Source organism: Cavia porcellus, unplaced genomic scaffold (assembly GCF_034190915.1).
Source record: "Cavia porcellus strain 051 isolate PalLab524CR breed Dunkin Hartley unplaced genomic scaffold, mCavPor4.1 scaffold_2, whole genome shotgun sequence".
In the NCBI taxonomy this organism is placed as follows: Eukaryota; Metazoa; Chordata; class Mammalia; order Rodentia; family Caviidae; genus Cavia; species Cavia porcellus.
Window position 1 is genome coordinate 63,510,479 of NW_026947485.1, and position 72,089 is coordinate 63,582,567.

Genomic DNA, 72,089 nt, shown 5'->3' on the forward strand with positions numbered 1-72,089 from the left:
CTGCTGTTTCCTACCCCCACGCAGTATATTACAATGTACACAATTTAAAAATGGATATAAAACTTGAGCATGCATTTTATAAATGAGGATAATCAAATGATCCATAGACACAAAAAATGTGCTCAACCATATTAGTAATTGAATGAATATAAAATAACAATATGCCATTATTTATTCATTTCAAAAATAATGACATTATTTTATAAATTTAAGATACAGATACACCAATGTTCCAAGTATAGGATGTTCTAAATAGATTCTTTGTAATAATTCCAAACTGGAAACAAGTTAGATGCTCAACAACTGCAAAATATGTCAATGGCTAGAACAACATTAAAAATGGAGAAATGAAATATGGCCATATATCAGTGTAGCTGAATTTTAAGAACATACTATTAAGCAAAAAGAAAAAAAAGTTGGTCATGAAATATAAACAAAACTATCATATTTAATATGAAAATTTCATCATAAAAGACCATTAAAAGGACAAGTAAAAACTGTAATATAGAAGCATTTGTAAGACATTGATAATATTATGCATTTTGATTATCCAGCAGTTTCTTATACAATAATTTATTATTCTGTATCATATACACTTTCTCTTTGTGTGAGATAGTTCACAATAACAAAGATCTACACAGATTTCTCCTCACCTGGCAAGAGAATTCCTTTGTCCAGTAATTCCCTATAACATTTTGATTTTGATTTTGATTTCAAGTTATTATTTTGTTTATCTATGTTGTTTCCTAAAATAAAAGATTGGTCTATTGACAGTTGTTTCTTTAGAGAACACTTGGGTAATAATGATATTAATTTTTTCTTAATGAAAGCTTATATCGTTTAGTGTTTGCTGTATAGCAGCTTTTCCCAGAATTTAGTGGCTCACTAAATAACTGTCCTGATTCTGCTGTTAGGCATTTAATAGCCTGTGAGCAGGTGAGTGTTACAGAGCTCGTGAGTGGGACACCTACCTGGCTCTGTGGCGGGCTGGCGGTTACTCAGGTGGCTCTCCCCCAGGACTTGGATGACACTACTGGGCTTGTTCTCTGGTGAAAGGAAACAGTTCTAATGAGTATCACAAAGTCCTTTAAAGAAGGAACACTCTCAAAACTCACACAGTATGATTTTCATCTAGTTTTACAGTTCAACACACGTCACCAGGCCAGCTCAGATTCACGGGATAGCAGGAGCTGGAAGGCTCCCTTTCCTGGCAACATGCGTGCGAAGAGAAGAAGCTAAGCAGCAGTTGGCAAATTGCAAATTTCAGCAAATAGCGGAAAACTTTTTTCTTTTTATTTGTTTCCTTTACCATTTCTCTTAGGTCCTCTCTACCCTTCTGCTCCTTAGGCAAAGCTCAATGTCTATTGTGTATGCTTCCATGAATTTCTGTAAACTCATTATAGCATGAGAAAGAACACATTATTTTACAAGCTATGATAATACTGAAAAGCTAACTTTAATTTTTAGCTTATCATTCTAATATAAAATTATCCATGGTTATCTAACATATTATACTATATATTATAATTATGTATAATTTATATAATACATATATATTATAATACATTATAAAATCATCCATGACATGCTTGTCCTAGTCACATTCCTGCCCCTGGGACAAAATATCTGATACTCACAATTTAAAAAAGAGGTTGGTCTGTGCTCAAGGATTTTGAAGTTTTTCAGTTTGTAGTGAACTGGCTCCAAAACAGGTATGAATGGTCTAAGGCTCTGGGCAAAAGAGGGCTCTTTGGCAATCAGGAAGCAGAGGAGGAAGGTAGGAGTGGGGGAGGGTGATACACTTTCCTGGTGATGCCCTGATGTCTGGCTTCTAATGAGGCCCCATCCCGTAACAGGAGGTGAGATGCAGTACCCTCGCAGTCCAGTCACCTTCCATATCTCTGATCATGTGAGGGATGTGAGGATCACTTTTTATTTTAAATTACAAACATGGTCACGATTATCCGTGAGCTACACAAAAATTAATTTTCATCAACAATCAGGGAATTACTTGCACTTACATTAGATATATTCTGAAAAGATAAGACTTCTAGAAAAAGTTCCTCCACCTAATTTAGTATTCTTTTTGGTTTTAAATGTTGAAAATATAATTTAATCCATTTGAAACAGAAACAACCCTCTAGGTCTTTATTTCCATATATCAACTCTTGTGGTCAGCATGGTTAGATTTTGAGTCCAAACAGTTTTTTCATACTGCTCCATCTCATTTCTCTATTTCCCACCTTATCTCCATCTGGTTTCTATGACAGGAAATGAAACACTCTGGTCTATTTCATCACTCCAGTATCAATAAACATTTACTTATTCTGCACTTCCTTTTTTTTGTAAACCTTCAGTATCCCTGATGTACCTCTTTATATTTCTTTTACTCTTGTTCATTTTCTTCTTTAAAAATATCACTCTACTAACTCCTTTTGTATCGCATGGTCCTTTTGCCTTTTACAAGTCTAATCAGAGAAAATACAGGATCAAGCCACAGGGAAATTAAATGTAACTCTTAACCCTTTCGCCCAACAGGCTATGAAGAATTAACCAAGTGCCTGTTAAACCTGATGGGACAAGATTAGAGTTCAGGAAATTTTAATTTGGTGTATTGGGATGGTAGGATTGAAAAGAAGACAATTATAAAACCCAAACAATATTTGAAGTGTTGGATACCTGTGTAAATATTTTTAGCTTGAAAATGTAAAGAAAGAGGCAAATTAAAAAGAAATTTCAAATTGAGTCTCAGTAGGGTACGCAGGTGGGTTGGTGTAGTAGGAAAAAATAAAAGTCAGAATAATCTGGAGATTAGGGCCTTAAAGACATAATTAAGAAGGATTTAAAAATGTAATGAAGGCAAGGTGATTTTAGGGAGAATAATACTAAGTTTGAGATGGTTGTGACATTTAAGCAGAAATGTTCATAGCAATGGTAGAAATGTTTGGAAGTAAAGAAAAGGGCCAAAGCTAGAGGCTCAACAGGATGTCAGTATTGTCGATGGATAAAGGACACTTGGCCATTCACTGCCTGTCCCAGTTCTCTCACATCTATTCTCGCCCTACAGTTTTGTGTCATTTGCACAAACAGGTCACCAGGCTGGTTTTGGAATGGAGAAAAGACCAGTGTGAATATTAGAAGATCTCAAAAACTGCTGAATGCTTCCTGTGAGTAACTCTTAGTCACACAGAATAATGAGCAAAGTTGGGTAATTTTATTTTAAGGCTTCTGGATAAACAGATGTTTCAACACAGTCTGGTCAACTATGCCATCATTTCATTAGCATAGGGTTCATGGGGCACCTTCACTCATCAGTGAAATCAACCCTCAGCCAGGAGAGTATCAGTGGCCTCTGATGACATGACACTCTTGAGCACCAAACGCCTTACTTCCTCCACTGAGAGGAAAGACACCTCTCATTTGACGTGGAGGAAAATCTTCAGTTTCTGTCTTCTGGGCCTTTCCACCGCAGGAATAGAGTTCTAGATAAATATTCATAATCATTTGCAATGGATGTTATTGTTATTGGCCACCATCTCCTGCTAACAGAGAATACCTGGAAGAAAAATAAGTTATTCCTTAACAAATAAATCTGTAAATGACCCAGACTTCAGAGGAATGTATAAACATGAATATTCATGTCACACATTATCATTCGAAAATAGTTTTTCTCTCCCAAGTTTTCTAATGGAGCTATAAAAATTTATGCTAGCCTAGCATTGGATACTCATACTAAGTGTCCATAAGTGTGGCAGCTAATACTTTAATGAAGTTCAAGGACTGGAATAATGGTGCCAAATCACCTGTGTCCTGTGTCTATGAAATCAAATTTCTAATTCTCTAACAAAACTCCTTGCTGATCCTTAAAATGAGACTACCTTTTGACCTGGAGGCCCTAAAAGCACTTTTAAGGGAACAAAGAGTCAGAAGTAAACAGCTTGTATAGGGGAGTAAATTATGAAATAAAGGTATGTGTTTTATGACTGCAAAGGTCATGTACTGACCTTCTAATCTCCATAAAGAAAATACAATAAAAAAATTATCAGCAGTGAACATATATGGTCAAATTCCCCTGGGTTAAGAACTCAAAAAATTGCCTTTACTAACAAACCATAAATTAAATGGCCAGTTTTTGATAGCAAAAGCCTCAGGGAGTACATAGCTTTTACTTTTCTAGACCACTTAATAAAATCTGTTTATTGATCATAACAATGACCAGCATTCTTTATGCAAATGATACAACCCTCAGATTTGCTTAGTATCCTAGTGAATAATGATGTTCTTTCCATCAGATCTACTTCTTAGAGAATATGTTCTGCCCCAAATTCCAGAAACCTTACTCAATTACCACTAGTATCTGTCAAGTGAACCGATCCTGGGTGGACACTTTTTCTTTGTTTGATCAATCATCTTTCCAGGGGGTCTGCAAGAGATTACTGTAGAAATTAAATTGGTTGATCAAAGACATATGGATTTGAGACTTTTATTTTGTGGTAACTGTGGCAATCTAGTCTTCAGAGAGAATAAAGTAGATGAGAGGTGCAGGAATGACACACAACATAGCTCCAGAAGCACGGTGAAATTGGGAGACTCCCCTGCATCAGCGCTTCTGCAAAGCCTGAATCTGTCATGTGCAATCAAGTTCCAACATGAGTGTTCATCTTGAAGTTAATTCTCCCTCTTTGTATTCTCTCTCTGTATCTCTGTCTCTGTTTCTCTGTCTTTCTCCCAATTTTTCTGTTGATGCATCTATGTATTTTTATGTCTGTTCCAAAATCCCAAAGTTGAATAAAAAGAAAATATAACATTGTTCCACTTTTATTCATTGTTGACCTTATTGTTCATTTTGAAATAAATATGTGCGTTAGATCATAGTTAATATATTGGTCAGCTTTCCTATTGTTGGAATAAAATATTTGACACCCATATCTTGAAGGAGGAGAGATTTAATTTGACTCATGTTTCAGTGCTGGTTTCAAGGGAGGCACATTATGGCAGAAGGGTATGGGAAGTAGAGCCGCTAGGTCTCCTGGGAAGCCAGCACTGAGAGGAAGGCAGCAGGCAGGAAGCTCACTGGATAGATAGCTCAGAATCACTGCTGGTGGACAGGGTGGAAGATGACCCAGCAAAGGGAATTTGACTATTAGACAGTTACCTTCATAACAGAGTCAGCTCTGAAACTCAGGCGGCCCTTTAAAATTGTCCCAGAATGCTTTAAATTGGGGCTACTTTCTATCTCTCACTGATCGGTAGTCCGGCTACCTTGCTAAGCTGGAGTGATCTTCCAGTAGAGGACTCTGGTACAGATAGTAATTCTCTGGGACATCTGACAGCAAAAGGCTGCACATAGGACGTGTTTCCAGCAGCTGACGCAGCAAGTCCTATAGTACTGGCATCCTGTGTGATCAGTTTTCTGTCTGGTGGTTAAAATAGCCCCCTAAGTCAAAGCCTCTGAGTCAGTTCCCACACATGCTTTCTGAACTTCATTCTGCTTGAAGGAACATCTGAGAACATCATCCCCGAAAAACTAAGAAGAAAATTAATTAAATGAAAGGGTTTGTCCTCAACCTTGTTGCAAAGAAATTATTGGTCATAATGAAGAATGAAGACTGAGGATCCCACAAGTGAAGTGCATTTGAAGGTCAGTGATAGCTCCTCCTGTGGATATAAGAATAATGTCAGAAGGGGCTGGGGATTTAGCTCAGCGGCATAAGCGCCTGCCTTGCAAGCAGGCAGTCGTGAGTTCAATCCCTGGTACTGATAAAAAATGAAAAAGACAAAAAAAAAAAGAATAATGTTAGAAGAGGGGATTTCATGTATAAGATACAATTTATGGGCATGATTATATATGTACAATTTTGTGAATTCAGCATCTCTGTAAACTGACAGAAGAAAGTTGGTGTAAAAGTAGATTTTTTTTTGTGTTTGCTCATTTATTTTTAAAAGTAAGATGAAGTATTTATTCACATCTATGAATGCTCATATTGTGAGGTCTGTTTCTATCAGTGAAGGCTTACAACTTAAGTGTTGTCCATAAATCAGGCATTTTCTGTATCTTTCTTCAAAGGGTTTGTTTTCTCTTTAGGTTATAATCTGTCTCATATTAATTTATTTGAGGAAGACATAAAGGTAATTAATAGTGTTACATTTTTATATCAATGGACAATTGAAAGAATGACATTTAAGATTCACCTTGTCTTCATGGTACTACAGTGGCATTATTACATATATAATGTGGAAAATAGTGCAATGCATATCTGCTAATATGGATGTACTATAAAGGAAATAAAGAAGTCAGTACAAATCAGTTACAAAACAAAAACGTGAATAAGTTTTAAAGGAATATCAAACTTATCGGTTGGATTGTGGGTACCAAATAATCACTGTTAGTACAGTGATTAAATCATTTTAACACTCTCTTAATGTTCAGAAATAGGTAAATTCAGCCAATAATAACAAAAAACTAAATACTAAATATATAAAAACTTGACATATCATTGGACTGTGTGAATATGGCTCATAACAGACAAAGTAACAAAATTAGCTCTTTGGGGCACTGACTATATAATACTTCCGTGCCAGTAAACTAAGGCAAAAAGATGAGTTTACTTGGGTACGTCTGTGACATAGCCTTGATCCAGTTCTGGAAATCAAGAATTATAAGATCATTGCATTTTGGAAAACAGAAATTTAGGTGAATATCTGTTACATAAACACTGATAGCATTTTCAGTGTCAGAAAAACTGATTGAAAAGTTGGTCTTTCATACATATAAAACTAATCTGCACCATTGGGGAAGAAAGAAATAATACAATACCATGTCTGTCAAAGTGTCTAGAAATGCAACCAAATTGCATATTTGTTTCCTTTTTTGCTTTGAATGTATCAATATGATAATTCAATATACTTCTTGAATGATAAATGTTATTAAGATATCATAAGTTTTAACTTGACTAAATTGATGTTGAATGATAGGTAATGCAGAGCCTTCCAAAGCATACAACACAAATATTTTTAAGCAACACAAATTAATACCTATCTCCTTTAATCTAAAATGATGTTTTAGAAATGTTCGAACATCAGTGAAACTGGAATTCTGTTGCTGTTCTTGTTAAGGAGGCAGCTTATTACACTGGTGGGCTCCTGATTAGGATCTCTCCTAAAGAGCCCTGGAATATTAAAAGGCCAGCCAGTGCAACATGCCCATTTTGAACCTTAGCTTTACAATATTGCTCTACTGTGGGATAAATATTTTGAAAAAAGCAACAGCTGATTAACTGATGTTGAGAAAGCAATCATTTTGCAGAATGAGGACTTATTAAAAGATTTTTTAAACAACTTATACAAGTAAAGTTACAAGACTTTGACTTGTCTAAAGCTCATTAAGTATACAAACCTTTTACTCTACACAAAAACCAGCCCAGGAGGTGGTTTGGGAGGACTTGGCAACTGCAGCTCTTGCGGTGCTTTTTCTTTCCTTTTCCCCTAGGGCATCACATATATACAATGCTTTATTTTTCCTTCCTGTGTGTCACAGGTCACTACTGTGCCATGGTGATGCAAAGGATGGAAAGATTACTCAAGTCCAACTCAAATTCCATGAAGGCCTAAAGGGACTGCCTTTAACTGAAACCCTTCAGTGTGAGAGAATATCATAAAGGCAGCCTAAATGTGAAACTTTGTAGCTTTTTATTGCTAGAACCAGGAAGAACAGGGGAAGGGCAAGGTGATCCATTACATGATCAAACTTGGGACCAATGTAAGTAATAAATTGGAGTGTGGGGAGGATGAAGGCCCTGAGCATTCATTCGTTATGTGTTTTAGTCCTACTTGAATCTGTGGTCCCATAGGCCATCTTTTCATCTCTAATCGTGTGTCTTAGTTACTTTATGATCGTCACTGAGACAAAATACCTGGAGCCCAAAGTTGAGAAAGGAAAGGTTTATTTCTTACAGTTTTTGGAGGTTTCAGTCCACACTCAGTTGGCTCCAAGGCAGGCAGGCATGGCTGGGCTGCAGTTCATGGCAGACCGGACAGCAAGCTCGAACCAGCAAAGAGAAAGACACACCTTCTTCCTGACATTACATCACATCTTGGCTCCACCCCTTTGTGGGTGGAGCACTGACACCATTAATCCAAGCTCTAAACAATGAACCATCACATATGAACAACACAAACTCATGAGGCCTGGGGGACACAAACATAAACCATGACATCGTGCATTCCAGGAGTTTCTGGGGCCTTCGGCTCTAAAAGTTCCTTATCTTTGCATATTCATCTAGCACATATTTCTAGCCAATACTCCCACATTGTGGTTCCACACTGGTGGCTCTCTGAAATATCCCTGAAGTTTTTCTACGCATTTTTCTAGAACTTTTAAGTTAAACACATTCTTTATCAAACAAGAATAGCCACTACAAAATCATGTACATTTTCTAATATACGTACATTAAATATATACTTTAAAATCTGCTTATTTAATGGTATTGCTTTGTTTATCAGAAGGGCTACATTTTTTTTTACTGGTCTTTTCTGAAAACACGCTATGCTTCGACTGTTCTATAATTTACATAGATTTTGACTGACCAATAGAAAAACCATGACAGTCATGTGCTTTCTGGGATGGATTAGGAAACTGATCATTTCAGTAATTGATAAATATGTTGTCAGTGCCCATCAACTAACTTGAAATCTATTTCTTGCTCCTGTTTGTGGCCGGTTGTACATAAAGAGCTGTTTGATTTTAGCTTATATTTTCTTACAGTTTCAACCATGCTTTTCTTACAGTGTCAACTCTGGTGCTCGGCTTCATAATGGAAAATTTGTTAGCACGTATTTAGTCGGTTTTGAGAGTTCAGCAGGTAGTTACTCTTTTCTTGGCCCTAAAATTTAGTCATAAAGAGATAATACAAATGCAAAGGCAGCAACAAGGAAATAAAGGGTTCTAATTTTGTACAAAAATTCATTTCTACTCATGTTCTTGTTCCAATAATTACTGTAAAACATGCTTAATATTATTTTGTTATTTTCAGTCAACCATGTTCTCTAGAACCCCAAAGATTAGGGTTTTCTTATAAGATTACCCTATGAATAAGATAAAAAGGTATACTCATCTCCAATAAATTTATTTGCCTTCAGTCAGTAAAAACTTTTAATTTAAAAATGAAATAATATATAAAAATGTAAAAGAATTCTCTATAATCTCTATAATAAGTGCAGTCATTTGTAATAATTATCCCTCCGTGTATTAAATACATTTTCCAGCATTTGAATGTAAAGTACAACTGGTGATGTAGCAATAGAAAATTACTCAGTTTTTAGGTCACAAATTCAATATGAACAGACTTTGCTTCTGAAATTATATTCTCAGTATACTTTTAAACCATATTTTATTTTTTAGTCTCCCTATCACATAAGAGAAGTAGCTTTCAAGAGGATGAATATGTTTTAAATAATTAAATGTCTAGTTTTGATTAAAATATTAGATTTTGACAAATAACAATTATTATATTTGTAATAATTTGCAAGCCTATTTCTAGCTAAAATATTTCCTGTTTTGATTACAGTATATTTGTTTCAAAAGACATTGTTAGATATAAATCAAAAAGAAAGCCTGGATATCACTCCTCTTATTGAAATAGTAATGCTTTTTTGTTATAATTGTCCCTGATTGCAATTGTCATCTAATTCCATTGGATTTCAAAAATGTTGGATTATTTATTTTTGTAAAGACTCTTGTTTCAAAACAGGACTGAGTAAGCTTATTTTCCAGGTTAATAACTCTTACTAAAAAGTGTGTATGTCTTATAAAAGTATCCCAAAGGCAGGAATTTAAACCACTCTTCTACTGAGTGTTCATATTGGGAAACTACTCACATTCTGAACTAAATGTTCAGAAACAACGTTTTCAGATATCTCCATTGTAAAGACTATTCCACTATCTTACAACAACAAAACCGTAAAAGTGAGCTCTGAATATCTCCTCTGTTAACACGTTTTTTAAAAACCGTTATTTCATTATAGCCTCATAATAACCAGTCCTGTGATATAAAAGAGAAATCCTCAGATTAACCGTGATATCACCACCACCACATTTCTCACCCCGCCCAATGTCTAAACTCCACTCTGCACAAGTCAGAATTATCTCAGTATGCTTTTTTAAGTTTAAAAAGGTTCAAAAGAAAGAAAGAAAGAGAAAGAAAGAAAGAAAATCCAAGTAGGAGGGCGAGTAGGGATCCTTCAGTTCCTTTAATAGCTAAAAGTATTGCTTTCTCCTAGACGCGTAATGCCTAACAAGAAATCCTAGGAGATTCCGTGCTTTTTTACCTGCTGTAAGCCTAGCAAGAGGCCCCTAAGTGGAACCTGCTCTTGGCAGCTCTATGGAGGACTACTAGCACTACTAGGACTTCCTTCCTTCTCTACTATAGGTCTCAAATTACACGTCTGCAAAATTAGAAACTTGGACAACGTTTTCTGTTTTTCCCTTGTCTTACTCTAAGAGGGAAAGGTTGTTTGAATCAGGAAAGAATAAGCCAACCATCCTGTGTGACCTAGGAGAAGCACATCTCCTGGGTCTAAACTGGGGGCCAACATCTGAAAGCAAGGTCCTGGGGACCAGGAGTGGACTAGGAGGCACCCAGCGTCAGAAACTTGGTTTAAGCTGCGCTCTGGTTCCGCTTCCTCTTCTGTAAGCGTCGCGGGCTGGGGAAGTGCAGCACCCGCCACGCCCCCTGCCACTAGCCCTTGGTGAGCAGCGAACTACATTTCCCAGAATACCACGTAACGCTCCATAGCGCGCCGGCAGGCGGTCTATGTCGTCATCAGCCTGCGAATGTTTAGCTTCCATTGTAGTCGTGGCGTTTTGGGGCAAGAAGTTGGGAGTTCAGGGGAACCCTGGGACTGAAGACACGGTCCCGGTGACCCCCGACCCTTCCGACCCAGTCCTCTCTCGCCCGCCATTTCGCTCACCCTTCTGACAGGATGAGGCGTGCGGGTCTGGGTAAGGAGAGGGCTGAGTTTCGAAGTTTGGGGACCCTAGAACAGACTGTGCTGGGCGCTGGGGCGGGGCGGAAGCCAGAGGAGTCTCTTGTCACTGGCCTTTGGACGGAGCTGGGGGGGGGGGTTGGGAGGCGGGGAGGGTCTAGATGGGAACTCTGGTGGCGGGGCCCAGTGGAAACACATCATTTGGTCCAGGTCCTGGAGTTTCCTTAAGTTTGATTAAGTCTCAAGTTGAGGTGGTAGGTTAGAGTGATGGAAAATCAGGAGTGCGGTGTGCACAGGTGCCAACTCGGTAGTACAGGTGTGTGTAAGTGTCGTTGACCGTTTGAGCTGTGGTGATGGAAATTAGTTTTCGCTCAGTACCGCTTTAGTTTCTCATTCCTTACTGATCGTGACTGGAACTTAAGTGTCTTGAGAAGCAAAATGAGAATAGTGGGTGTTGACTGCTAAGCAGTAGTAAAGATTGTTAGACTGGTAGAAGGGAGTTGCAAGGGTAAATCTACGTGTCATTGCTGCTAAAGGTCTGGTGTTTAAGGTTGGGGTCAAAGGGGATTTTACTTATCTGAACCTTGTTCCACTGGTGAAGCTGTACAGTATAGTAAGGATTAGTGACCTAAGGTGTGTTCTTGATTTTGTGGGTTAAGAAACTGGCATTCTAAGTAGCAGTAATAAATTAGGCCCCAGATGATTTAGTAGACCTTTGTAATAACACACAGATGGTAGAAGAGCATTTTCTGGTTCAGAAGCTATGAAAATGTGGTTTAAAAAGAAAACTGCTAAATCGAAGTGCAGTACTCTTCAATAAACACAAGAAACGTTTTGAAAACATAGTATTTCCATTGTCACTGTAACACGGAAAAAATGGAATATTTCAGAAGTATTAGATATTTAAAGTCAGTAAAAGTTGCCAGTAAATATAGCCTTGTGCATTGATTAATACATCATAGTATGACAACAGGTTTTTTTAAAATGTATTTTTTATGAAAATTTGCATCACAGAAACTATACGGGGCAGGGAAATCGAAGAGGAAAAAAATAATTTCAAACAAATTTAGTTTCACAGGCCTAAATATTTTTTCTAAAAAAAGGTCTATTGTATATTTGAGTAAGTTCTAGCTGTGTAATTTTCACCCTATTTATGCTCCATAAACTTCTAGTCTAGCTGAAGAGTAGGAATATATGCCAAGATAAGTTATGATACAAGGTGATAGCTATATATCAGCAAGTAGAAAATCAGTTCTACAGAGTGAAAGTCTCAGAGATTTGAGAGATAGATCTCTTAGTGGAGACATTGGGATTCTACTAGACCTTCGGTGATAGAAGGTGAGAGAAGTAAGTTCCATGTGGGAAGATGACCAAAAAGAAAAGGAATGTAGAGTTATGTCTCAACTGACAAGGGTGAGGATGATCTTCAGTCCTCATTAGCTTTTCTTCAGTTGTTCTTAGCAGTAATTCATACAAAAAGTACTGGCTGAATTTGGAACAGTAATTCTAGCTCTTTTTTTTTTTTTCCTGTATTACAAGTAGATGACAATTTGAGTAAAGAGCATATCTTAGAAATGTGCCTTGGAAGATTTCTATAAATGAAAATTTTACTTCAGACATGGAACATTATGGAAAAATTCTGAAGTTAAAGTTAAGATAGATAAAAGGAATAAAAGAAAAGAAACCAAATAATCATTAATTTAGATGAATTCATTGATGAAATTCTCCACTGATTAAATTCAACCAGTCAAGAATTACTTTTTGGGCAAATGTTAATATGCTTGACTTCTTAGTCACATAAAATAAGTGAATAAGTAGTTCTTTTCTTTAAAAGTTTTGGACTATATTAATGTAGAATTTGCGGAGTACTTTGGTTATCAGATTGAGAATTCATTTATTTTTATTAGTTCATATTTACAGTACATAATGATTATATTCACCATGGTGTAAGTGTACCTGTACGTAATATGTGCCTACTCATGTTTGTAGCAGCACAATTTATACTAGCCAAATCCTGGAAACAAACCATATGCCTATCAACAGAGAATTCATTTTTAAGTGATGACTTTAATTGTTAAGAGGGGATAAATTAGTATGTCCAGTTATTGAGCTCGTAACTTTTTAATAATACATTTTGAGGACTTAGGTAGTATGTCAGTAGTTGAAGGAAAGTTTGAGTTAAGCAGCTCTGTCCTCTGTTTGGAATACACAGGATTTTGTCGTGGGCCTTGTAGTGGTAGAAATTGACTAGGTTAGATGGCTGCTGTATATTCGCTACTGAGGGAGATAAAACCATGAGACACTGTTTCTGTGCTTACAGATTCTATTCTTGATAAAGTTGAGTAATAGTAAATCCAAATTCTATTCTTTAATCAGTTTATTTATATACATTCAGTGAGTGTGCTTTCCTGTTGGTGTGCCTATATGTATGTTATGGGAATATGTAATGAGTGAAACAGACTTACTTTCTACACTAGTAATACAGTCTAGAGAGCAATAGTATTGGTAAAGCCAGAACTATAAAAATTCAGATTTGCTTCTTAGAGAAAATGAAGTTTGTACTGTGCCTTGAGAGAGCTTCCTATTCAACCACCACATCCTGTCCTTCCAGCTGTTACTGTCCATGCTCATCTTCTGTTCTTTGGCTTATGGGTGCCTTTAATTTTAATAATATTCCTTCCCCTACTTTCTTAGTGAACTGTTTAATGTGTTTCCAACTGTGTAGAGTCTACCCCTCATAATCCATATCTTCAGCCTCTTTTTTGTCACACAGTCTCAACTTTTTGGGGGCTCCATTCTTCTGCTGCCTAACATGATAATCCTCTAACTGTAGTTCAGTCTATTAGTGTGGCTTCTCAGAGGCTAAATGAGATCAACAAGCACTTCTGAGAAGGAACACACATCTGGCACGGTCAGAGCCACCCCAGTATATTGCTATAGCCAGGTTTATTTTATCCTTCTCTGAGCAATCGTGTCACTTTTCTTCATTATCCTCCTTGCTGATCATTGCAGGTGATTGCCATTCTTTATAGGATGGTTCCTTTGATTCCATGACTGAGAACACTGATGGCATCACTCACAGGGTGGTGGGGACTATATTCTCAGTGTCATCCTCTAGAAGATAAGCTGCATAAAAGTAGCTCCTGAAAGAAGAATGGATCTGACACATGATAGTTCCTCAGTTATTTGCTGAAGAATGATTAACAACACTCCGTGGAACTCTCGACTGACATTCTCTATGAGAAATTCTCCATCTGTCTCTTAGGACTTCAGCTTGTATCCCCAGTTCCCCTTGACCCTTTTCTCTTTTCTTAGCTGTCTAAGAGACATAGTGGTAAAAGACCATGCTTTCGCCCTGGACTTTCCATCTCATCCCATTATCTTTCTTCCTTTCCCTTCATAGTAAAAGTGCTTTAGTGGGTAGATGGTGAGTAGTACTTTTAAAATTTTTTATTAAAACCTATGTTTTTACTGAGCAGGGAATATATTCTGAAGATCCTTACATATCATTGTCTAGTTTTGTGTCTTCTTGGCAAACAGTAAGTGATCAATAAGTGTGTATTGAAGTGAGCTTAATAGTCCATGGGGGGGGTTGTTCTGTTCTATAGTTATAAATTTAAAAATTTATTTGGAATATGAATATGATAGACATAAGTGGTCTGTAATGCCCTCCAGGCATCTTTTTTGGTTCTTTTCAACTCTTACCTTTTCAAAAATGACTTCTGTTTTTGCTGTACAACACTTGTGGTCCTCACAGGTGAAGGAGCACCTCCTGGCAGCTATGGGAACTATGGCTATGCCAATAGCGGGTACAGTGCCTGTGAAGAAGAAAACGAGAGACTCACTGAAAGTCTGAGAAGCAAAGTGACTGCTATAAAATCTGTAAGTACAGAGTGGGTCTTATATACGTTGTATTTTTATATGCTTGTCAGTTATATACTTTTTTTGAGATCATAATAAACATGTCAGCTACTCAAATACTGTGGTTCAATGAGGTCAAAGTACACTCAAAATATAGGTCATACTTATTAGTTAGAAAATGTAGCAAATCAAAAGATACTTTGGTTTATTGTTTTTTTTTAAACTCCAGTTGCTATGTGTGTATTCCAATTTAAAAAACACTGTAGTGTTTCCAGCTATATCTCAAACAGTGCTGTCCTTCCATCCCCAAGTAGCTGTCTTTGTGTTTTTCTAATCTCTCAAGGTGCAAATAAATGTTAATCTTTCTTTTTTTTTTTTTGACCCTTTAAACCCATTTCATTTTGTCACATTTCTCTCTATCTCTACTTTTCTGTTTCTAATACTACCCCTCATTTTCATAGGTGAACCATTGGGCGAGCCTCTTAGTTCTGGCCTGAGCTGCGTACTGTCATCTTCGTAGAATATTTTTAAATTGCATCCTGCACTCCCAGAAGTCTCCTGTTTCCTCCATGATTTAATAAGCTTCACATTCCATAGCTTGATTGGATAGGTCCTTCAAAGTTTGGTTCTGGCCTTGCAGACCTTATCTCCCGCAGTCTGTGTGTTTTCTTCAGACTAATGGGAGTGCTCTTCCTGTCCTCCACACGCTGCCGCAGTCCCGTCCTCCATTCCTAGCACGTCCCTGTGCCTCAGTGTCCTCTTCCTTACACTGACTGAAGTCCTGTTTGTCCTGCAAGGCCCTACTTTGTTGTGTACTCTTCCCACCAGCTTCCTGATTAACTTCATCCAAAAGTTACTGTTTCCCCAACGCAAATAACTACCTGTGCCATTTCTAGAGCATTTATTTCATACTGATACACATTGGAATTATTTGTATGTAAAAGAAACCAGAATGTGGAGTTTTGTCTTATACTTTTTTTTTATATTCTGTATAGAACCTAACATGGTTTTTTATTAATGGTGTTACATATTCAATAAAGGAACTTACACACCAATGACTTTAATAGTGTATGTGATTGATTTTGTATTACAGTGCATGTACTGTACACTTACAAAGTTCCAGTAGAAGCCCGTGTTGCCAAATCAAATTGTATTCAACCTGGAGACTGTTGTATTTAAAATAGTATCATTTCAAAAGTCATATTAAATCAAAAGGAGTATATCTGTGAACCTAGTAATAATCGTATATTATTAATAATTTGGTAAATGCAACATTTGGAAGGGTATGAGAATTAAATGCCTTTTAAAACCACAAAACTAGTGTTGATATATTGTAGAAGAAAAGTGTGATGTTTCGAAATCTTTTTCATGGCATTAATGACATTTGTTGAAAGTAGTTGGGTGATTTATTATCTGATTTGTTAAATTTTGGGGAATACCTCATGTTTTGATCTACAGCATTCTAATATGATTTATGATTATTAACATATGTTTTCCACACAAATCAAGAAGAATAATTGCAATGGCTTGCTAAGATTTTCTGTAGCTGATTGCATTTATTTTGTTATTTTAGAAGTAAAGGCTTTGAAGAATTTATAATATGAAGTATTGGGATTTGGTTTATATTGCAGCTGTAATTATCCTTTTTTTCTTATAGGCTCGGGGCTCTTTGCTGCATTGTTTTTAGATGTAGATAATCCTAACTTGTGAAATTTAGTTTCGGTTTATGATGGAGTGCAAGTATCTTTAAAATTAATCAGTTTAGACATATTCAAGGTAATAGCTGGGGGTAGTGGTGCACACCTGTAACCCCAGCACTTGGGAGGCTGAGGCAAGAGCATTGCTGTGAGTTTGAGGTCAGTCTGAGCTACAAAGTGAGTTCAAGGCCAACCTGAACTGCAGTGAGACCTTTCTTGAAAAGACAAAAAAAAAAAAAAGTAATATATTTTCACTAGGAACACATTAAATACTTCTCTAGATTTCAGTTAATCATATGGACACCTCAGTATCTTTCAAGATATGATGAGGAAATATATAGGTAGATACTTTTGTATGAATAAAATAACAAAGCTTGCAAACAAAAGGATTAGAGCATGTACTAAAACTGTCAGGATTGACTAATCAATGAGATCAGAATGAGGAAGGAATATCTACGGTTAGAAGGAGTAGAAATTCTAGATTTATTTTACATTGATTTCAGTAGACAAAGAATTTGAATAGAGAATACTTAATATTCTGGAAAAATATATTACTAGAAAACATGGACATGCTTAAATATGGCGTTACTTTTACATTATAACACTCAAATGCCTTTGAGTAGTAATGGATATGCTTTCTTCTTTGTAGCTTTCCATTGAAATAGGCCATGAAGTTAAAAATCAAAATAAATTACTAGCTGAAATGGTAAGTAATCATGACTTTTTAAAGTTCTCAAATGTTTTTATTTTTATTAAATGTATTGGTACAGTTTAGATATACATAATTACATCCATCTTAAGGAATTTGTATCTGTATGACATATCTTGATTGCTATTTTTTTCCTAGTCCCATCTACTCCCTTCAGACCCTCTTCCCTTTCTTATATATTTATTTTTTGTTCCCATTTTGTCCTTCTATTATCTATTTTTCTTTTCCCTTCTTTCCTTGCCCTCCCCTCAACCCTAACTCCCCTTTCTTTTAAGTCATTTCTTCATATTTCACAATACCTATTACATACTTTGGTCCTTATTTACACTTAAAGTTTCTAAAACCATTTTTCTAGCACCATTTAGTAAAGAGGTTATCTTTCTTCTAAAAACAGCATGGTACTGGCAAAAAAAACCTATGATTTTACCTTTAAGACATTTGATCTGATATTCTGAAATGTAACCTGTTAACCAGGAATAAATAAAATTTTAATGTTTATCCATTTTGAAAAATCTAGGAATTATAAACCCTAGATTACATTCCATTTGTATCTAATCAGTTTGTCATAGGTATAAGATTTCTTTTTTGCCTTGTTTGTCTTGCTTAGCAAAATCCTTATAGAGCTCAGTAGCCTAAGAGCCCTTTGTTTCTTAATAAGCTAAACCACATAGTAACTATTTTGTTAGAGCCTTCTTGCATTTGCTAATGTTTTATTTTGGATGTCAAACTTCTTGAGACCTTGCTTTTTTATTCCAAATGCTTTTAAAATTGTGATATTCCAAAATCAGTGTGGAACTTAAAGCAGTGTTCTGATTAAGCTTTTTACTAGAATTACCAAGAGAACTCTTTGAAAATGCACATGCCTATTTTTCACTCTAACTAAAGGGAGGGCCTAAGGCATATATTTTGAAAAAAGCTGCCTGGGTGAATCTGATGGATAATCTTGGGGAAGGACCATAAATATAAAATACACATGCTACACTGACACTGAGCTATGCAAAGACTGCTATTATGCTGATACTGAGATTTCTATGAAACTGTAGTATTTCAAATGTATACTTGGTTTTCTCATCTTAAGGACTTCTCCCACTATGTTTTAATATGGTGGTTTTTCTTCATTCATATTTGCATCCCTTACCTCATTTGACACCTTCACATGATACTCTTAGGTTTTGTGGACTCACTGTACTTCAGAGTCAGCTATATATAAATGAATGTGTCTTAAAAATGAAGGGATGGTTAACTACTAAATGTGTTAAATTTCTTTACTGGTAGTAGTCAACTGTTTGACCTTGGGTAGCAATATCACAACAAAAAGTAGGGGAAAATTGTGTGATGTTTTTTAAAGTACGGACTTTTCTTGTTAATGTTTTTTCATCCATATAATGGGACTAATACCTATGTACTTTAAATGTTTGGATATCTCTATGATTGAAATACATGTTTAAATTGAATAATAAAAGAGCTTTTTATTCATTGAAAGACCTGCTTTAATTTGCATGGAGTAATTGGGCTGATTACAAATGTTATAAATTGGCTCCTGAATAGATTAAACACAAAACTGCCATTTAAAATGTACCCTAATAACAGTAGATTCAGGTACTTCATTGTACATATGTAGAATGTAAGTGTGGTATTTTCCTTTCTTACAGGACTCCCAATTTGATTCTACAACTGGATTTCTAGGTAAAACTATGGGAAAACTGAAGATTTTATCCAAAGGGAGCCAAACAAAGCTGTTGTGCTATATGATGCTATTTTCATTGTTTGTCTTTTTTGTCATTTATTGGATTATTAAACTGAGGTGATGCACTCACGTGCATTCCAACGAATTGCTTTGGCATCATTTTGATAAAAATCAGTATCAAGACATTACTGATTTTCAAAATCTATGACCTTTTCCATGGAAAATTACAAAATTTTGCTTGTTTATAAATCACTGTTACATCTTAATTGACTTTGTTGCTTTTTTGTGTAAATCTCTTACATTCTTGATGTAGAATCTGACAGGTGGTCTAGAAAAGTCAGATTCCGAACAAAATCAAGCAAAGATAAGATTTGTGTTATGTCAGCTTGCTTCAAACAAATAAGGAAATCATGGCTATAGTTTCCAAAATCTATGTAACACTTTATGTTTTTACAAACTGTCCCTTTATGGTTTTACTTAGTTTTTCAGTTCTTTTTGCTCATTCCCTGATGATAGCAGTTGGAGTCCTGTTTTTTTCTGGCTGCATTTGTTACCATATGTATCTCTGCTTCCTAGGTAAACTCATTAGATCTGGGCAGGGACAAGGATTAAACAGCCATGTCTTAGATGTGAGGCAGAGGTAGGGTTTGAGTTAGGTGACCCTGTACAGCTCTCCAGCCTATCACTAACTCAGTGTTGTCAACATTGCATCACCTATTTCACAAGACTCTCAGGAGAGGCAGAAAAGAGAATGCAGTAGAAGCTCCTGATGCACAATAGTTAGTTAATGTAAAAAATGTCCACACTCGTAAACGTTAGTTCTCACTGCGATTAGCAGAATTATGTGTCAGGAAAGGACATTATTTTTTAGATGAAAAAAATAGATGGTTTCAGGCTTGAAATGATGATGCAAAACTTCAAGCAGATATTTCTGTCAGGCAGTGGCCTATATGCCTCAGTGGTTCAAGAGGTTTCAATTTTGTTTTCAATTATATGATAGCAGAGCTGAGGAAGACACAGAGTCACTGACAGTAATTTTAAGTTACAAACTAATAGAAGAAACAGAAGATCAAAGAAAGTGGTCCAAGATTAAAATGTAAAATAATCATCCAGTGAAACTGGAGAAGCTCAAAATTTTAGAAAAGCCAGTAAGGGCAAAAGAAGGGTGAATTTTCAGTATTAAAACTTGGCAATTACCAAGATATTAAAGGTAGTTGGATATTAGAGAGATATTAAAGAAAGTTGGATATTATCATCAAGCAGGTAGAGATTTCCACCAGAGGCATTTGGAGTGATGTAAAAAATTCTCATTGCTGCACAATTCAGCATTTCTTATTTTGATTTGTTTTTAAGAATTGACTAAAACCTTACATTTGATGACACTGCACATCACTGTGCCGAGGTTCCGCTGTTGGGGCTACTCTGGAAGCAATGGGCTGCCTTGCTCTGAAGCTCCTTTTGCCAGCCCTCTTTCTTCCATTTGGAGAACCTTAGGAAAAAATCTTCCCACAAATAAAATTTGGAGGAAATATCAAATATGAAAAAGTTTTAATCCTGTGTAGTCATTTAAAAGCCTATCACTAATCCCATAAGTACTTTAGTGCTGTGAGTTTTATAGTTGTAATAATTGAGTGGGCAGTATTCACATTGTAATCTTTATTCAAGCAACATAAGACTTGCAGATGTTGGGGTGGGGGGTGGGCACTGTTCTGTATTTTAAATGGTGCAAAAAATTCCAAAAGTAATTTATAAAAAGTCTAGCTGTCCAAATTCCCTGGAATGTAACATGCAAAGACATTTGCAAATAACTGAAAGAATAACTTATTCCTAGCAAGCATGGGACTGACTCTACAATAAGGAAAAGAATTATATGCATCCTTGATAGACTTTAATTGAGCATGGAAATTAATATTTGGATTTTGAGTTGAGAGATGTTAAATCTATAACAAATAGGCAATGTTTTATGCATCAAAATTTTGGAGTAGAGAACTACTACCTGCTTACTTTAAAAAAAAAAAAAATTTCTACCATATCAGCTTTCTGAATTTTTCAATGCTTTTACATTTCAAATTATATAGATTGAGTTTATTTCATTGAGAAGTTGAAGAAGTACTTGATAATTTGGACTCATTAGTCCGCAAGTGATGTTATTGAGGTGTACAGATGAAGAAATTTTGACTCCACTGGAATGCAGAACAGCATCTGCTGAAAGCTATGAATTCCTGTTGTGCATAAATCCTGCCTCTCCCAAGCCCATTAAGCCTTTGGCTGGATGGCCTTTCCTTCTTAGTTACTCTGAGATGGCAGCTGTTAATTTTTCTAGGAAGGATTTATCATTTTCTGAAATTTGGTCCATTTAGATTTCTTTGCATCCTTATCAATATGATGGGATTCTTTTTAAAAACCTTTGATTTGTTTTTTAACAGGTTTTTAAAAACATGTGATTTGTCTAACTGGTTTGGATTATTAGAGGGAGACCAATAGGCCTTTCAAACTTCCTAAAGGTAGAAGTTTGAAATAAGAAACATTTCTCTTCCTGTGATCGTGTTGCTTATGTATTAGTGTACCACAGAATAGACCTTTTCTTGGTATATATGTTTTTTCAGTACTTTTTATTCTTACATCAGTACCATACTTTACCATATCGTTTCATCAATACCAGTACCATATTTTAATTAAGGGGCCTTTATAGTGTTTCAATAGCTAACATACTCTTACCTATTTGTTTTGACAGATGAACATACTTTGATAATATTTTAATAAATCAGGGACTTGATTAGAATCACATTAATTTTCTATAATATGCTGTGAAAAAATACAAGTGTCTCAGATACTTCTTTTACTGGAATGTTTGATTTTTACACCTAGCAAATTTCTCATTTTCTGTCTTGACATAAGCATAGTTAGTGGTAAACTGTTGGTACCAGGTGTGGCATAGGGAGGAGCCCTGTCCTAGAGTAACATTATTACTGTGCTGTAATTCCTCTCACCACAATTGATTGCAAGTGTCAGCATGACATTACTGAGAGCAGCATTGTGCTTGGCTCCCATAACCTGATACAAACTTCTTCCAACACATCTTTGTTATATTGATGACCAATATTCTTTTAAAAGATGTAGAACATATTTGTTTTCTTATGAAGTGTAATAGGACATGTTCAAAAGATAAACTGATAAATTAACTTGCAAATGATGTTTTATAAAATAATGTTTTACAAAATAAAATATCATTTGTGTATCTTCCTGTATTTTCCAATTTGTATGGGAAAATTCTTGTTACATTTATTGACCCGCCATTTCAAATACTCCATAATAATATAGGGAAAGCTAAATAAATGATTATTTGTATTTAGGTTTTCTTGTTATTTCCTCCAGTTTAGTGGTCAAGCAGATATGCAGGATCATTCTGTAAATTTCATACAGCTTTGTCTTTTTGTGTGTATTCTGACATTCATAGTTTGTCTCAACTCTAGGGAAACATTTTCACAAGCCTTTAGAGCTACCACAAGAATTCAGATTTGCCAAGTTCCAAGTCAAAGTCTTAATCTTTCTTTAATCTTCAAAGCTAACAGGAAGTTAGAAATATGCATAAAATGTTTTTAACAAAACAAACTGCATATATTAAATACTAAAATAAGCTTAGTTAATACTTTATAACAAGCAGCTAAAGGATAATGTAAAATATAACCACGTTGTCCAGAGTAAATGTAAGTATTCTGCAAAGTTTTTTATGTTACTTGAAAGATAATCAGTTTTTGTCTTACTAATTAAGTCCACTTTGCAGACTTCAAGAATCAATATTACACTTGTATGTAGAAAAGTTCCTGTTGTGCCTTTTCAGATGCCCATGGTCACAGTGTGAATCTGACTCTATTAGTATTGTGGATTCCTTGATGTCTACAATGAGGTTAGGAATGAGTGTAAAAAAAGAAAGAAAGAATGAAGGAACAAAAGAAAGGAAAGAAAAACATTGCATTTAAAACGTCTATACAAAACATGTTAATATGTGATAATTCAATTCACATTTTAGGAGAATATTTGTAATTCTTTTCTTAATTTTATCTAATTAATGAATAAGTAGTCTAGAAGCTTGCAATTTATTGTGACTTCTGCATTATTTAAAACTCTAGTTGCTTTAAAGCACATAAACTCTCGAAGAAAGGAGCATGAGAGCATATGAGACAACTTGTGTTCTAAAAGTTACTGAAATATGCTTTAGTCTGCTTATAGACAGATTTTATACTTTATTTCTTTAAAAGTTTCCTTTTAACATTTTAATTTCAAATGAACAAACGTGTAAATTAAGAACTTTAAAGGCAAATTGTTCATTTGGTTTATATACATAAAAAACAATTCCAAGGAATGCAAGTGTATTATGATAACTTCTGTTAAGTCCATATTAATAGATTAAAATTATTTCTGAGTTACTACTTGGAAGACAAGTACATTTCCAAATGGTGTGTACTTGTCAGCTCCATTAAATTCTACATTGCATTTATTTATTATGACTACAAATTTTATGTATAATTTTAGATAATTTCAGAAATGCTTTTTAGAATTTATACAGCTTTCTAAGAGAGACCAATAGGGATATAGTAAACATCTTTGTTATTGATTATCCAGTGTTCAGAATTGCCACAAAATAATCTCTTTTCTGAGAATCAGTGGAAACTGAGCACTTAAGTTATGGCACATTGATGATTCTAGCAGAAAACTAAAAAGCACAAAAGTTTGGTTTGTATTTACAGCCAATCATGTAAGGCAACTGGAGATGCCTGGCTTTGTACTGTGAACATCATAAGAAGTGAGATGGGACAACTGGCCAGGTTTCGTTCACCTGCTCTATTGCAATAGTGTATCTGAAATTATCTTTGGGCATGGTCAACAAATTGTAATTTATTTTTAAAAGTATGCAGACTACAAATCTATATCCTAATACAGCTTTTTTAACATTTTAATTGAGGACTACTATGATTTTAATGTACTTATTTGTGTCTTCATATATCTTGAAATTATTCATGAGGAGATTTTCATGTAATAAGTTTTAATGTAAGTACAATGTGTGTAAGAAAACAAAAAGGAAGAAAGTAAAGCCCAACATACAGATAGAAAGGATATTAGATTGCAGTCACTTCTATTTATATAGTGTTTGAGCTAAATTATATTAATTTGTGGGGCAAGATAGGTATTGGAAGGGCAGACAGGCATAAAAATATGTTAAGTGGTTTCTAGTGAAATGTACAAGCATTTCATTCAACATACAGTCTTTCATTTCTAGTAGTTGAATGATGTATGTTTCAAATTAATTTCTTCTGGTAGTTGCCTATGCCAGGTAAACTAAAAATGTGTTATTTTTCGTATAAGTAGGAACGTTTAGATCTGACTGCCAAATGTTTTTTATTACTTACCCAGAGCAATTATAAACATACTGTATATGCCTCTCAGAATTACAAACTAATATTTAAAACAAATTTGTCCCTTGCCAATGAGGAATTTTTTATAGCTGTTACATTTTTAAAAAGTACCTCTAATAGTGTATGACTTCATATCCCATATATATATTATAAATTATAAATTTAAGGGAGTGTGAATTACTAATAAAATGAAAATAATTTATAGAAAAGAAAATTTAGACCATCAAAAATCAAATATTCTTGCTTCATTCCGAAAAGAACTGTACTAACAAAAAGACTTAATGTTATGCACTTGTTTTTCCATCAAGCATTGACATCACGCATAGATCCAAGTGCTTGGAAAATAAATTAATGTTGGTTTTATCTTTCCCACTAGAAAACATATCTTTTTATTATCTCACTGAATTTCCATTGCTGAGACTATAGAAGACATTTAATTAAAAATTATGCTTTCATGAATTGTATAAAAGTTCATTTACTACTTGGAGGCACAACATTGTCGTTCTTAAGTTGGAAACCGCTTTTTTTTATTTTGCTAATTTAAAGTGGTTATAGGTCTCACCTTCATAAAACTGATGAGATATGGGTAAACATTGAATTCCCTGTTTAAAGGGTAAAGAATAACACAATTTAAGCACCAATGCCAGAATATTTGAGAAAAGCTATTTAGAATTTTCTGTGTCCATTAAAATTCACATTTTGAGACAGAAGTTTTGATCAGCATCTCTAACCCAAGTCTCAAATTGATCAGATAAGTAGGGTGTTCCTTTCCAAAAAGACTAGATTCAAAACAAATTGATACACTTTTTTTTCATTTCTTTTTCTGAGGAACCATATTTAACTCCTGCTTATTGTAAGAAGTGTTCATTTTACTCAAATCCCACTACCAAAATGTGACTCACTTAGTCCACAAAATGTACGGTGGTTTCTCACCAGAGAATTCTACTGGCACATAGATTGAGAAAGTACTTAGATAAGAGGATGGGGCATATATTTGCTGTTGGAAATTAGGCATATCAAATCAGCCTGCCCACTACCATGACTAGCCCACATTTTGCGGCCTATGATGATACACTTTAAGGCTGACCTTGAGGTCCATTATTTTGGTATCTACTGAAAAAAAAATCACAGGGATATAAATCTTTATTTTTCAACTTTTGGAATAAGCAGTCTTCATGAAAGGCAAGTGATAAATATTAGCCTTAGAAACACAGCTCTTTACATCTACTGTGGATTTTCAGTGCTTAAAAGATTGTCAAAGTTTGAACTGTAAATATAACAGGAATTTAACTCAGGATCTAGTGCTTATCAGGCAGGCACTGTGCTGCTGAGCTGTATCACTAGCTCAAAGTCTTAATATTATAGTGCCTCCTGCTTTACTCTTGTTGCTCAAACTTGCTTTTATTATTCTGGCTTTTTTGTAGGTTTTATATGAATTTTAGTATTGTTTCTCTAGATTTGTAAAGTATGCTCTTGGTATTTTGATGGCACTGCATGGAATCTGTATAACAATATGGGAGTATGGCCATTTTGACAATATTTGTTCTACATATCTAGGAATAGGGGACATCTTTCTATTTTCTGATATTATTTTTGGTCTCTTATTCAGGGTACTGCTGTTTCCTTTGTAGAAGTCCTTCACTTTCTTGATGAGGTTAATTCTTAGGTGTTTCATTTGTCTTTTTTTTTTTTTTTTTTGGTACCAAACGCTTATGCTGCTGAGCTAAATCCCCAGCCCCTATGTTTCATTTGTCTTAGACTTCGGTGAATAGTATTTTTTTCATAATTTCTTTCCCTTCAAGTTCATTATTGGTGTACAAATGCTAGTGATTTTTAATAGGTTGATTTTGCATCTTGCCACATTGCTAAAGTTGGTTATTTATTCTATGAGTTTTTAAGTTGAGTTCTTTGAGTTTTCTATCATACCAATGATGACACTTTAGATTCTTGTTTCTTATATGTGTCCCTCTTCTTTTGCTTGATTGCCTTGGCTAATATTTTAGGTACTATATTGAATAAAGGTTGTGATAGTGGGCATTCTTGTCTAATTCATGAGTTTAGGAAGAATGCTTTTAGTTTTTACTCATTAAATATGATATTATTGATCTGTCATAAATAGCTATTTTAAATTCAGATGTGGTCTATCTATACTTGTTTTCTTCAGGTTTTTAATTATGAAGAGGTGTCGGGTTTGTTGAAAACCTTTTCTGCATCTACTGATATAAGCATATGGTTTTTCACCTTGCTTTTGTTTATGTGATGCTTTATATTTCTTGATGTATGTTGAACCTTCTTTGCTTCTGGACATTACTTGGTCATAATGTTTATCTTTTGATGATGTACTACATTCCATTCACTAGTATCTTGAGGGTTTTGGAATGTCCATTGAGGAGATTGGCATATTGTTTTCTTTTTTAGTTGGATTCCTATCTGGTTTTGGAATCACAGTGATCCTGGCTTCCATATGAGTTTGGGACTACTCCATCCCTTTCAATTTCTTCGAAACTTGAGGTGTGTAAGTGATATAGCATGCTTAAATGGGAATTCAGTAGTGAATTCATCAAGCTCTAGACATTTTAATTGGTATAGATTATTACTGTGTTGATTTCATTGTTTATGATTGAGTTCTTCAATATATTTGTGTCTTACTGTTTTGGTAATTTGTATGAGTCTAGGAATCTGTTTGTTTCTTCAAAATTTGCCGATTTGTGGGAATAGTAGTTACTATCATCTGGTACAGCTTGTTAGGATTTGACCTTTTTCATTTGAAATTGGGTTGATGTCTCTTCTCTTTTTATCCTGTTAAGTCTGGGTAAGGGTTCAACTATTTTTTTCATCCGTTCAAAAAACCAGCTTTTCGACTTGTTACTATATATAAATGGTTTCAATTTCATTGATTTCTGCTCTATTCTTTATAATTTCCCTCCTTAATTTTGGTTCGGGCATGAATTTGTTTCCCAAGTCTCTCAAGATTTTGCATGAAGATATTTGAGTTTTCCTAATGTGAGCATTGATTGCATTGAACTTTCCAATTAAGACTGCTTTTATGATCACCTAGAGGTTTCCATGAGTTGCACTAATATTGCACCAGAATTTTTTAAATGTCTTTTTTGATTTCTTCTATTATCCATTATTTGTTTAGAAGTATGTTGTTATTTTTCCAGGTATTTCTCCCTTTTATATAATTTCTTCTTTCACTGCTTTATATTTTCTTTGCCCTATGCTCTGATAGTATGCATGTGATAATTTCAGTTCTTTTGTATTTACTTAAGCTTCGTGGACAGTAAGTGATCTCTTTTGGAAAAAATACCATGTAGTGCAGCAAAGAATGTGTACTGTGTAGTAGTGGGGTGGAATACTCTATAAGTAGCTATTAAGTCACTATGTTCAAGGGTGTGGTTCAGCTCTAATATTTCTTCATTGACTTTTGTTTTATCAAGTTGTCTCTCTGTGTAGGTGGAGTGTTAAGACTTCCCACTATGATCATGTTGGCATTTATTTGATCTGTTATGTTCTGAAGTATTTGTTTTATGAAAATAAGTGCTCTAGTATTTGCTGCATAAATATTTTTCAGCATTATCTCTTCTTGTTGGATTTTTCCCTTATGTGGAATGTAGCAATCTTCTTTATCGATTTTAACTTGAAGTTTACCCTCAGATTAAAATTGTTACCTTTGCTTGTTTTGGGGATCTTGGTACATGAGATATTGTTTTCTATTCTTTAATTTTTAGTCAGTGAATATCTTTTTGAGTTTCTTGAATATCACAGAGTGTTAGACTCTTCTTTGATTCAGTCCACCTATCTGTGTCTGTGTCTCTCTCTCTCTCTTTTTTTTTTTTTTCCTGTTACTGGGAATCAAACTCAGGTCCTTGTGCTTGCCAGGCAGGTACTTATGCTACTGAGCCATGTGCTTGGCCCCTACTCTGTGTCTTTTAATTGAGGAATCCAGGCCATAAGTGTTGAGAGCTATTCCTGAGATGTGTTGATTATTTGCCACCATTTGATTCTTTCTCTGTTGGTGACTCCTTTGTTTTTCTTTTCATATTCTTTCTTATGTAGTTTATCCATTGACTGCTTGGTATTTTCATTTCATCTGAGTTTTTAGCTGTATTTGTTTTATTGTTTTTGAGTATGTTCTGGAGTGCTGGTTTTGTATCATAAATTTGAGCTGATCTTTTCATGAAATGATACTTCATCTATTTTGAAAGAAAATTTGCTGGCTGGATTAGTCAAAGTTGGAAGCTATTTGCTCTAATGGCTTGAACTGCTTCACCCTGAGCTCTTCTATCTATCCTTTAAGGTTTGTGTTGGGAAGTCTGCTGTAATTCGATTGGGTTTACCTTTATATGAGATGTTTTTTGTTTTTCTCTGATTGCTTTAAAAATCTCACTTTATTTAGTATCTAGAAATTTAAAAAGGATGTGTCTTGGTGAGCCTCTTTTATCATTATAGTTGTTTGGTGATCTGTAAGCCTCAATTCCTTATATGTTGAACTCTTGTCAAATTTGGAAAGTTTCCTGCTACAATTTCTGTGAACATTAAAATTCCATCTAAGTATCTTTTTAGTTTTTCTGTAAGTCTAGTTACCCTTAGGCTTGTCTTCTTACTCTTATGTAGTAGCTGCTGGGTGGTCTTTTCCTATTCTCTTACTTTTTTTTTTTTTTTTTTTTGTGGCCTCTTTGAATATTTCTTCATTATTTATACCATTTTGTCCTCAATTTCACACAGGATGTTTGCACTGGTAATTTTTGCAGTTTATGAAGTCCATAGTTTTTTTTTTCAGATATTTTTGGCTGACATCTTTTTGAAGGTTCTTTATGCTTCTTGAATCTGTTATTCATGTTTTGAACTATCCAAGTGTTTACTAATTTCCTCAGATTCATCCAGGATACATTGAGTGATAATGCCGTGAAATTTTTAACTTACTTCCTCTTTAAACTCATCCAATTTCTTCATCCCTTCTATAAAATTGTTGTAGAGTTATGTTACCTGGCATTTGCTTTCCTTTCTGTTTGTCCTCTCATGCTCTGTCTCAGGAGAGTCAGGAGACCTTGGTGGTCTTCTATTGTCTTGCTTCCCCATTAATATATCCAGCTTATTGATTGTGATTCCCCAGAACTCTACATATTGGCATAGAGAGAAAACCAGTTATTATCTACCGTTATGTTACCTTGGCTATGGTAGTAAGTCAAGTGGCATCACTCCTGTGCATCACTTAGCTAGAACTAAGAAGACTATGATTTTAGTGCAGGCTATCTAGATGTATATTAGCCTCTAATACTTGAGGCCACTAGATTTGCTGAATGTAGGCAGCCAAGCTAGAGGTCAAAGATACCTCTAGATACCTCCTTCTTTAGGACTATTCCCTCTGATGATTTCACTCTCCAAATCTGGCCTCACGTGACAGAACACAGGCCCTGTGAATTTCCTGTTCTGATTCTTTCGCCTGGTCTCAGTAGTAGGGTAACTTCAGTCCAGAAGCAAAGCTCTTCTGCTTTGTATTAGCATCTTCTCCAGTCAAGTGGGTGAGTTGGCTGTCACCTCCATGGCACTATGCCGAGGGCTTCAGGAGCAGACCGCCATGTGTGTTTGGTCAGTCCCGAGATTTCCTTCCTTTGCAAGTCAAGTTGCAAAGTCCCCAGTGTGCAGTCAGCCACTGACTTTATCTTTTTTTAAAAAAAATTTTAAATTTTTTACCCTATTGGTACATTTTTGATATTCATAGCAGCAACATTCATAATATGGAATGTGTACCTGTACATGATATATCTTGCTTCTTTTTTTCCCTTTCCCCTCCCCTCTCTTCAACCCCTCTAGGGCTGGGAAAATATTAACAGAATTAGTAGAGAAAGTAGAATAGAGTAGGAAGAGCAGAAAAAATGAATTAAGATTTAAATCCCTGTATTATAGGAAGATGCTATTGTCTTTATCACCAGCTCATGATATTATGGTTTCTTGGTTGGTGTCTCTTCCTTGTTCTATTGTTTTATCATCTTGGAGAAAATTATTTGAATGACTATTTTATTGTCGAATAATACTGAGCTGGAAGTTTAGTTGAAGACTGTTAATATTCATAGTCTTATTCCACTGAGCTCGATTTGCTAGTCATGAGAGCTGGATTATTGCTCTATTAAAATTATGTTTATGTTCAGTATGTGAGGTGTCTCCAGTGTCTAGCTTGAATACAGATATTTTTTTCTGTTACATATCAACATGCCATAGGTTAATATAGCCATTCTTGGGGCCAGAGACTATCAAACACTTTTTTCTTGTTTATTTAACCATCATAAAATTTTTGAGGTAATATTAATAGCCTTACTTTACACATTAACTTCTGGCCCAGAACCCATGAACAACCCAATTTCACACATAAAATTTGTAATTCTGGCAGCCTGGCCCCAAGCCTGCAATAATCAGCCTCCATTGCTGAGTATAAGACTTTCTAAAATCTTCACAGACTGAAGGAAAATCATGAAAGTAAGAAGGAGCATCAGCAACAGAAGCTTTCTGGAGTTGAAGGAATGTTGAGGGAGGTGCCAGGGATGATGAGGCGAAGGTAGAGATATAAAGTGGGCACAGTAAGACTGTCTTCTAAGACTTGGGTCTGATATTAAAGTTGTGAAATTCCAAGATACAGAATGCAGATAATTTCTATTTTTTACACCTTTGGAAATGCCAAACTATTTAAACCTGCTGCTTTAAATTTAATTGTTAAAAACCGCAGCCAATTGAATTTGTCCAGAAAATGTATCACATATAAAGAAATCTGTGTAACTTCATATCTGGTGTTCCTTCTCATCCTATGAACCAATATATTAATACATGACTCAATTTTCCAGAGAGAAAACATTTATTCATTTCTAAAGTCATGCCTGAATTTTTTGGAAAACTTCTGTTTTCAACTTGTGTAATTTGTATCAGGCATTTACAAAAACAGTCTGGGAACTTTTTGTAGTCCATTAACAGACATGTAGCAGGAATGATCACAAAGAAAAAAAAAATGAGCCGATCAGTATTAATTTTTGTCATTTTAACTATGGCACTTAAAAAAAAACTTTTTTACATATATCTTTGTTATTGATACACGAAAGAAAGTGGCCTTCTCAAATAGAAGGAATGTATTATCCTAAAATATTATAATGAATAATCACCTCCCTTGGAAGAATGTCATTTTAACAATAGTAAAAGATTTGACATAATCAGCCACTAGTATTTCTCAGATATCCTGGGTTATATTGTTTCCTAAATATTCATGTTCAATCAGAACCTCAAAAATGTGATCATATTTGGAAATAAGTTCTTTGGAGGTTAATCTAGTCAAAAGAGATCACAATGGATTGTGAAGGGTCCTAACATAATGACTGATTTTCCCCAATAAAGAAAAATTTCATGAGTATTGCCTCAGGAAGACAAGAAGAGATTGAGTGAGCTGCATGACTTTCCCTGCAAGCTAATGAACACCAGTGATTAATGGCAACAAGCTAGAAGGAGACCGAGCCACAACAACAACAGCAACAAAAATCTTCCCTAGGTGCTTTTAGAGAGAGCGTAGGCCCACCAATACTTTGATTTTGGAGGTGTGACCTAAGAATTGTGGAGCGTATAGTTCTGTCATTTTAAACCACCAGTTTGGAGTCATTTTTTATGCATCCTAGGAAACAGAAACAGATACATTGTCCATGCTGCATTCTGTTGTTTAGGTAAAAATGCCAAAGGTGACATCCAAGATGCATAAGAATATCCTACAGAGTAAAATACAGAACCCTGGCTATAACATTCTCATTCATTTCAACTGAAGTCTGTGTATGGAAATTCTGTGGATTTCTGTTTCTTTACTCTTCCCTGTTTTGCATCATGGTTGACAGAGAACTGAATTGGGTAAATGATACAAACAGTTTAATAGGGGCAAATTCCTGAAGTTATGCTAAAATTAATAAAAATATTTGTATTGATCAGCTTTCCTGTTGCTGGACAAAATACCCTGAAATGGAAGGGTGGGGGTCATTTTAGCCCATTGTTTCAGAGGTTTTAGTCAATACTTATCTGACTTCAAGGCAGAAACATGGCCGAGGACCACACAGATGCAAGCTGCTCATCTCATGCCAGCTGGAAGCAGAAGAAAAAGCCAGAGAAGAAGAAAGAGACTGAGAACCAGATACAGTTCCCAAGGTCATACCTCCATGACCCGCGTTCTTCGACTAGGACCTTTGGTCTCATTGCCCACTCAGCTCTGGGTTAATCTGTTAGTGAAGTTAGTACCCTCACACTGGACATTGCTCTGTCCTTTCAAATTGACAATCAAAATTAACTGACACAATATTCTAAACCGAATACAATATTCTAAACCTACTGATGGATTGAGAAAACCCCAGACCTTTCCAGGGAAAATAGTATACTTCTATAGATTTTTTCCTAAAAATTTTGTGGAAAGCCACAAATCACCTTGACTTGGACTTAGAAAAGTTTTCTTTAACTCCACACATGTATGTCAGAATTAACCTTTGAGACAAAAGCATGTTATGTATGTTTAAGAACATTTGAACTGTTACAATTTTTAGTCCTTTAAAACAGCAATTTCAGGGATTTTTCTTATGACTTGGAGTTTAATTTCTGTCTCCATAGAAGTTCAGTATACAAATGATCCATCACTGCTATAATTTTTGAAAGACAAGGATTAACTTTGACATGGCATAAGAGAATAATAGAAAAATTTACACAAAATTTAAAGTAAGGTTGTACTATAAAGTAAGGTTTTACTAAATTAGAATTGGGAAAAATATGCCATCTAACAACCTTTTATATAACTGACAGTAAAAGACAATGACAGATCAAAATTAATCACAAACCACTGATCATGCCTTCATTGCTGAGTTAATGCTATGTGCTGAAGCTCCCATGGCTCTTTATTTCTTGGCCTTGACCGATTCTGATTCTTTGATACTGACTTTTCACAGCAGGATCAACTTTCTATCTGATAGAGGTGATTATTTGGTGGTTAGAGCATGCTTTGTCTCAGCTGTTTCCTTAATCTAAAATCCATGATTTCAATGCTAAGGAAGTTTTGTATTTACAAGAAATATATATAGATTGTTTTCTTCAACCCCATGTAATAAAGGTAATTTTTCTTTAGAGAGGCATTGAGAGTATTAATTTAAATATAAAAGTAAAACTATCCTCTGTTTCTGGAAATATAACAAACTGTCTACATATTGATTTCTTGTTTCTTTTTCTTATATTTTGAGTTTTCAGGGGGAAGTCAAGACACAAACATTCAATCATTACTGCTCAGCACAATATCTGGCATAGAGTAGAAAGTTAATAAATGGAGTGGAAATAAATGAACAAAGTAAGGGGCAGCTGAACCAAAATTACTAAATTGTGGCACTGAATGCTGAAATAAGTGAACTGGCTTATGACCGAGAAATGGAAATTATCATGGAATATCAGGGTGGAAATACTATCTTATTCTCTCTCTCTCTCTCTCTCTCTCTCTCTCTCTCTCTCTCTCTCTCTCTGCTGGAAAGTCATACATTGCAATGAGATTCATAATTACAGAATATATAGGGCTTTATTTTCCACCAGCCTCCTATGATCACACAAAACATGTATTAACCTGCCAACATTCTATAAAGAAGCACACATAAAATCCTGCCTTTGGCAGATTGTGATTTAGTTACAAAAAGGCAAAGTTTACATTCTTTATTACAAGTAAGCAATGAAATATATATGTAGTGATATGTGGCGAGATAAATGGGGACATTTTATTTAATATCTGCACCAGACTCAGTTTACATGTCACACCAGAATCGTTCAGCATTGCCCGTCTACCCTCTCCACAACTCTTCGCCACCTCCCTTGTTTCCTCCTGGAAGGATGCTGACTTCAGTTGCTGTTGACTGTGACTATCACTTCCCAATATCCACACAAGCCAGTGTTCATTGGCATTGCTGACCTTACCAGCCAGATGGGGCCAGCAGAAGCTGTCACTTCTCCAGTGGCTGTCTGATAACACCTGGAATTGTGGTGGATTTAATGGCCCCTGAAAGGACCTCAGTCAATGAAAGACAAGGAAATGGCTCATAAATTATGTCTTTCTCCATGAATTCTAGGCATTGCCCTTCTGGAGACATTATTTGGGACCAGTAATGCCCTATTTTTCTAACAGAGAAGACTGGAAAGCTCAGAAGCATACTCCCTGGAGGTTTTGCTATTCTTCTTTCTTTACTTCTTTTTTTCCCTTCAAATGTACTACTGATAAGCTTTTGAATTAAATTTTATTTTCCAGGAAACCAGAACAAAAACAGTGCTTGACAGATTTTACTTGGAGAACATGCTTACCATATTGCTATTTAAAAGAGCTCATAAAATGTCTTACCCTTGAGGTAATGCCAATAATTTTTGATTCTGAAAGTTCTTCATAATATAGAACAATTAAAAAAAAAAAAAACAGTGACAAATCATCCTAGTCTGTCCAGCACCAAGGGATTTCCCAGACCTGGGACTTTTAGTCCCAAGAAGTCCTGGGAAAACCAGCAGAGTTCATCACTCTATAAAACCATGTAGAGATATTTACAAAAACAGACCTATCCCAACAGACACCACATAGAAATTACTGATACAATTTTACAAACATAAAACAAAAGAAACAATGTATATAGGAAGGAATGGAAGAAAGTGGAATCTCCAGGTGGCAAAAATTAAAGAAACTATCTGAAATAGACAAAGAATGGAAAACTGAAAATGATACTAAGAAATGTAAATGAAACATGTATGGAAAATGAGCAAGTTCTGAAGAGATACTAAGTGACACTGTTCCAAATTGAAGAAATAACACAACTTCTCAGATTGGTACACTATATTAACACCCAACGAGTATAAAGAAGAAAAAGAGCCACAGCTAGATAAGACATCAAAGTGAAACATCAACGAAAAAGAGAAAAAATTTTAAAGTATTTTTAATAAATTATACAAAAGGAATGACATGACATAAAAACGTAAAGAAAAGTGCCTCATTTATCTGGGCATTGTCTTGCAAATGAAACTGTTGCTAGTCTTTGTATCTTAGGGCATATAGATGAAGAAAAATAGAATATCTTGTGAAATAACATCAATTTGTGAAACTCATAGTGATGACAAAGTTATGCCAGCCATTTCACATACATGCTAAAGAAAAATGGGAATGGATATCAGAAAGAAAATGAGTCTAAATTTATGCCCCAAACTGCACTCTATTGTTGCCTACTAGAATGGTGTTAGTATGGCCTGATGTGCAAAGCTTTGTACCCAGTGTTGCAATACATAACACCCTTCAAAATAGTAACAACTATAGTCAGAACATAAAATCCAGGAAAACGCGTAGGAAGATGGTACATTTGAGAGAAGCTGTTTCACTTGCCACATCAATTGTGCATTGGTTTCATTGATGTTTAGGAAAGTAGTGACAACTCCAACACCATTATCTCTGGTTTTATTGATACCAGTCATTCTAACCGGTATGTGGTGATATATCTTTATGGCCTTGATTTACATTTCCCTATTATTAGTAGTACTGATCATTTAGTTTTCATACTGGTTAGCCATTTGTACATCTCTTTTGGAGAAGTGTCTTTTAAGTCTTTGTACATTTTAAAATTGGGCTATTGCTACGTTATTATTATTGTTATTGAATATTCAGTTGTAGGGGGTTCCTTACATATTTTAGATTTGCCATTCATAGTTGAAAATATCTTCTTTTATTATCAAGGTTGTCCTTTTACTTTATTAACTCTTCCTTTGCCTTACAGAAGATTCTTTAATATAACCCCACTTGTCTAATTTTGCTCTTGCTACTTATGCTTTCAGTATAAAAAATTTTAAATACATGAAGTCAAGATATCCAAAGACTGCATGACATCAGGAAGCTGAGAAATTGTTGAAGGCAGAATCAGGAGCATTGGGTGCAGAGAATGATGTCCAGGGACAGAGGTACCTAGTGTCCAGTGGCACAGTGAGATACAAGAACAATGGCCTAGATGTCCTCTAATGTCAGTGACAACTGTTTAATGAGTCATGACTAAGGGTGTTTCTTGCTTTGTAGTCAAACTTCATTTGTCCCTATTCATTTTCTTCTCTTGATCACCAGTTTCCAGAATGATTATGAAAAATATTAATTTCTCATTAAGGTAAGTCAGAACCATTTTCCTAACATGCAACACTAATATACCCTCACTTTCATGATACAAAATCATGTTAGAGGGATTTTTAAAAGCATTAACAGGGGACATAAAATAGATACACCAATTGTAAAGTGGACAACTTACACAAGATGAGAGCAGGAAGCATCTGAAAAGTCACATCAGTCAACAGATTGTCAGGGACACATTCTCAGGGCATTTAGAGGACACCAACATCATCTGGTAGCGCCAGGAGAAAGGCATCCTGGGGAAGATAAAACATACATTTTGTAGGAAATAAGCAAATGAAACAGATGAACAAAAAGCAGAGAGTTTTCAGAGTGCAAGTGCTGGAATAAGTACTAGAAAAGGAGACTTCAGATGCCACGGTTCAGGACAGTAAAAACCAGAGTCTGCATAAAAGAAACGTTTGATTATGGCCATAGATACTAGTAAGGAGCTTGTTTGGGCCTATAAACCTGCAGTGGTTGATGGTTCTCAAGGGAATGAGTGGTATTATCATGCGAGGCAGCCCATGGAAGGATCACGGAGAAAGGCTAGGCAGGATACTTAAGGCAGCTGGATGTAGTGCTCAGTAAAGAAGCCTGCAAAGATGGCTTGAAGGCTGGAAGAAGAGAAGATGCACTCAGGTTTCTGGATTCTGGGACAATGTGTAGAGTGCAGATTTTTTTTTTTTTTTCAGTTTACTTGGAAGAGAACTCAAAGCTGGAGATTCAACTTAGGAAGGCAACAGAGTTAGGGTGGCTTGAGAGGGATGATTTTGTGGCCAAAGATAACAGCTAGAGAAAGAAGAACAGAGAGCTGTGATGTGAATCTGTGCCAGACAGAATTCAGTAAATGGCCAAATGTTAAGTTTTATACCCTAGTCCTTAAAGTTAATTAAGCAAATAGTTAGAATACAAAGATTCATCTGCAAACCATTTTCCCACAAATCATGTACATTTATGCAGAAGTATACTTACATGTTTGGGTCTCTCTAATGAGAAACCATCCTGAAACAGAGTCTATAAGGACTAAATAATGACTTAGATGGGCAGACCCAAAAGTTAGTAAAAATACAAATTCACCAGCGCAGTCAAGAACTAAGAAAAGGAGAAGAGAGAAGGAGCATTTATTCTAAATTTTATTGCTTAGGCATAATGCAGGGAGAACAGTTGCACAGCTCTTTAGTAAACACCACGGTCAGTGTGGGTCTTGTCCTTCTGCATGCCCTGAGCCTTGTCTCAGGAGTCATCTCTCTGATTAACCTAGGAAGTTCTTCTCTGCGGTCTCCTAGGGACGCAGAGAGGGCTGAGATTCCTCCAGGAGAAGCAGGAGATACCCAACATTCCCCTCTCTATATTGTTAGGAACCTAAATGGATAAGATTTTTAGTTAGAAGACTAGAGTGTGAGTAAAATGAGCCTTTCGCAAGGCAGTGAGAGCTTTCTGAATTCCATCAGAAGTGTTTTTTTTTTAAATTTGGCAATTAGTGCTTTTCAGTTTAATTTAAAGCTTTGCAAACACAGCTTTGAGTCCACATCCAACACCTCTTTCCAGATAGATCATTACCTTTCATTCATCTCCATAAAAAAGTATTTCCAGTCCTTACTGACACAAGTAAAAATCTTGTTGCTTTTCTTTAAGCTTTTAGTAAAAACTTAAAAAGAAACTATGACAGTTTCTTAAAAAATAATTTTAGCTAAGTAACTTGCTATTAAGTTTATCTAACCACTATAAAATGGTCTTATAATATGAAAAATTAAATAAACTTTGCATTGACTGAGTAACTCTTGGGGAAATGCATGGTATTATAATGAAATATTGGGGCTGGAGATTTAGTTCAGCACATAAATGCCTGCCTGTGAAGGGCAAGGTAATGAGTTTGATCCCCAGTACAAAAAAAAAAAAAAAAAAAGACTCAAATATAATGCAGAATTGCTTATAAGTACAGAAGACATAATGTAGTTTAATTAAAATATTGAATTCCTAAACAGATGAATCCAAAACCACCAACCAAACAAAATGAAGCAACTACCAAAAAATTATAATAAGGCTTAGGATCATATCAAGCATTTTAGAGACTTTATTTTATTTAAACTGAGATCTCATTGGATCATTTTAAGGAGTAAAAAATGTATTTATGAGAAATCAACCTTTTTGTTTAGCTGTCCTCAAGAAAAACAGATTTTTGTATGTGAAAATACCATTCTGATTTGGCAGTATTGCTCATGTTTACAGTAAATTGATTAAATAGTAAATGAACATATTATTTGTACATAGTTGCCACTTTATCTTGGAGAGAGAGAAAAGTTATAATGAATTGTGCAGTGAATTAATTTGTGAAAAGTATTTCTAACTTGTCATGATGCCACATGAATGATTATGTAGGTAGCAGTACAGATAATAATAGCTGCAGACAAATCTTTATATTCTGCTCAATCTGCCTATATTGCATTAATTAAACATGGTCTTTTGGATAGCCATCCTAGTATAGAGAAAAGAGCATTAAAAAATCCTCAGCCTCATATGGGAGGAAGGTGTAATGAGATATTCATTTTCCAAATGTGAAAAATTCATTATTCTTATTGACAACACAGTAGAAGTTTTGTTATATGGAAGATTCTTAGATCACGAACTATGAGGTCCAGTGGTTTATTTTTGAGAGTTGGGAATGTGGGAGACTTCTATGCTTCAATAATCTTCTATTTGGTCTTTTAATGTAATAGTGATTTTACTTCTGCTGTTTTATTTAAAAAGAAGGAAAGCACCTTCTTATTAGGGGATTGTTAGGTCATCTTTATTAATTTGCTGTTCTAGGTAATGAAAGAGAAGAGACTATGTTGTCATCTTAACTAGAGAAGAATCAATGGACACCAGTACTCTATCCAAAGGATAAATAGGCTTTGGCCTTTGTTTCACTTTTAGTTGCCATTCATTAGTTACTGAATATTCACACAATTTCTATCTATGCAATTATTGTCGTGTATTTATTTGCAACTGTGTTACTTATATATAGCAAAATACTTGCAATTTAAATAAACAGTAGTTGAAGCAGAAAAATAAACAGTATAACTGTTTTGGAGAGAGGAAATGGTTTTTATTCAAATGTTTTAAATGGTTAAATGAATATTTTCAAATTCAGTAATATATAAATCCAATGTATACAATTCCCAGCAAAGTAAAATAACAAAAACAATAACAATAATAATAAAAATAATATACTATGCAACTCACTGTCTGGATAAGTTGTTTCATAAGAGCTGAGAACTATAAAATACCCATGAGACTACTTATCCTCTTAAGTCATAAGATAAATGTTCAATGTATTGAATATCAGTCCTTTAAAACTTTTTTACATCTTTAACCACATGTATTTCATAAGAGATTTGACATTAGAAATAAAGTCACAAGTTTTGCTCATTAATAACTAAACCAAGTAGTTAATTTTAAATTTTATTTCTGGCTTCCATTTGTATTAGCATGAGAAACAGTGAAACAAAACCAATAATAACAAAAGTCAATGACTGTGAAGTAGACTTTAGGGGCGATAGGATCCAAAGAGTTGTAAAATACAATAAAACAAGAATTATGTGAATTGAATTGACTAAGGTCACTCAGGGAGTAGAGTTGAAGTTTGTTCTGGTGGCCTCGTGGTCAGCTGCTGTTATGCACGTAATTAACTTGATTACCTCAACCTTGTTTGCTCTCAATTCCTTTTGTCACATGAACATTGCTTGAAGGAAGCACACCAGGCATTAAAGGCCAGGCATGCTGTTACAACAAACACCAACATGCTCAGGGGCTTAGAACACCAAAGCCTACTTCTCCCTCATGCTGTGCTCATCACATGTCGGCCAGGAACGTGTCATCCTGCTTTGCGTCACCCTGATTGCTCAGGCAGAGGGAGCCCACCTCTGACCCTTTAATGCTAAGGGAGGAAAGGTGCAGTGCTGCGAACAGTGCTGGATGCTCCACTCTGCAGGGTTTGTGTCACTCCTTTCAGGGTCACTGCCAAAGCCCCACCATGGCCTCCCGAATCTCGAGAGGGAAAGGAAGTCTTGCCATCTTCTAGAGGAAAACAGAAATATTAAGAATTACATTATATGTAAATATGTAAACAGTTATTCATTTGAGCTTTGCTGGGGAAATATTCACTTCATTGTACATTCACTGAATAATGAATATTCATATATCTAGGGAAATGCTACCAGAAATAGAAAGTTAATGAAATTTGATATCTGATTACAGCTCTCTATTTTATGAAATATATTGAGCAGTTTTTCAAAAGAGAAACAAAACAAAGGGCTAGAATTTAAGCTAGATTTAAAAAATCCATTATTACTTTCAGATATAATTTCTTCAAAGATGAACTCATTGATTAAATAATCCTACTCTTACCTGAAAGTTAGTTTTACTTCTTTAGTAATGGATTCAACATATAAACTTGTGTTATATGAATTGTTTGTTTTATTTCAAAACTTCCATTCTTTGTGGCAAGTAAAGAAAAGGTGAGTTATTCTAGCGCGTAGACTATCTAGACATCTGAGTGGAAATGGCAGCTCTCACTAAAATCTCTAAAAGTTTGTAGGGGAAGGAAAGTTAGAAGTCAAGCTTCCCCTTCATGGCTTAGGACAGGAATGCTATGTCAGTTCATTTAAACATTAATATTTGCAGGTGCCACACAGCCTCTGTAAGGTTAGTGTCCGAAAGCAATCTACACAAAAACAAACACTATTACAGTTTTAAGAATGGATTTCTCTGGAAGCTTTAAAAAGTCATCTGGCTCAAGCTTTGTTAGGAAAGGGGAAAAAAGTTGAGTAAGAAATTCTGAGGTGTATATTTTAACTTTTGCACCTTTAGCTGTGTGGCCCTGCACCTACAGAGTGCCGTGCACCTCCTCTGCACAGGAACTTCTGCTCACACTCTTGGGGTCATTCCGCTTACCACACACTTTCCAGGGCATGTGACAGCAGCTCTGGGGAATTCCATTTGTGATAAATCTAATGAGTAAAATAGTGATTTGTAAAGCCTTTGGGAAAATTCATTATTAGTGTTGAAATAATCATTTAAGCCTAATTGGCTGAGACATTTGAAAGGAAGAGAAAGGCGTATTCTTGACTGTAATTACTTTGGATGTGTAAACTTGGGTTATATCATCATTTCTAATGCAATCAAATAAAGATTAACTTATTTACATTTCTATAATTTTATGAATGGATTAATTGTCTGTTAACTTTTTCTTAAATGATTTAATAATATATTCCTTTCAGGCAAAATAATATTCAGTCCAATTACTTATCTCAGAGAGTGTTAACCAAAGTTACTAAATCATCCGTGTTAAATGAATAAATGTCTTTTTATAGAGGCTTTCAGCTTAATGATAGTTATTCTGACTGATTTGCATTGATCTGGAGTCTAGAGATGTTGAGCAGTTTTTGACCATTTGAACTTCTTTTGAGAAAGATCTATTCAATTCATTTACCCATTTTTAATGGATTCATCATCATAGGGAATTAATTTTTAAAGTTCTTTATATTATATATATATGTACATATATATATTCATTATATATATATATATTAATTCTCTCATGGAAATAAAAACTAGTACAATCTCTATGGAAATCAATACAGAGATTTCTCAAAAGACTAAACATAGAATTACCATTTAACCTATTATACCATTCTTGGGCATTTTCCTGAAAGAAATAAGGGCTTCATAGTATAAAAATCTATGTATATCAGTGTTCACAGCTGTGCTATTCACAATGCTAAGCTATGGAGGCAACGTACATACTTGTTAAAGATGAATGGATAAAGAATATGTAGTATATATCACAGGAATATTCCTCAGCAAAAAAGAATGAAATTATGTCATTTTTAGGAAAATAAATAGAACAGTAACCATCATACTGACTGAAATTAGATTTAGAAAGTTAAATATTACAAGTTCCTCTTATAAGAGAAACTAAAATATATCAATCAGTAAATACACAAATAGGTAAAGAGACCTAGAAACTAGGAGGTAGAGGTAGGCTTCTGGAAGCCTGGGGGAAGGGTCAAATGTAAGGGAAGAAGGGGAACATGGATTTGAAATTAACTAAGTTATATTAAATACATATGTGAACTTTCCAGAACAAACTCATCATTGTGAAATATTAATGTGCACTAATACAATATATTTATAAAAATTTTCAGCTTGATAGCCTTTGTGGTGTTTGTACATTTTACATGCCTCACTAATGCTACCAAAAACTTACTCGGAGAAGAATGGGTAATCTCTACTAAGCTCCATGTTAACATTGTGTTCAAGAACTTTTGTCAAATACTGGACAATAAGCCCCTGATTCAATGTACAAAAAATTCAAATTTATGTAGACAAACCCACATCAAAGACAAGAAACATCCCTGATGACTCATGTTGACTGTCAACACATGGATTAAGAGAAACTTAGGTGACTGAATTGTGAGGATGGTAACCTCATCCATGGATGAAGCCACAACTGAGTCCATAGCTAAATGGACTGCAAAGAGTTGGGGCCTTGTCTGAGGGGATGGATCATATAGCTGTCCCTGGCCTCTGCCCTTTCACTGGCATGCTCTTGCTCTCTGTGCTTCCCGGCCTCCATGAAGTGAGCCATTTTTCTCTGCCATTGGCATTCCTGCCTTATCTCAAGCTGAAAGCAGTGATGCCTGAGATAAGGCAGCAGATCATACGCTGAAAGCTCTGAAATCTTGAGCCAAAATAAAATCATTTCTCCTTCAAGTTGTTTCCTTCAGGTATTTGTTCACAGAAACAAGAAGCTAACACTTAATTCCAAGTACCAGTCTCATATATAGGGTAAAGGTGATTCTAAGCCACCACTGACGAGAACTACTCTGTCACTTTTGACAACTGAAACCTCTGTGAACAGTGGATGGGTCGATACTTAGGCTGTGATTCCTTGAAGAAGATACAGATTCGGCTGAGGAAATATTGAAGTGTCCATCATTAAATAATGACATTTCAATTAGCCATTCCTCAACAAGCTGCAATGAAATATGAAACAAACACTGACACACTGCTGTAGTGCTAATTTGTACTTTTTAAAATGATAAACTTAAAAATTTATACATATGATGACCCAGAAAAGTATTGTTTATAAACCCTTTTTATATTCAGGCTGGATTAGTATAAAGTTGATAATATCAGATACTCTTATACTTCATTTTCATTGCACCATGAGAAGTGAATATATATTTGTCTATGTAATAAGCAGATGTCTTTCAAGTATATTGTGCTTAGTAAATCCCATTAATTAATTTTGTCATGCCTTCTTTACTCCACCTTTGAGAGCAAAATCTTAATTTTTCTCTCACAGCACAAAAAATGATCTAGATGTTGAGGTTTTTTTTACCATGTAAACCTTCCATGAATCCACTGATTATATCCTTTTTCTGCAACTGTCTTGAAAGTACATTTACTTTAAATTTCTTTTTATCAAATGGTTAAGAAACTAAGGCATGGTTGTTTCTTACAACAGATCCTTCAAGTTCCAGGTAATGATAACAGTGCTGTCCTGTTTCTGCTTATCTCAGTAGCTATTTCTTAGCATTTGTCCAGAAATTTAAAGGTAAACAAGCTTCTCTTCAATCTCATCTATCATAAGCCCAGAATTATATAACATGTCAGAATTATGACTCTGAGGCATTGCAGAATTTTACAGTGCATCCTAATCTTCTAAGAATGATGCAGATTTTTAACAAGTATATTTCATATATTCACAATACTTTGAAAATTGAAAACCAATAATAGATGTATGGTTAAACACAATACTAAAAGATAGTATCATAACATTCTTCAACTATTCAAAGGAAAATGGTCTTTTTCAAATAAACATTATGTCTAGTATTATATCAACCTTCAAAATCAAGAAGCAAGCTGCTTATAATTAAAATATGAAGACAAACTTAATGACAATATATAATGACTGACATGAACTGTCTCCTACCAAAGTCCAAATCTCCTTTTCCATTAAAGCTTTTAGCCACTCCTGGCAGCCCTGGGGAACTTGTGCTGCCCTTGAACCTTGGCCTGCCCACCACATGTCTCCTGCGCAACTCCCGATGGCCCAGGGGAACATGTGCTGCCCTCAGACCTTCGCCCCCACAGCCGTGTGCTTTCTGTGTAACTCTAGCCCACACTGAGGAACAACAGGCACCATGGGACCTTCGCCTGTGCCCAGCAGATGCCCAGACCCAGGATATCTGCTGGCCCCCTGGGGATCTAATACTGCTGTTAATCTTCAGCTCCCACCCTTTCTCTAAGAGCCTTTAACTACAACAGATTAACTGTGCTAGCTTGCAGGGAAATTCAGTAACTGCCTCACCCAAACAGAGGATTACAGCAGGCTCCAGTCAGTGTTGTGAGCATGCCCCTAAAATAGAGTTGTACACTGGGTAAATAGGGCCAGTAGGAATGCTCCCTCCAACTAAATGTAAGACCTTGGGGAGTCTGACAAGAGTGCGGGTGACTCCTTCCTGCACACGGAAAACATCAGGCAGGGTAAAAAGTGCGCCAATAAGGACTCCCCCAACTTGGAGAAAATAAAAGGGGCTTATGAGACACACAGGCACACAATAGGGACACAGTAGGGCCTCAGCGGACACAATCACTATAGACAGGGAGACTTGGTGACCTGGAATAACCTGAAGATAAAGTAATAGCAGGAACTAAAAGTTGACCTACTCAAATACTACAAGGCTTGTCAGCCCAAGAAGAATATAGGGCTCACCCAACAGACCCTGCAGTGGGAAGTCAGGTGACTAGCCCACCTGTTCACTGTGGGTGGGACCCAGCAATTGGACAAACATCAACCTTACATTAGGACCCAAAGATACACACTACCAACAGTTGACACTAGTGGGATTGACGGACCAAATATTAACTCGAAAGGGGAAAATGGCAAACAAAAAAGCAAAATGCAGTCTTAAACATCTAGTCCACCAGGAACAAGTACAGAAGACATTGAAATAGAGGGCTTCAAAAGTAACACACCAGAAATCTCTGAAAAGACTGAGTAAAATAAAAAAACAACTCCACGAGGCTATAGAGGAAATCAAATTAGAAGTACTCTCCCATGTAAAGAAAGAACTAACAACCTTAGTAAAGGAGTTGCTGAGCACAGCTAAAGAAGAAATAGAGAAAAAGATATAGGAGCATGGAAAACTGATTGAAACCTTGAATAAACAATATAGAAAACAAGCAGAATTCATGAAACAAACTCAAAGAGACATCCAAGAAACAAAAAAATTATATTCAAAGCTGGAAAACCTGTTTAAATGAAGCTGAGGATAGGGTTTCAGACCTTGAGGACAGGATTGCAATTAGTGATCATGAAAGGATAGAACTTTTAAAAATAACACAGCAGCATGAAATGACAATCCAGCAGCTTCAAAATGATGTCAAGAGTAATAATATAAGATTAATAGGCATCAGTGAAGAAGCAGGAGTCAATGGAAATGATATACCTAAAATATACACAGAAGTAATAGCAGAAAATTTCCCAAACATGGGAAAAATCTGACATGCAGATATGTAAATAGGATGCGAAACAGTCACACTAACATAAATCCACACCCAGACATATAATAATTAAGACATAATAATTAAGATGTAAGACATACAGCATAAAAACAATACTAAAAGCTGTTAGAGAAGAGATACAACTCACCTATCAAAGAAAGCCCATTAGAATCATAGCAGACTTTTCAGCACAAACCCTCAAGTCAAGACAAGCTTGGAGTGAGGTATTTCAAGCCCTGAAAGAAAACTACTTTCAATCCAGACTGATGTACTCAGAAAAACTTTCATTCAAATTTAATGGAGAAACAAGATACTTCCATGACAAAGAACAACTGAAGAAATTCACATCCACCAAACCAACCCTAGAAAAAATATTGAAAGACATACTAGATAGAGATAAAAATGACCACAATCCCCATAACAACAGGAAAAAGAAACTTCCAGGTAGGACAAGCAATTAAACAAGGGGGAAAAGCAGAAAGCAAACAACTGGAACATAACATGGGAAAGTGGAGCCAGTACATATCAGTGATATCCATAAATGCAAATGGCCTCAGTTCACCTATCAAAAGAAATAGGTTGATAGGATGGATCAAGGAACATGACCCCACAATATGGTGTATACAAGAAACATATCTGACTCAAAAGGAAACTCATAGATTAAAAGTCAAAGGATGGAAAATGGTATTCCATGCAACAGGAACCCAGAAAAAAAAGCAGCTATTCTATTTGCAGACGTGTATTTCAAACTTAAAATGATTAAAAGAGATAAAGAAGGTCACTACATACTCATTAGTTGGAAAATTCAAGAGGAAGAACTAACAATTATGAATATATATATGCATGAAATACAGGAGCACATGACTATATAAGACAAATACTAATGGACATGAAAAAGCAAATACACAAGAACACAGTTCTAACAGGGGACCATAACAGCCCATTGTCACAAAGAGACAGATCAACTAGACAAACAGCAAAGAAATAATAGAACTAAATCATACCTATGACCAATTGGACTTAATAGATGTTTACAGAGTGTTCCACCCAACAACATCAGAATACACATTTTTCTCAGCTGTTCATGGGACATTCTCTAAAATACACATATATTATCCCATAGAACATTCTTAAGTAAATGCAAAGGTATTGAAATTATCCTGTGTGTAATATCTGACTGTAGTGCACTGAAATTTGAAATCTATGGAAAAAGAAATTGGAATGCCTGCATAAATACATGAAACTTAAATAATAACCTGAGCCACCAGGGGAATCCAGATGAAACTGAAAAATAAAACAATGCATACAATTCAATGAAAATGTGGAAACAACATAATGTAATCTGTGGGATGCATTAAAGCAGTCTTCAGAGGGAAATATATAGCAATAAATTGTCATATCAAGAAAACAACGAACACACACAATCTAATGTTTCATCTCAAGCTTCTAGAAAAAGAAGAGCAAGTTAAATTCAAAGCTCACAGAAGAGAGAAAATTGTAAAGATTAGAGCAGAAATCAATGCAATTGAAATTATAAAGCAATACAAAGGATTAATGAATCAAAAAGCTGGTTTTTTGAGAGAATAAACAAAATTGACAAACCTCTAGCTTATCAAGAAAAAGAAAGAAAAAAACCCAAATGCACACAATAAGGACTGAAAAGGGGGAAATTACTCCAGATCCCATGGAAATTCAAAAGACCATGAATAACTACTTTGAAAATCTCTACTCATATAGAGTGGAAAACACAGAGGAAATGAACAGATTTCTAGAAACATATGAACTACCAAAGCTCAAGCAAGAAACTGTAGCAATTTTGAAAAACCCAATGTCAACTATTGAAATTGAAAACATAATTACAACTTATCAACAAAGAAAAGCTCAGATCCTGATGGATTCATGGTTGAATTCTACAAGAAATTTAGAGAAGATCTGATGCCAATACTCCTTAAACTCTTCAATGAAATTGAAATGGCAGTAATCTTCCTGCAAATCATTCCACAAGGCAGGTATTACTCTCATACCAAAACCAGAGAAAGACCCAACCAAAAAAGAGAACTATAGACCAGTATCACTAATGAACATTGATGCAAAGATTCTCAATAAAATATTGGCAAACAGAATGCAGCAAATCATCAAGAAGATTGTACATCATGATCAAGTAGGATTCATTCCAGGAATGCAGGAATGGTTTAACATATGCAAATCAATAAATGTAATTCACCACATCAACAGAGCCAAAAACATAAACCATATAGTCATCTCAGTAGATGGAAAAAAGCTTTTTATAAATTCCAACACATGTTCATGATAAAAAAAACCCTTCAGAAACTTGAAATACATGATGTCTACCTCAATCTTATAAAGGCAAATCAACAGCCAACATTATACTAAGTGGACAAAAAATGAAAGCTTTCATTTTAAAATCAGGAACGAGACAAGGATGTCCACTATCACCAATCCTATTCAATATAGTTCTGGAAACACTACCCAGGGCAATCAGACAAGAGGGAGAAATAAAAGGAATAAAAATAGGAAAGGAAGAAGCTAAATTAGCACTGTTTGCACATGACATGATCTATATAAAAGACTCAAAAAACTCCACTGAAAGACCACTAGAGGTAATAAACAAATTCAGTAGTATAGCTGGCTACAAAGTCAATGCTCAAAAATCAATAGCATTCCTGTACACAAACAAAAACCTCACCAAAAGAGAAATTATAGAAATATCGCCTTTCACAATAGCATCTAAAAAAATGAAACACTTAGGAATCAACCTAAGAATGTAAAAGACCTATATGCTGAAAACTATGCTATGCTTTAAAAAAACGAGATTGAAGAGGATATTAGAAAATGAAAGGATAGTCCTTGCTCTTGGCTAGGAAGAACCAACATTGTGAAAATGACCATACTCCCAGAACTGTTACATAGATTTAACACAATCCCAATGAAAATACCATTAACATACCTCACAGATCTAGAGAAATCACTCCTAAAATTCATTTGGAAACAGAAGAAACCTAGAATAGCAAAGGCAACTCTGGGGAACAAAGGCAAGGCAGAAGGCATCTCAATTCCTGACTTGAAACTCTAATACAAAGCCACAGTGATAAAATCAGAATGGTACTGGCAAAGGAATAGACCTGAGGATCAATGGAACACATTGGAAGATGCAAGCACAACTACAAAGATACTCAGCCACCCAATATTTGACAAAGGGTCTCACATGTTCCCTGAAGAAGGATAGCCTCTTTAATAAGTGGTGTTGGAAAAATTGGCTCTCCACATGCCAAAGACTGAAACTAGATCCATGCCTATCACCATGCACAAAACTAAAGTCTAAATGGATCAGAGACCTAAATATTAAAACAGAAACACTAAATCTACTGGAAGACAATGTAGGTAGAAGTCTGGAGACATAGTAGACAGAGAATTCATGAACAAAATGCAAACTGTGCAGGAAACGCTTCAAAGAATCAACAACCTGGATCTCATATTATTGAAAAGTTTCTGCACTTCAAAACAAATCATCAACAGAGTGAAAAGAAAACCTACAGAATGGGAAAGAATTTTAGCCAGCAACCCCTCAGACAAAAGGCTTATATCCAGAACATATAAAGAATTGAAAAACATAAGCCCCCCCCAAATTCAAAGACCCACTCCAAAAATGGGCGTCTGAGATGAACACACAGTTCTCAGATGAAGATATACAAATTACAAATAAATACATGAAGAAATGTTTACCATCACTGGTCATTCGAGAAATGCAAATTAAAAAATCATTGAGATTTCATCTCACTCCAGAAAGAATAGCTGCTATCAAGAAATCAACTGATAACAAATGTTGGTGAGGCTGCAGGGGAAAAGGTACACTGCTCCACTGTTGGTGAGAGTATAGACTGGAGCAACCACTATTTAAATCAGTGTAGAGAATTCTCAGAAGACTAGGACTGGAAGTTCCATTCAATCCAGCTACTCCCCTTCTGGGTATTTGCCCAGAAAAACTAAAAAGGCCATATCACATTGATATACATGCACACATGTTCATAGCAGCACAATTTTTAATAGCTAAATCTTGCAAACAACCAAGATGCCCATCAACCACAGAGTGGTTGAAAAAGATGTGGTATTTTTATACAGTGAAATATTACTCAGCTATAAAAAAGGATGATCTTGAGGCCTTCATAGGTAAATGGAGACAATTTGAGACTATCCTTGTTAGTGAAATAAATAAGAATCATATTTATAAATATCACATTGTGTTTCTAGTATAAAATGTAATAAGAAATGTAGGAGTAATAAAACCAAAAATGTGTGATTGCTATTGTAAAAAAGAGAGGAAAAGAATGCTCTAAAGGATATAATCACATGTATTAAGTGTGTAGGATTGATAAATATATTACTAAGTTTTTGTTGGATCATTGAACAGAACTGTTGGCAGTCTCACTGTCTGAATGTCCACTTTGTATGCTTTACTTTTGTAACTTGAACAACTATTTCTAAGAGGACAATATGTAATTTATCAACCAGTGATTTGTTACTGTTTATTTTTTTGAAATTATGTATTATTTCTACCCTTTTTCTGTTTTGTTTTTTTCATTAAATAAAATTTTTTTAAAAGCTTTCCGATTCATTTTGTCATGTGATATAAAACTTTTTGCATTATCTTTTAAAATTCAAATACAGTTTGCTAATTTTTTCACAGCTAAAGCTACACATGAGGAATTTGTTCACAAAAGTTTACAACATCTTTTCTGAATATTACATATACTTCATAGAAATTTTAAAATAGAACAAAGGGAAAAAAGTAAATTCACCTATATTTTCATATGTCAAAGACAACTGTTCTTAACATTCGAATACCTTTTGAAGCTTTAATTTTATAAAATTTTAGTTTATAAAAAAATTTCACAAGTATTTGCCTTCATACAGCTTCAAAAAATATGTCCTTCATACAGCTTCACTGAAATGTTAAAGTAATTTCTATAATCATAATATGATTATCAGAACGAAGATTAACACAATATCACCAGTTGAAGTGCAGTCTTTCTTTAGATTTTGTTTTTTTATTTGCTCCTTTTTCTGATCCAGTTTCCTTCTCAATCTCATGCTATATTTAGTTGTCATATCTGTATAGCGTCTCTGGATCTGTGACGTCACATGAAACTAATACTCCTGAAAAGTACCGATCAGCTATTTTATAGTATTTCTCTCAACTTGGTTGCTTATGATATTTTCTCATGGTTCTGTCTTTCAATATAATTCTGAATGATTAGATTCATATCATGCATTTTTCACAAGAATCATTCAGAAGTACTCCTCTCATTGTTATGATGTCAGTATAAACAATTACTGGTTATATTAATATAGATTTTGTAAAAGTGGTGTCTTTTAGATTTCTCCACCCGGAAGTGACTATTTACCCTTGTGTAAATAATAGGTCTTTTGGCTGAGGTATTTTTAAATGCAAAGATTTTATTTCTCTTCAAACTTTCCCCACCAACTCTAGAATCTATCAGAAGATGTTACATGAGACCAGTTTGATTTATTTGTTTGTTTGATACCGGACTCTTGCCAGGAAGGTGTTCATGCTGCTAAACGAAATCCCTAGTTTTAAGACAAGTTTCACTCTGATATTCTGGTGATAATTTTCTATTTCTCTCACTCCTTCTTAATTTACTAGTTGTAATCTTAATGAAGAGCTTGTCTCTTCAATTTATATATGAAGTCAAATGTTTATATCACTATTAATGTACACTTATAGGTTATAATTCAAGGCAATTTTCATTCTCTTATAAATAATTCTAGATTTGGACACTGGGATCTCTTCCTTTTGGTTCTTCTGTCCTTTGGATGTGTTCCCATCCATTTTAGAGCATTGTCTTGCTTTCTATCACTACAAGGGGATAGATTTTCATCTTGTGTATTTTCTGTCCTAGACCTGAAATCAAGTACATGTCCGAGGAGCCCTGATTTCTTTTATTAGATAATTTTTTTTTTGATCCATGTGTTGGGTCTACTTACTACTACCACTGTTTCCATTTCTAGTCCCTTTCAATGGACAGAGCTTGAGAATATATGTATGCACACTAATTCATGTATAAACATCTAAATCTATGTCACTGTCTCTCTTATCTATTCATCCTATATGTGTATACATTTTTTTAAATCATGAGTTCATAATGACACTGTGATTACAGCTCGGTACTATAGCATTCATTGTCATTACCTCTCTTTCCTCATTTGTACTTTCTTCCCACCAAGAAAACTGTTTCGAAAATATATGCATTTAATCTTCAACTCTGACACGCAAAGAAAATATTTTCAAAAATATGAATGCATACTCATATAAGAAAACAGGTTTAATAAGTAAAATAAGTGCATCTCTTTTTATCTTTATTCAAAGTATTATTCTCCAAAGTAACTTAAATTAGTTCTTTCATGCTTCCTCTACTGTTACGCATTTAAAGTAGGTTCTTTGCTATAATTTCTATTCCACTTGGGGTTCTTTCTATAGCCTGGTCCACTTTGCTTTACAAAGTCACACAGTGTATGTATGAACCATTATTTGTGGCGTGGAGTTCTGTGAGTTTTGGAAAACGCAGAGTCATATCCATCACCACGGCCATGCTACTGAACGCATGTGTGCTACCCATCTCCAGTCTCCGTGAAAACCGAAGAAGTCTGGGCATCTCCTCAATAGTTTTGCTGAGATCATCATCATGATCAATTTTACAAAATCTCACTGTTTATCTTCTCTTGCTTTGCAGCCTCCTCAGCACGGCAGAGGGCAGGTGGTGACACACACAGAGCAAGTCTATTACTGTCTCCTTCTGAGTTCTTGCCACTTAGTTCCTCATGACCAATAATTAAGAGGTCTTTATAATTTAAGGTTTTATATGCACATTAAATAATTTTATCTCCAGAGCTTTTTGTAAATAACACTGAGAACCCACTTCATTCAAAATCCCTTTCCAGAGTGTGCTCTCCAGAGCTCAATTCAGGTGTTATGGCAAAGGCACACTTCCGTATCGTCTAAAGGCTGAGGGAACTCTTCTAAAACTGTATTGGATACAGTTAAAGATCAAGTTTTTTCCTCACACAGTGTGGAGATGAGCAGTGACTATGACCCAGGAAGGATTGTCTTGCTCTGCTGATCAGGTGAGACAGCCCTTCTGAAACGCTAGGCTTTGGAACAGTTGTAAGACAGCATTTAAAGGGCCACATCCACTTGTTCAACATCGTGGAAAAGCTTTTGCCCCACATGTGAAATTTCCACATCTGTGGCAACCAGCACAGCCTGCAGGGCCATTTTGATATCTTGTCATCTATACTTCAAATATTTACATATCTGAGTGATTCATTGGTCTCTGATATTTAGATTTTTTAAAATCTCAGATATCTTTGCTCTCTTTTGGTTTCTGATATGCTTTAATTCACAGCCAAATTTCCAGTTATAAAGTTGATAAGACTAAACAGTTTAGCCCACTTCAAGCTTCAAAAATAAATGAAATGGAGATGATGAGGTTTTGTGGGGGCAGCACAGTAAAAGAATCTTCCTGTTTGAATGGACAATTTCTTTTATAAAGTTAAGGGTATATGGTTAAAAAACAGAAAAAAGGAGATAAACATAACCATGTTTGTCCCTATTTTCTCTAAGGAAAGCATTGAGATGATTTTGTAAAACAGAAAGAGTCAATTTCAACTTTCACGCAAAAGGTTTTATTTTAGACTTGTGGAAAATGACCTTTTATCCCTCTGAGAACCCTCTTTTCAGTCAGACATCAAAGACTGGAGAAGAGGTAGAGCAGAAAAAGCTCATGTTGAATCAATCAGCCTTGATTTAATCAACTTCCCATTAATTACCAGCTAAGTGACTTGAAGAAAGTCACTTAGTGTCCCTAAGTGCTAAGATAGAAGATGGCTTTCTATTTCCCCATCTAGAAAGCAACACATACTTCATAGGATCTTATTAGAATCAAAGTCCCTGGCACATAATCAGTTTTTTATAAATGTTAAAGTCCCTGGCACATATTAAGTTTTTCATAAATGTTAATTGAATCAGAAAATAGCCAGAGCTCAACATATTTTGCATATCAGCCAACACCTGGTATAGCATCTCATGTATACTTGTTTTGTTTTTTAACTAGTTATCCACTGGACATTGTAACACGAGAGAAATAAATTTGTCTTTAATGAATAGCAACTCAAGTTATGGAGCTAATATCCATAAGTGGTCACACATAAATGATCATACAGAAATTCTACAGGATAGTCCTGGCCAAATACTGGTGCAAAGTCATTCTCTGGATAGGAAAGAGGCAACCTAAAGTTGATGCCTCAAATATAAACCATTAAAGAAAAAAGGCCAGGAAGAATATTCTCAAGAATACTTCTCTTCTTCTATCCCAGTTGGATTTCTTGAAAGCAGCACCTGCTAATATACCTATATCTGTATCTACTAGCTAAGATAATTGTACAACTAGTTCTAATAGTTCGTGGAAAGCAACAGTGCTTATATTGTTTGATCAATTTTGCATGCTTATATCTAGTAATTGGGCAACTATTTTGAAAATAACAGTATGCAATATAACCATTGTTAATTTCCTACCAATTTATTTTGAAAACTATTATCTTTTTTATAAAAAAAGCTAAACAAAAAAGGTAGAAATGATACAGAATTTCAAAAAATAACATTAAGAAATCATCACTAATTGATACATTACACATTGTTATCTTAGCAGTTGTTCAAGTTACAAAATCAAAGCATAAAAATGAACAATCAAACAATGACAGCACAAACTATTCTGTTTCATGAACTAACAAAAACTTAGTAGCATGGTTATCTATCTTGCACACTTAAGTATACATACAGTTATATGTGTACACTTACAAGTTGTTCTTTCTTTGTGAGCACTTTCCCTTTCATTATTACAATATCTATTATACATTTTGGATCTCATTACTCTTTCAGTTTTCATCATTATTAGTTTTTTACTCTAGAGAGACAATACAATATTTACAAATGTGAGTCTGATTTATTTCACAGATGAAGATAGTCTCAAGTTGCCTCCATTGACCTATAAAAGCCTCAAGATCATTCTTTTTTATAGCTTAGTAATATCCCATTGTATAAAAATATCACATTTTTGGCAGAGGCCCCTTCCTTTGTCTGGAGGAGGAGGGATCCCGAGTTCCTGAGGCACCTCGGCCTGTGCCCAGCCGCGCCTGGCCATCGGTGTGCGGAGGAGGAGCTGCGCGGATCCGGAGCGCCTGCAGAGGCCCCTTCCTTTGTCTGGAGGAGGAGGGGTCCCGAGTTCCTGAGGCACCTCGGCCGTGCCCAGCCGCGCCTGGCCATCGGTGTGTGGAGGAGGAGCTGCGCGGATCCAGAGCGTCTGCAGAGGCCCCTTCCTTTGTCTGGAGGAGGAGGGATCCCAGGTTCCTGAGGCACCTCGGCCTGTGCCCAGCCGCGCATAGCCATCTGCGTGCAGAGGAGGAGCTGGGTAGATCCGGAGTGCCCGCAGGAGGCCCTTCCTTTGTCTGGAGGTCTGTGGATATCTCTGCAAGCAGGGAGGGATCACAGGCTCCTGAGGCACTGCGGTCTGTGGTGAGTACCCTAACCCGGCTGTGATCCAAGAGCTGTGGATCTACCAAGGGGCAGGTGGGTGCACAGTGTCCCTGAGGCCCAGCTTGTCTGGAACCGCGGAGTTCTGAACAAGCAGAGTAGGGCCATTGGTTCTGCAGGCCCAATGGCCTGGGGGTAGAGTGGTGCCAGAGTCTCAGTAGCTGCAAACATAGAAGGGGATTTTCAACAGATCCTGAGGAGGCTTTCAAATAACACTTGAAACACAGAAATATAGGAAAATGACAAAACGAAAGACCAAATTACAACCTCAAACCTCCAGCCCATCTCAGGAAACCCTAGGAGAAGTGTATTTAGAAGAAAATATATCCCATCCTCCTCATATATCAGACACAATAGCTACTGAAGTTGACAAGCAACTCCAGCAAGCTTTAAAGAAATTCGAACTCGAAATAATATCCCAGATAAAAGAAGAAATGATAAAAGAAATGAAAGAGATTCTAAATATATCTAAAGAAAACACAGATAAAAAATTGGAGGAACTAAACAAAAAGATAGAATCCTTAGAAGAGCAATATAAGAAACAAACAGAATACATAATGCAGATGCACAGAGATATACAGGAAATAAAAAACTCCATTGAAAGTTGTAAAAACTGCCTTAATGAAAGTGAAGATAGAATTTCAGACCTTGAAGACAGGATTGCAGCTAGTGAACAGGAAAGGAAAGATCTTTTAAAAATAACAAGGAATCAGGAAACAACAATTCAACAACTGCAAGATGATGCAAAGAAGAATAACATAAGAATGATAGGGATTAATGAAAAAGAAGGAGACAACATAAAGGATATCAAGAGGATATTTAGAGAAGCAATAGCTGAAAACTTCCCAAGCATGAGATCAGAAACTGACATCAGGATCAGTGAAGCATATAGAACTCCAAATAGTCATAACCAAAATAAAACTACACCCAGACATATAATAATCACCATCCCAGAAATCCAACACAAGAATAGATTATTAAAAGCTGTCAGAGAGAAAAGACAGATCACTTATAAAGGAAAACCTATCAGAATCACAGCAGACTTCTCAGCACAAACAATAAAGTCAAGAAGAGCATGGAGTGAAGTATTCCAGATCCTAAAGCAAAATGATTTCCAACCTAGACTGATATATCCTGCAAAACTATCATTTAAAATAGATGGTGAAATATGATACTTCCATGACAAAGAACAGCTGAAGAACTTCATGAACACCAAACCAACCCTGCAAAAAATATTGAAAGACAGTTTAGATACACAAAGGAAAAAACCACTAAGCAAAGCAAATAATTAAACAGAACAGAAAGATAAAGATGCAACAGCAGAGAGATAAGAATCCTACAATTAAACAACATTTAACAGTAATAACCATTAATGTAAATGGTCTCAATGCACCAATCAAAAGAAACAGACTAGCAGAATGGATCAAGAAACAAAATCCAACCATATGCTGTTTACAGGAAACCCATCTAACCCAGAAGGATACTCACAGACTGAAAGTCAAAGGATGGAAAACAATCCTTCATGCAGCAGGAATCCAAAAAAAGGCAGGAGTAGCCATTCTGTTTGCAGACAACATGAACTTTAAACCAACAATGACCATAAAGGATAAAGAAGGTCACTACATACTCGTAAGGGGAAAACTCCAAGAGGAAGAGATAACTATCCTAAATATATACGCACCAAACTCCAGAGCGCCCAGTTATATAAAACAATTATTAACAGAAATGAAAACTCAAATTATCAGTAACACAATTGTAACGGGAGACCTTAATACGCCATTGACACCAAGGGACAGATCGACCAGACAGAAAATGAGTAAAGAAATAACAGAACTGAATCATACCTGTGAACAAATGGGTTTGATAGACATATACAGAATGTTCCACCCAACAACATCAGAATACACATTCTTCTCAGCAGTACATGGATCATTTTCTAAAATAGACCATATATTAGCTTATAGAACATATTTAAACAAGTGCAAAAGAGCTGAAATCATCCCTTGCATGTTATCGGATCACAGCGCTCTGAAATTAGAAATTAATGATAAAAGATACCGCAAAAATCCCACAAACACATGGAAACTGAATAACACACTCTTGAGTAATCAGTGGGTCACAGAAGAAATTAAAGAAGAAATCAAACAATACCTAAAAGAAAATGAAAATGCAGATACAACTTACCGGAATCTGTGGGATGCAATGAAAGCCGTCCTGAGAGGAAAATTTATTGCACTGAGTTCCCACATCAGGAAAACAGAACAAATACAAATAAATAACTTGATGCTACACCTCAAACAGCTAGAAAAAGAAGAGCAAGTCAAGCCCAAAGCCAAAAGAAGAGAGGAAATTATAAAAATCAGAGCAGAAATCAATGCAATAGAGACTAAGAAAACAATCCAAAGGATCAACAAATCAAAGAGTTGGTTCTTTGAAAGAATAAATAAAATCGATAAGCCCCTAGCCAACCTTATTAAAAAAAGGGAAGAAAAAGCTCAAATTCATGCAATAAGAAATGAAAAAGGAGAAGTCACTACAGACCCAATAGAAATACAGAAGATCATCAACACCTATTTCGAAAACCTCTACTCTCAAAAGTTTGATAACACAGAAGAAATAGACAGATTCTTAGAAGCATATGAAGTGCCAAAGCTAGATCACGAGGATGTAAAACTGTTGAATAACCCAATCTCTGTTACTGAAATTGAAAATGTAATTAAGTCCTTACCCACCAAGAAGAGCCCAGGCCCAGATGGATTCACTGCAGAATTCTACAAGAAATACAAAGAAGACCTAATGCTGACACTCCTCAAACTATTCAATGAAATTGAAAGGGAAGCAATCCTTCCTAAGTCATTCCTGGAAGCAAATATCACTCTAGTACCAAAACCTGAGAAAGACCCAACTAAAAAAGAGAACTATAGACCGATCTCCCTAATGAACACAGATGCAAAAATCCTCAATAAAATATTGGCAAATAGGATCCAGCAAATCATCAAGAAGATTATACACCATGACCAAGTGGGATTCATCCCAGGAATGCAAGGATGGTTCAACATACGCAAATCAATAAATGTAATCCACCATATCAATAAAGCCAAAAATAAGAATCACATGATCATTTCTATAGATGCAGAAAAAGCCTTCGATAAGGTCCAACATTTATTCATGATAAAAACTCTACAGAAAATTGGAATAGATGGTCTTTACCTCAATATAATAAAGGCCATTTATGACAAACCAACAGCCAGCATCATACTAAATGGCCAAAAATTGAAAGCCTTTACTTTAAAATCAGGCACAAGACAAGGATGTCCTTTATCACCACTCCTATTTAATATAGTACTGGAAGTACTAGCCAGAGCAATTAGGCAAGAAAGAGAAATAAAAGGGGTAAAGATAGGAAAAGAAGAAGTTAAGTTGTCATTGTTTGCAGATGACATGATACTCTACATAGAAGACCCCCTAAGCTCCATTGAAAGACTCTTAGATACAATAAATAAATTCAGTAATGTGGCTGGATACAAAATCAATACTCAGAAATCAATAGCATTCCTATACACAAACAACAAAACCACAGAGAGGGAAATAAGGGAAACTGGACTATTCACATTAGCAAGCAAAAAAATGAAATATTTAGGAATTACTCTTACGAAAGAAGTGAAAGACTTATACAGTGAAAAACTATATTACACTGAAAAAGGAAATTGAAGATGATCTCAGAAAATGGAAAGACATCCCTTGCTCATGGTTAGGAAGAACAAACATTGTGAAGATGGCCATTCTCCCAAAACTCTTATACAGATTCAATGCAATCCCAATAGAAATACCATCAACATACCTTATAGATCTAGAGAAATCACTCCTAAATTTCATCTGGAACCAGAAGAGACCTAGAATTGCAAAAGCAATTCTAAGCAGCAAAGACAAAGCAGGAGGCATCACAATCCCTAACTTGAAATTATACTACAAAGCAACAGTAGTAAAATCAACATGGTATTGGAATCAAAACAGAGCTGAAGATCAATGGAATAGATTAGAAGATACAACCACAACTACAAACACACTCAACCACCTTATCTTTGATAAAGGAGCCAAGCAGGTTCACTGGAAGAACGACAGTCTCTTTAATAAATGGTGCTGGAAAAACTGGCTCTCCATTTGCCAAAAACTAAAGCTAGACCCATGTCTATCACCATGTACTAAATTAAAATCTAAATGGGTCAAAGATCTGAATATTAAAACAGAAACGCTAAATCTATTGGAAGACAAATTGGGTAGAAACCTTGGAGACATAGGAGTAGGTAGAGAATTCATGAATAAGGACTCAAACTGCACGGGAAATACTTCCCAGAATCAATAACTGGGACCACTTCTTATTAAAAAGTTTTTGCATGTCAAAAGAAATCTCCAGCATAGTGAAAAGAAAACCCACAAACTGGGAAAAGATTTTAGTGAACTCTCTCGCAGACAAGGGACTCTTGTCTAAAACATATAAAGAATTAAAAAACCTCAGACCTCCAAAACTCAAAGATCCAATCCAAAAATGGGCATCTGAGATGAATACGCAATTCTCAGATGAAGAAATGCAAATGGAAAATAAATACATGAAAAAATGCTCATCATCATTGGTCATTAGAGAAATGCAAATTAAAACCACACTGAGATACCATCTCACTCCTGAAAGAATGGCCAGGATCAAGAAAACCAACAACAACAAATGCTGGAGAGGCTGTGGGGAAAAAGGAACTCTCCTGCACTGTTGGTGGGAGTGTAGACTGGTACAGCCTTTGTGGAGGTCTGTCTGGAGGTTTCTCAAAAAGTTGGGATTGGAAATCCCATTTATTCCAGCTATTCCACTTCTAGGCATATTCCCAGAAGAACTGAAAGCATCATACCACAGGGATATATGTGCACCTATGTTTATAGCAGCACAATTTGTAATCGCCAGATCTTGGAAACAACCCAAGTGTCCATCAACTGAGGAATGGATAAAAAAGTTGTGGTATTTCTATACAATGGAGTATTATTCAGCTATAAAGAAGGATCGCATTGAGATATTTATCAATAAATGGGCGCAGCTTGAGACCATACTCATAAGTGAAATAAATCAATCTCGCATGTATGAATACCGAATAGTTTCCCTAATGTAAGTAATGATTCAAATATATAAAAATATGTGATAATCATGATTCCCCATTATGTGGCCTTGAAGCCTTATAAAATTTTCACTTATTAATTAGAAAGGCTTTACTCTGGGCTTTTTGATATGGAAATATTTGAAGCTATAGTATATGAAGTTTTATCCAAATATTTTAAGGAAAAAGACAGACACTATGGTAACTACTATTCTTTAAAAAAATTATTTAGCTATTTCTTATGTTTATTTTAATTAAGGGAAAAACTTAAAAAATTAGGATATATAGTAGTAACTCTTTTTGATCTCCTATTAACTTGTTTTGAAGTCCTGTAATACTCCCAAGATCTTGTTTTGACTGATTAGACTCTGTTCCATTCTGTGCGATAGTAGCAAGTTTGAAGGTATAGGCAACTAATTTGAAGGCAATAAGATTCACAAAGATGCCCATTCTGGTTTGACTATTGTCTCCTTTGGAAGTCCTGTAATGTTCACAATGCCTAAGTTTTATTGGTCTTGTTCTCCACTGTTTTGTCCGGCTTTATAATATCTAATGAGATGGACAATTCCTTTTAAGGAAACAAGAGACAATGTTGATAACCATTGTTGATGACCTTGTACTCTGTTCTACATCATGTGCTATGTCTATCCTTGGTTTTGACTTACAGCTTTGTTTTGCCATATTTGACTTTATTCTCTCCCCCCCAAAAAAGTAATAAGAACTAAGGAGTAATAAAATCCAAAATGTGTAAATTTTGTTATAAAAAAGAGAGGGAGGGAAAAAAAAGAGCTCTAACGGATATAACAGCAAGTGTGTTTAGGGATGTTAAATAGCTGACTATATTAATGTTTTTGGATCATTGAACACAGCTGTTTGCAGTCTCTCCGTTTGAATGTCTATTTGTATTCTTTGATACTGTGATTTGAGCAACTATTTCCAAGATGATATTATGTAATCTATTAACAGGTGATTTCTTACTGTTACGTTTTTTTTTTTGTAGTTCTGTATTATGTGTAACCTTACACTGCTTTGTTTTGTTTTGTGTTTTTCTCTTTTTCCTCTTAAATAAAAATAAATAAATAAAAATAAATAAAAATATCACATTTTTTTTTCATCCACTCTGCAGTTGATGGTCATTTTGGTTGTTTCCAAGGTTTAGCTATTACAAATTGTGCTGCTATGAACATGGGTGCACATATATCATAGTGATGTTACCTTTTCAGTTTTTCTGGGAAAATACCCAGGATGAGAATAGCTGGATTGAATGGAACTTCCAATCCTAGTTTTTTGAGGAATCTCCATACTGATTTCCGCAATGGCTGCAGCATTTGTTGTTTTTAATTATTCTCTTTAAAATAAAAAAGCAACTGCTGAAATCAGTTGCAAACTATCAAAAAGCACTTCATTTAATAAAGTATTTATCTGCCCTTTTAAAAGTCAGCTTAGTTCATAAAGAAATACTATATAATTAACAGTTTCGTAGTTAAATCTCATTAACAATGAACCCTTATCACTAGTAAAATTTAGTATTTTTTGCCTTTATTTAATTATGGTAACTATATAATTTAGTCCAGGCTGAGATACTTTTGACAGTAAAAGTGGATTTTATTATTAGTTATTCTGGTACAATAAGTAAGATGATTTAGAGACAAGTAAGGGTCAAGAAGATTGACATGTTTGATCACTGACACCTGAGAGGGATGATCACAAGAGACTGGGAAATGATGAGAGGCTATTTAGAATTTAATGGAAGCATATTTTAGCTGTTTTTCCTCTTGAATTAGAAGATTTGTGACTTATATGTAATTTTAATTTGAACTGTGATTCTAAGAAAATTTCTATCTATCTGAATTATTCTCAAATTTCATAGAAGAACTAGAATTCTGGCATTTGATTGCCTGGACCTTGATTTATTCTCTACTAATGCATTAGAGGCAGTGCATCAATTTTGTGATTATTACATTTGATCCACATTTTATGTTCTCTTCTCCTAAAGGAACATATTGTTTCCCCCAGGATAAATGGTTTAGATGCATGGCTGAACTTTTAAATGAAATGTGATTATATGAGAAAACTATATTTATTGTGTCCTACAGATATCTCTGCATAGATATTTTTTTACAGTATACAGCTTGTATTTGAATCTGTTGGATTTATCAGTTCAGTGCAGTGAGAGATATTTTAATATTGTACAATATCCTCTGCCAGGTAATAAGCCTAATGACATAAGTATCCTCAATAATTTTTGTTATTCAAAATTATTTAAATTATTTTGATAAAAGCATTTCTACTTTCAGTAACCTGTTAATCCTCCATTAATCATCTCTACATCATGTCTTCCCTTAGCTTTCTATATTCTTCCTATTTATCATTTGGCTATACCTTCCTGCTAGTATATTAGTGGAAACACTAACGTTTTTAAAGAAAAAGAAAAAAATGGGTGAATGTAAAAATACACTTAATTAACAAGTTTGGAGTGTGTGTATATGTATTTGTCAAAAGCCAGACATTGTATAATATTTAAAATGTATTTTCCTGTATTTGTAAACACATTTTTCCTCTTTGTATGTTTCATTCATTTTATAACACCTATTAAACATTATTTTGTTTAATAATGTTTAAGTACTGCCTATTAAACATTATTATCATTGTGTGAACGTCAAGGTGAGAAATATGTCCTGTCATTTTGGGCTTATGTGCATTTTTGTTATTTTGAATAAGATTACAGGATAAACATTATGGCTGTATATTTACAATGTACGTTCTTAAGGGTCAGAAAAATGTGTAATATATGCCAGTTCTAAATTATTTTGGAGTCCAGCTATGTCATCTGGCACTGTATGTATGTAAAAGGTCAAAACAGGTGTTTAATCTCAAGAAGCAGTAGAAATGGAGGAAAGCCTGCCAAACAAAGAGGTTCAGTGTGTTCCTGCATTTATTAGCCTCTGTACACAGCCTACCCTGAGAAGCAGAGGTGTTTACAGAATTCCCCATGGGTGCCTGGCTGAGGACACGTCCTCTGCAAACAGCTCTTCTATCCACTAGTATTTAACTATATTTTTCTGTTAAACACAATTCTTGATGAATATTCTTTGTAAATCCCATCTATTTTTCTCTTTCACACATATTAGACTGTACAGAATTTTATTTTAGAACAAATTATTTTTAAAGAAAATGTCTTGTATAGCACTCTTTGTATAAGAGATTGATTACAAACTTGAGATATTTACAAAAATATTGCATACTGAAAATGATTAGTAATATGCTCTCATCCTGTGAAGATAAAAAAGCCATAGCAGAAATTCATCAAATTAATAAAGAGATGAGTATTACTCACCCAAAATTGATTTCAAATAATATATATTAAATTTACTTCAGCTCAATGTTGAAATTCATAAGTAAAGTCATTGAGACAACCTAGGGCACTTGAAATTATCATAAATAGGGTAGCAATGGAAAAGAAATACCATTTCCAAAATAATGAGCAGTTAGGACAGAGAGAAGCAATGTGACACTTAAATATAAAATAATCATAGTATCCACAGGTCTAAAACCCAAAAATATATGCTGGATTTCTGTGTTATAAATTGAAATAGAAACGTATTCACATGAAGTTAGCATTATGTCAGGTTATGTTTTGGTTTTCTTTTGTTTCCAGAAAAAGACAAGTATTAATGGTATTTTTTCACCCAAGTGACAAGTCCAGCATCTAAATCTCTAACTCAGTTTTATCAAGTAGAGTATCACACACAATTTATAATTTTATTTGTTGTACTACAAGTTTGGGAGCGAATGCCAAGTTACAGGGAGCATTCCTTAGAGCGGAAACATTTTCTTCAGAAAAATAAGGCCTTTCTCATAGCTGTTCAGTGTTGGGGTTCATTGATACCAAAACATCAGATATTTATTGTGTCTGCATTCTGAACAAACTTTGATGAAACTAGGCTCAAAATTCTGATAGCAATCAAACTATTAAAATTTAATTAAAATTGGATTACCGCATTCCCATAGTCCTGAAAACAAAAATATGCATTTAATTATTCCTCCTCTCCACTACCTACTATTCACTCTGAGAAGAGCAAAATCATTGAGCAACCAGTGACACAGAAGTCCAGCAATTTATACTTTATGCTATCTACTGTGGGCAAATATTTCTCAGTCTTCTATTACATGCCAGACCAGTTAGACAAATCACATTCTTCAAAGAAGTTGTTTTCACTTCTTCCTTTAAGAACACTGATGTCATCAGTGCATGATTGGTTTTTCACTCTTCATTGTTTCATGTTTATCTTTTTTCCCTCTACAATATTATAAATCCATAAAAGCAAGATGGACAAGTATAACCAAAGCATATGGCACTCAGATTTTCCCAGAGAAGTGGATGTACATTCCAGTCTTGTAGATTATCATGAGTGCTACCTTACTAAATTATCTAGCTCTTCTGAGCCTCTTACCCCTCATTTATAAAATAGCCATAATTCTGACAAAATTATACCAATGCTTTAGACATATTGGCCTTCATATTTTTTTTCTATGAAAGGTGTTTGTTATTCCTTTTCATTTTTCACATAGCATAATTATCAAGAGTGTCGGTGACTTGATGACTGTTAAGCTCCCACCGCCCTACCCTGCTGGGCTACCACTAAAATGATAGTACTTTTGTATATCTGATTTAGGAATATTTGTATATGTTGGTGCTTGTCCATTCTTTCCTTGTAAATTGATAATCATCTGCTTTAAAATGAGATCAATATCTGTGCAACTATGTTAACACATTTGCAGTTGTTTATGAAAGTAATTGAGTCTTATTAACAAATTATATTTGCTCAGATATGTTTACTAACACTTTCAGATTTCATAAATCATCAAGAGAGTAATTATGCTAAATTTGAAGCCAAGAAGGTGAAAGTATTACAGAAGAAATGAGTTGATAACAACAAATTGTTCATAAATTAAGTGTACTTATTATTGTGCTACAGAAAAAGAAGGATCAAATAGAACTCATTTTATTGTTCCTTATAAAGCAAACAACTCAATTAATGTATTCTGGTCAGTATGTGTCCACTGAGTTTCTTCCAGAATTAAATTGGGTCGTGTGTTGAATACATAAGAAACTCTTAATGGAAATGCCTGTTATTACTTTTGTATTTCAAAATTCACTGTGATAATTGCAGAAGTGTTATAAATAAAACCACGTTCTAGTCTTTCTGATGGTGTTTGTAATGAATTCTATGGAACAAAATTTACCAAAGTAAAAATGCAGGAACTATCTATAAATAATATAGTTTAAGTTTGACCTCTAGAATAACAGTAGGCATTAGAAATTATTTAAAGTTTATAAATAAGCAGAAGTTTGAGTTATTTTAGAATCTGCACAATAAGTTTCCATTAAGCATTTTAAAAATTGATATAAAATTTAGTTTCAGTTTCTTAAGTATTATGAAAGTGGATAACTATCATATGTATTGTAAGTGTATCCTTGTGGTCAAATTAATTCTTAGATCTGTTTCTATGAAATTTTAGCAATATATCATAAAAGAAATTTGCAACTAAAATACAGTTTGTGGGCATATTTTAAGTGTTCCTTCACAGTGAGGCTGTTAAATACAATATGGTGTATCCTTGTGAAGACTACCACCCTTGTACATAAATGTGACCACCACCTTGCTTTGAGCCATTGAAAGAAAAGTGCTCCTAGTCTGTGAATACTTGATATAAGGTGGAGTAAAGCACAGGAAACTCCTTAAGAGGTGGGGCACAAATCAGTAGCATTCTAGAAGTCACTGTGTGGTTTGAGGATGCACATATATATAATTCAGTGTACCTGACACAACTGTATACATGGCTCTTCTTGTTTCAAAGAAGTAACACAAAGGTTACCATATAGTGACCTTCTTCCACAGAGGAGAAAAAATATGTCCCATTACTTGAAGCTTCCCAATTCATAACTACATTTTTCTTAATTTATATAACTATTACCTTTATATTGCCTACATGAAATGGAATACTTAATATAGTATATATGGAGTATGGGAGACACTTCAGTTAGAATGCTTCTGACTGAAATAGAAGAATATGATCTCAACCCAAAGTCCAGAGATACAGAAGTTCCAGACATCATTGACTCAGTAGTTCAAAGATGTCACTAAGTACACAGATTGTTTTACCCATGGGTTGGAACTTCCATATCATATTTCAAGGAGGTTGTCTGAACAAATCATACTATTCCCAAGGCATGTTAAAGGACTGGACAACAATCTCTTCCTCACCTCCCAAGAAGAAACTTTTCCAGGTGCCTCTACCAGGCTTTCATATCATGTGATCGGAACTGCATTACATGCTTATTTGTAAAATGAGTGCAAAGAAGAGAGATAGTGTAACCTGCAAATTCTTAAAGGTGTGAATATCTGCCCATTGCAGTTGAAGAGGAGTTCAAACTACCAGAAGAACGTGGTTCATGTTAGAGAAATTATATACTTAACACAAACCCCTCTATAAATATTTTTCAGTTCAGTAAGAGTATTTTCTGTATCAACTAAACTTTGCATTTACAGACCAAAATTGTGCCATCTCTTGATTCACATTTTTTCACTGTCTTAAATTTTCAACATAAATTGAAACTTCACTTTGTAACTCTACAGAAGTAGGTTCTTTAAAAGTATTAGAGTCATTTCATTGATTTTATGTACCTGGATTTTACCCATTTGAGGCAGCATAAGTGACTTCTCAAAGATCGTGTTTAATATTCCCTCTAAGGGATACTTTGACTACACTTACTCCTTAGAAATATTTTATTTTGTTCAACATAAATTAAATACTCATTCATTTGTGGTTTGAACACAAGAATGATGTGTGAGCAGACCACCCCATGTACAGGCAATAAAAATAGGCACTGTCTGTTAAAATGTTAATAAAACAAAGGAAAGCTATATCTTGATTTATTATGATCATCCACCAGCACTTTTTAAAAATATTCCTGATAAAAGTCCTCCTGCTGATTAGAAATATTTTATTGATCTAAATTCTAAAGTTCTTTAAATTATTGTTAATCTGTAGTAATATATTTTAAATTTCAGATAGTACATTATAAGCCTTAACCTTTAATCAACACTGTATTTTGCGTGGCAATAAATTCAGAGACTGCCCAGGGAGACAGTTACACCACAGGCTCAGGGATGTGCATTAGTAGAAAATATGTTTCTATTGAAAATTTTCAACTTGCTGTGAGTGTAGGCTGTAACCCTGCTGTACATTTCTTGACATTACTATCAAGAAAATTAAATTAACAAATACGAACATTTGTTTTTTACGGATGAAAAAGGAATCTATTTAGCTTTCCTGTTGCTGGACACACACCGGAAAATCACAATTTAAAGGAGAAGTGTAATTTGGCTCACAGTTGAGGGGGACTCATCACTGGTTGCTTAGGTTCCAGGCAGAAGCATCATGGCAGAGGACCCTGGGGAAGAAAAACTGCTTAGTTCATAGCAGCAGGAACCAGAGCAAGGGAAACAGCACCAAAGAGGAAGGCACCAGGGTCCACAAAGGGGACCCAAATTAAGATCTCCATGACCCATCCCTCATAGGCCCAGAAAGCAAGGTGCTCTACCTGTCCTCTGGTTGGCTCCCAAGTCAATCAAGATGATACAATGAAGCTTAACTAGCTCAAAAATTAATTAGAGCTATATAACTTGCATTATAATGTGTAATATTATACATCATTATAAAGATGAAGAACCAGAACTTGGGTTAATTTGATTTTATCACTATTAAAATCACCTAAATATTTATTCTGGGGAATTGGCATTCCCAAAATGATGAATGCTAACTTTACTTTGATTTATTATAGGGAACTATCTAAAATAAATAGTGTCATTATTAGTATCATGCTGTTTCTATTCTTCACAAATTATAAATGGAATCTCTAGGAACTTCAGATCTGTATTACCTCCAAGTACCTGGATCAACATTTAGAGTCCTGGAGATAGAAATAAATGGGTGAAAGTCCGCCAGCCAAAAATGTGCAACTGCACTCACTGCTGATAGAATTTCTGATTAACTTGGCTACGGGGAACTCATTAAAAAGTAAATTCTTAACCAGGAATTGTGGTGCAGACCTGTAATCCCAAAACTCGGGGAGATTGAGGCAGAAGGATCATAAATTGAAGACTTGCCTAGTTACAATTAAAAATTAAAAAGGAACCAGAGGTATAGCTTAGTGTGAAGGCCCCAGTTTCAATCTATAGTACCTAAAAATAAGCAAACAACAAACAAGAAACCTAATTCTTATAGCAAGAGACAAAAAGTGAAATTGAGACACAAAGGAAATTTGTTACAAGTGAAAATGAATAGGGTTTTACTGCTTTTTCTTGTCCATAGAGAAAAGAGGTTAAATGAGATACTTACATGTAAAAAAATCTTTTGTCAAAGTGAAGAAACTTTGTTTTATTTGTTCACTCAACAAATATTTATTAGGTGACAACTATATGTTCATATAAAACAGTCAATATAGCTCTTACCCTCATTAAATACTGGCTAATTTTCAGTAAATAAAACAAAAAATTGATAAATAAACAGATAAAATAGGTGATATTTCAGATGATGATAAATGCCATAGAAGAAAATAATCTGATGAACTGATACGGCATGAACTTATTCTGACTTGCTCTTTAAATTCTAAAAGGTTTAGAAATATGTCAGTATATCACTGTTTTATTCTTAAAAGGAAACAAGTAGATATCTACGTGCTTTCTAAACTTTCTATTGGAGTAACTACCCCTTCTTTACTTATTAAGTAATGACAACCTTGACCCAGATTTGACATAGCATGCTCAATGTTGATTTCAATCGTGTTTGACACTATTATTTTTATGATATCAGATCAATTGCAGAATATGTGTTCTAAGCATCAAGGTGAATGTACAGAAGTATTTATTTTCTTTTTTTCCACCATTGAAACAAAAGTGAGGTTCAGAAATATAATTAAAATATTTTAATCCATCCAGTTTTTATCTCAGTCAGGATGTTTATAATTCTGTTAAGTAGTATGTGATGTTAACTGTGGGGAATTCACTAGCTCAGTAATTTGAATTTAAGATAATGTATCCTTGTCTACGGCCATACCACCCTGAACGCGCCCGATCTCGTCTAAGATAATGTATCCTGAAGTGTATTTTTTAAAGTAAGCATTTATTTGAGGATTATATTTGGAAAACTTTGAACATTGTGTATAAACAATATATTCATTTCTTAGGTCTTTATCTTGGTATCTGGAGATTCTTAGTTTACATTTCTAAACATTACTTGACAGAGCTATAAACTTTGAAAAACTATAAATTTGGTTTCATCTTTGTTCTGTTACATTAGACGTTCAGGCTCATCACAGTTGGACTGTCGGAGTTCAACTGTAGTTTCAGGCTATCATTGAACATAGAACAACAAATGCAGACTAGAATTTTTTATAATGTGGTTGAATTTAAATAAATTTTCTTCAATTTTTTCCCATGATGCATACATTTTCTCAGTAACAATCCTTTGCCAGAAGTCCACCACCATGGGAACATAAATCCAGGATACAGTAAAAATATGGTAAATAATATTTTCACACATGAGTTTAGGCATCTCACTGAAAATCTTATATATTACCCTAGGAGTCTATAACTGATACATTAAAAGACTACATTAATCATTAAAAATTATGTCTGTATGGAATTATCTCTGAGTGGAATAAAAAATAGAAAGTTCTAGTATCTGCATGAGTAGTAGAATCCTTCATATATTACATTAAAGTGCCATATTTGCTTGTTGGTATTCCATATGTCATCTTTGGAAAAATAGCTACTCAAGTTCTCTGGTCCATTTTTAAATTGGGACTGTTTCATGTTTTGCGGTTGTTGAACTGTGGAAGCTTTATATATCTTGGATACTAATGTCTTATCAAATATATGATTTTCAAATAATTTCTTCCATTCTGTACTTTGCCTTTCATTCTGCTGGTTATATCCTTTTATATACTGATAATGTTCAATTTAGTATAGTTCCATTTGTCTGTTTTTGCTTATCTTGCTGGTGCTTTTGGTGTCATACCTAAGAAATCATTTCAAATTCAATATCACATACTTTACCCCATATATTTTTCTGAGTTTTCGATCTGACTTTTAGGCCTTTAATCTAATTTGAGTTAATTTTTGTGGTGGTTTAAGATAAGAATTTGACTTCAGTCTTTTTTTCCTTGTGAATATATGCTTTTCCAAGTACTACTTGTTAAAAAGACTGTCCTTTTCCCCATTGGGTAACTGTGACAGTCCTCTCAGAAATCACTTGACTATATTCATAAAGGTTTATTTCTGGGCTTTTAATGCCACCAATGTATATGTCTTCAAATAATGACTTTTCATTACTATAAAAATACCAACTTTCTCTCAAAGTGAGCTAGACATTCCATGTAATCTTGATGAAAATTCTCATCTTAAATTTTCTCAAAGTACTCAAAAAATAAAGGCCCATCATTGACTAACTCAACCTTAAAGCATAAGAATAAGTTGGAAGGGGAAAGTATTATCTTCCAGATACTGTAATCCATAAAAAAGCATGCCAGTAACAACACAGAACAGAACAGATGAAAAGGCAAATGAAATAGCATAAAAAGCACTCCTGTGTAGTACATATCAGTTATCTTTCCACCACAGTGACAAAATACCGAGACAAACAAATTAGAGGGGAGGTAGATTTAGTTGGGCTTATAGTTTTAGAGGTTACAGACCATTGTCACTTGCCTCCACTGTTTTTAGGATCATTGAGAAACAGAACACACTGCAGGAAGCATGTGGTAGAGCAAATCTACTCGCCCATGGTGCCAGGCTGTAAAAAATATGTCTCAGCAATGTAATTTCTTTTCACTAATTGTCATCTGCTAACCTCCCAATTCTCACCATAGCCTTTAGTCTACTGGATATTTAAGATCCAAACCATAAAAATATGAGAACCAATCATATATTACAGATTTATTAGGGAAAACAATCATTTAAATACTGTTGAAAAATGATCACAGTATATGATGAAAAATTAGGACTTAATCCCTCTATACCAATTTGGGCTCCCAACTTAATGAATACATAAATGTGTTAATAAAATTAAACAGTTAAAAGAGTAAAATGTAGGCACATGTTCTTTTTAAAAAACTACTGAAAATGCAAACTTTGGTGAAAAATGTGATAATATAGTTATAGATATCTGCTCAAAAGGCATATCTAGGTAA

At 34.9% G+C, this 72,089-nt stretch overlaps 1 protein-coding gene across 3 annotated transcripts; it reads left to right on the forward strand.

Annotated features, from left to right (window-relative positions):
• The first annotated feature begins 10,794 nt into the window (after nucleotides 1-10,794).
• Bet1 (Bet1 golgi vesicular membrane trafficking protein) lies at nucleotides 10,795-42,705 on the forward strand. Of its 3 annotated transcripts, none has more exons than XM_063242668.1 (5): nucleotides 10,795-10,999; nucleotides 14,741-14,865; nucleotides 17,191-17,247; nucleotides 18,903-18,936; nucleotides 36,193-42,705. In XM_063242668.1, the coding sequence occupies exons 1-5, from the start codon at nucleotides 10,981-10,983 to the stop codon at nucleotides 36,195-36,197; spliced, it is 240 nt and encodes a 79-aa protein (XP_063098738.1). In that variant the 5' UTR covers nucleotides 10,795-10,980; the 3' UTR covers nucleotides 36,198-42,705. The 3 variants fall into 3 exon arrangements, with proteins under 3 accessions (XP_063098738.1, XP_013013848.1, XP_063098732.1); XM_013158394.3 differs by lacking the exon at nucleotides 36,193-42,705 and adding an exon at nucleotides 32,406-33,480; XM_063242662.1 differs by lacking the exon at nucleotides 36,193-42,705 and adding an exon at nucleotides 26,770-26,834.
• Nucleotides 42,706-72,089: the final 29,384 nt, after the last annotated feature.

What these genes read in the sequence shown, in the direction of transcription:
- Bet1 (XM_013158394.3), top strand. An exon ending in AAGTGACTGCTATAAAATCT is followed by an intron (nt 14,866 to 17,190) that starts GTAAGTACAGAG and finishes TCTTCTTTGTAG; the next exon opens with CTTTCCATTGAAATAGGCCA. An exon ending in ATAAATTACTAGCTGAAATG is followed by an intron (nt 17,248 to 18,902) that starts GTAAGTAATCAT and finishes CCTTTCTTACAG; the next exon opens with GACTCCCAATTTGATTCTAC.